We start from the raw sequence: 72,089 nt of genomic DNA on the forward strand, positions 1-72,089 counted from the left end.
AGGCAACTGGTTTCACATACTTGGCTATTTTTCCTTAAGGCTTACTATTACTAAACAAGGCACATATGGCATAAAACAATTGTTACTTTCCCTTTCATAACTCATAGTATTCCAAGAATAACTGACGCTAACGTGTTTATCCTCCCGATCATGCCTCCCATATATCATATTTCTAAAATGACTCACTTCTTTTACATCTTAAGATCATGTACATGGTTCCCACATTATCAAGGTGTACTAGTTAACTCTAGGTCTCATTCGTCGAATCAATGATGTCATCACAATGATTAACCATGTCAGTACTATTGGTAGTAACCTTCACACCTCTTAGGATATAACTTCCTGAAATGCCCCTGCTTAGCATACTGATGGATTCTTGAACAATTCCATCTCAATCTCGAACCACGGTGTCCCTATTTGCATTAAACTTATTGGGGTTGTTGGTTCAAGCATGTCAATGAAGAAGTATCACTCCATGATCAAACATATTGGGTAGGAAACTCTGTGGTCATATTCATTCTAGCATATCATAGAATAATTGTTGGGGATTGCCAAAGTCCAACTCGGATGTTCGACATAGAGATTTGGGAGTTTGAAGAAATTAAATAGGTTTTTTTCTCAAGGTTTCCTCCCTAAAGTCATTATATAAATTATTAATATAGAAAAAGTAGGTGAAGTACACATTGGGCCTTATGGAATCTTGGAGGATATAGGCCATACTATGAGTATCATGTTTCCCCATCGTTGGCATCCATGCACCCGGTGCTTCATGTGTCTATGTCCAAGATGGGTAGTTAGAATTTCCTTGTCTATTATTCTGGTGGAGGCTATTGAAGGTGAAGTTAATGGGAAATTGGCTTATGAGAGATACCTAATTGTCATCCTTTTTAGATAAGTCCGGAAGTTGAAATTGCCTCCGTCAAAGTGCTATGGTAAAGTCTGTGTGTCGAGGAGGTCACCTCGAAGGCCGAGGATATTGTGGAAAGAAAATATTCTCACTTGTTTGTATAGCCAACTAGTTGTTGTTCGAAAGGTACTTTCTATGTGTTATAATTTAAATATGTACAGTTCATGTCCAGGTGCTACTTTTGATAATGTAATTCCTGTAATGTTGAGATTTGTGTTATTGATATATTATAATGCTTTGTTGGGTTGTGAATGTGTTGTTAGGAGTGGTTTTGATGAATCTCTAACAGGTGGATAGGCCCAATTACAAGGGAAAATCTGTTGAAATTTTTGGGAAATTTGGGAGTTAGTCAAATTTTGGGGGTTTCTGATGTGGGAAAGAAGAGATGAGTTATGTTGGGTGTTTTGGGTGGACTCTCCTCCTCATTCAAGGACGAATGATCCTAAGAGGGGGAGGAAAGTTCACCAAGAATTTTAGTTTTTATGGTGCCAAGGTAAGCTAATGTGCCACAAATCAAATTTTTGGATTGTGTAATGTATCCTGGAGTTGATAGAAGAATTGGTAGAAAACGGCAATTATATGCCATTATGCTATAGAGGATCCGTTCCTCTGACAACGAAATCACCACAGAATGCATCAGAAGCAACTCAAATTTGAAAAGCATTTTGTGGCCATTTTGCTGACCGCATAACCATTATGCTGTCGCAAAATTGCATCGCGGAATTGACCAGACCCAACCCAGAATTTGAAAACCATTTTGTGGTCATTCTGCTGGCCTCAAAACCATTATGATACTGGGAAATGGCATTACGGAATTGACATACCATTTTGTGGATATTCTGCCGGCCACATATCCGTTCTACTACCAAAGAATTGCACCATATAATGGCATCGGGGGGTTATTTTTTGAAATTTTCTTATCCTAACCCTATTTTGATATAAGGCCTTAGGGGGTCATTTTGTAAGATATAACTTGATGTTTTAGAGTGAGGGCATCAATTTAGAGAGAGAGAGAGAGAAGCTCTATCAAATTATACTCTCCAATTCTTACTCAACCTTCGTAATTCAAGAGGGAATCTCACAAGACCTTCTACTTACAAGGTAAGACTTCATCCCTAGATTTTACGCAAAGTTTAATAAAGGGTTTAAGTAGGATGTTATCATGGTATTGATTGTGCGAGGAGGAACCCCGACAAAAAATAAATAAGGGAAAAACACTTTCAAAGCAGGAGAAAACTCAAAACAAAAGAAAAAGAAATACCTCCAAAAACGAAAGAAGAACCTCCTACAAGTTCAAAAGAAGTCAAATCAAAGAAAGGGACATCGAGCCAAACAAGATCAAGTGCCAAAGCATGGTTTGAACTCTGAAGACACGGATGCAGTGCAGTGCTTATGAAGGAATTAGTCACTCTCAACCCAAATGAATATCCTACCTGAACCTAAGCCTACATTACAAGCGAATGATAAAGACCTACATGATCCTATTCGAAATGTTATCACATTAGTGGATACTCACATAAAGGTCAAGCATATGGTATCTCAATCGAATGCATTGAATGTCATTCTTGAGTGTGAGTGTGCTTCGCAAAATATCCTAAAACAATGACATAAATACTTCATAAATGTGTAAAAATTAGGAATTTCTTTATGGTGAGGGCACTTGGAACATGCGTTAGGCAGAATTCAATCCTTTGATTAAAGAAATACGAACAAATCTTGTCGAACCTACATATACCTGCGGTACCACTAGAAGCTATAGGAATTACCCATAAGTTGATCACGGTTTACTAGAAAGTATATGGTAAAAATTCTTATGCACAAAACTAATTGTTGGTACTAGCCAAATTCAAGTAAAAAATGAAGATCGATCAATAAATTGCAGTCTTTCTTCACTCTTTAAACTTACAAATACTCTCTACAAAATCTACAAAATAGCAAAAATACATTAAAAAAAGAGTCAAGTTTTATTGACAATAGGGTTAGGTTTCGTTATAACAGAACTACGCCCGACCTGACTTCCCACAGGGGGATATGTAGGCAAATCACGTAGGGTCCGTGTAAGGCCCGTAAAAGTTCACCTAGAATTTACGTTTTTATGGTGCCAAGGTAAGCTAACGTGCCACAAATCGGATTTTTGGATTGTGCAATGCATCGTGGAGTTGGTAGAAGAATTTGTAGAAAACGACAATTCTGTGATTCATTATGCCATAACAGATATCTTTTGCTGACCACGAAATCACCACAGAATGAATTAGAAGAAACTCAAATTTGAAAAGCATTTTGTGGCCATCCTGCTGGCCACATAACCATTATGCTACCGCAAAATTGCATCGCGGAATTGACCATACGCAACCCATAATTTGAAAACCATTTTGTGATCATTCTGTTGGCCGCATAACCATTCTGCTACCGCAAAATGGCATCGTAGATTTGACATACCATTTTATGGCCATTCTATTCTGCTACCATAGAATTGCACCACATAATTGACATCGAGGGGTTATTTTTGGAATTTTTGTTATCCGACCCTATTTTGATATAAGGCCTTAGGGGGTCATTTTATAGGATATGACTTGATGTTTTAGAGTGAGGGCATCAATTTATAGAGAGAGGGAGAAGCTCTATCAAATTATACTCTCCAATTCTTGCTCAAACCTTAGGAATTCAAGAGGAAAACTCACAAGACCTTCTATTTACAAGGTAAGACTTCATCCTTAGATTTTATGAAAAGTTTAATAATGGGTTTAAGTAGGATGTTATCATGGTAGGGATTGTGGGATGGTGACCGGAATCCAATCTCAAATTTGGGTGTATGTGAGATTAGAAAATGTAATTTTGGTGGGTTTGAAGCAAATGGTTGGGAATGCATGTGACTAATGATGGTTGATGGGTGTTGTAGAGATAGTGTATATTGGTTGGCTGCTTGAAAATTCATGGCAAGGGTAGAGTAATTTCTATTTTGGGACCTTGTAAATGATTTTGGATATTAGGTGTTTGATGAAATGTCAAAATGGTCTAAATCTAAAAACTCCTTCCGAACTATGGTTAAATTTGGTTATGTTTTTATAGATTGAGGTTTCTATGAGTAATGGGACGTTGTAGTAATCTAAGAAAATCTCAAGAAAGGCATGTTGGTTAAACTTCTCTCTTAGAATCGAATTCCATGATGTTCTTGTATGCTTCAAGCATGGTTGGCCCAAGTTCCTAACTCCCATGTTCCGAGTTGTTCCTAATCAAGTCAATTTTCCTGAGTAAGCATTGTGTTGAAAGATGTATATTCTCAAAACGTGTTCCAATTGCTCTTATCCCAGCATGATCTCCTTCGGGAATGTGTTCAAGTATGGTTTAGGTATTAAAATGTTATAACTTCAATTCATGTTTCAAATGGAAGTTAATTATGCTTAACTTGGAAAGAAAACCCAATATGCTTAAAACACATATAGCTCATATACATATCAAGTTTCTATTTCCAAATGCCCTTATTGTTGATAAACTATGACTATGTTTGGAAGTGAAAGAAGTAAGAGCGAGATATAAAATGTGGCAATGGTTGTTGTAACTAGTGCATATGATTTGAGTCTATGTTTCAATCGTAAATCACCATGATCTCCTTTGTAAGAGTTTCCAATGTGTTTTTAGTCCTTATTTACCCATGAGTTGAAACTGTGCATTGCTTTTTTTTTTTAGAAGTATTTAAAAAAAAAATGGTGTATTACTCGTTTATGATTTTTAACTTATGTTGCTATTGCTATTACTCGTTTAAAGCCTTCATTACTAATGAACTTAAGGTTATGATTTATGGAATATTCCATATGTTGATGTTTATGATAATGATCCTTGAAATTCAAGAAATGAAAGTGTGGAATATGAAATACAGTCGTCATGCCATGGAAGAATAACTCTATGAATGGCCAACAGAGCCCGTGAAATAATGATGTTGTGAGTAGTCTGCAACGACCGGACCAGTCGTTTTAAGCTCTAGCACATAGTTTGACGGTTTGAGACCTCGCGTAGCTTCACTTCAGGTATTATGACTTGTACGTGCGGTCGGAATTAAATTTTGGGAAGTTCGTAGTTGACTTGGAAAGAAAATTCTAATTTCGAAAGTTTTAAGTTGGAAGAATCGACAAAGGTTTGACTTTTGAGTAAACGGCCACAAAATTGGGATTTGAAAATTCCAATAGGTTCGTATGGTGATTTCAGACATAACGGTATGTTCGGGTTGGGTATCGGGTCGTCCGGGAGTATTACGATGCTTATTGTTGAAAGTTGGCATTTTGAAGGTTATAGAATTTTCTAAGTTTGGATTGAAGTGGATTTTATGTTATCGAAGTCTGTTTGGTGTTTTGAGCCTTAGAATAGGTTCGTATCATGATTTGTGACTTGTACGCAAAATTTGAAGTCATTCCGGATTGATTTGATACGTTTCGGCGCAAATTATAGAAGTTGGAAGATTTGAAAACTCATGATTCAATTCGAGGCGCGATTCATAATTTCAATGTGGTTCAACATGGTTTGAAGCATCAACTCAGTTCATATCATATTTTAGTACATATTAGTATATTTGGTTAAGGTCCACAAGGCCCCGGGTGGATTCCAGGTGGTTAACGGATTGTTTGGAAACTTTTGTAAAAGTTGGATTTTGGCAGCCACTAGTTTCATCGCATCTGTGATGAAGTTGATCGCAGATGTGCAATCGCTTAAGTGAAGCAGCGTTCGCAGAAGCAAAATGTGGAAGGACTGGCAGAGGTCATAGCTTTGAAGCATTTCCCGCACCTGCGTGATCGCATATGCGGTAGCGACTAGGAAGGGAAAATGCATGGATGGCAGAAGCAAAAATCTTCAGCACAGAAGCGGTTGGCTTCGCAGATGCGCAAATGAGACTCGCACCTGAGATGGAACAGAAGCGGAATTATTTCCATCGGTGCGAGAGTGCTACTGGGCAGATTATTAAGGGACCGAACTTGGTCATTTTCCTCATTTCGTTTTGGATTTTTGGAGCTCGGTTTTGGGCGATGTTAGAGGAGATCTTCATGACTTCGACTTGGGTAAGTGTTCTATATCGGAAAGTGATTATATCTCATAAATCCATGGTTATATTCATCATTTATGTCGAATTTAATTAAAGAAATTGAGAAAAATTGTGAAATCTTCCGAAAGTATAAATTGGAGATTTGGAGGACGATTCGTTGTCAAAATTTGATAATTTTGGTATGGTTGAACTCGTATCCGAATGGGTGTTTGGATTTCATGAATTTTGATCGGGTTCCGAGACGTCAGCCCGAGGGTTGACTTTGTTAACTTTTCGAGCGAAGTTGAGAATGTTAATTAATTGTTAAGTTATACGCATTGGGGGTATATTTTGATTGTTTTGCATATTGTTTGACAAGTTTTGGATTGTTTGGCTTTGAATTAAAGCGTTAGTGCGGCATTGGAGCTGGTTATGAAACTTCGGAGCGAGGTAAGTCTCCTGTCTAACTTTGTGAGGGGGAAACTACCCCCTAGATGATGTAATTGTTATGTGCTATTAGTTGTGCGTGCTACGTACACACGAGGTGACGAGAGTCCGTACGTAGCTAAAGCATATTTATGTCCGGGTAGACTTAGGACTTTACCATGTAATATTTGAAATACTTGAATCCATTCTGCTGGCTTATTACCTTGAGTTGTTGAAAAGTTAGTTGAGAAACGATAAAGTTTAAATTCGCTTCGTACTCACGTATTGTATTATAAGCACATGTCTCGTAATTCGATGACTTTCTTCCTTTCTTGTGGAGCGGGCCGAAGGCGTCGGCAAGATAATAGATGCATCTATAGTTCGTGCCACTTGACCCTCGGCAGTGTACACATTATTCTGGATCGGGCTGAACGACCTCGGCATAATCATGCAATATATCGTGGTAGTCCGAACATTCACGAGAATGTCTTTCCACTGATGCCAGGAATTTTATATGGTATTCCTTATTCATTTGATATTTCACACTTGACATTTTCTAAGTTGTTAAGGTAGAATACAAGATTGAGAAATTCATACTTTAAAAAGAAATATTTGGAAGATTATGTAACTTATAGATTTATCCCATTATTGTTGTGTGCTTCACATCTGCTTATGATTTATTATATTGCTTTATTGGACCTCTAGTAAGTGTCAATGTCGACCTTCGTCACTACTTCTCGGGGTTTAGGCTAGATACTTATTGGGTACGCGTTGATTTACGTACTCATACTGCACTTCTGCACTAAATGTGCAGGATCTGACATGTTCAATTGGCGGTTATCTTGGCGCATAGGCACAACGTTTGGGGAGACTTTATGGTGAGCTACATTCCAGGCTACGTATCATAGCTCACAGATTCTCCATCGTACTATTTATTCCATCGAGTCTTATTTACATTCCAGATAGATGTTGTACTGTTATTGTACTCCTTAGTAGATGCCCATGTACTTGTGACACCGGATTTTGGGATGTTCTAGGAGTTGTTTGTGATTTTGCTTAGTATTTACACACTTATATTATCTATTCCGTTAAAAACTGTAAATTTCCATAATTTTTATACGTTGATTTATTCATCTAATAAAGAGTTACTATTTCAGAAATAATAAAGTTCATAATTAAATTGGTAGTTCATAGTCTGCTTGCTCGACGATGATGTTGTGCTCCATCACGGCCTATAGTATGTTTTGGGTCATGACAACTTGGTATCAGAGCATAAGGTTTACTTGGGTCTCACGAGTCATGAGCAAGTCTAGTAGAGTCTTGTAGATTGGTACAGAGATGTCTTTACTTATCTTCGAGAGGCTACAGGGTTATTAGGAGCACTTCCCTTATTGATTCCTCATCATGCGATTTGTTTCCTTTGAGGCTTATGGCTTTATTTACTTCCTACTCAATCTTATGTGATGTGAAGCGCATGTTATCAATTGGGCGTTGAGGAGTTGTGGTGGTACTGTAGACGTGGTGCAAGATGTTTTTCCCTGCGTGTTCGGGCGGGCTATTATCGTCGCCTTGCAGAAGGATGTTCTATCATTTCGGTTTAGTATCTGTATTTCCTATGGTTTTGATGCTATGCACAAGTTACTATGATGTTCATGCATTTTTATCGCACAGCGTTTGTGTAATGGTAGGTTGTATATTTATGGTTCGCGGCAGTGAATGACTCGAAAGGAGGATTTTTCAGTTCATGGTTTAGAGGTTCGGCATCTAATTCCAGTGGAGGAAGGGCAATCGGACTATGGATGTTCAGGTTTTGGTTGATGGAGTAACAAGACTTGATATTTTCTAGCGTGGTGGAATTTTCATTTGTGATGTGGTGTTGTCATCCTTGATTGAATGTATTAAGGTTCACCGGTGTTATAGTATTCTTTGATTTTGCCTTCGGGGCAGGGTGTTGTGAAATAGTGCCTCAGAAGCGGTTGTTAGAGATGGCGGTGTGTAGCAGTTTCAGAATCGAATCGGTGTTTCTAATGCTGATGGCTCAAAAAAAATGATCTTCGATGAGGCTTAGAGTTGGTAGCAACTTATTAGTTTAGGTGCTACAGAGATGGATTTTATTTGAGGTAGCATTTGGGTAGCGAAGGATGAGGAAGGACATGGTGAGAGGTATCTCGCGGTGGTTGAATTGATAGCAGGTCTAGTATGAAAAGCAGAGGTCGAGAAGTTCCTTAAAGGAGATGGTTTAACCGAAATGGGAGTGGCAGAGCAGCATATAGATTATGTGGTAGGATAGCCACATGCCTTGAGAAACGTTCAGAGCGATTTGGGAATCATGGTGGACAATGACCAAGTCCATAAATGCCATTTGGGACCGTGGCTATTGCACTAATGGGGGGATTAATATGACAGAAAGAAGTTTGCTTGGAATGAAGAGGGGTGTAAAAACATGATTATCGTTATGGGATGCGACGTGACGTCGAGTTTGGAAGGTATTGTCGGACTTTCAGTTGATGTCAAAGGGGAATGAACAGACTTTTACAGTTGGTGGACGAGCATGGGCTCATGAGGATGTTACTGATTTTGTGGTAGTTGTACCCCGTGTAGCGTCATTGGGAGATGTCGGTAGGGAATTCCACATGTGGGCTATCTCATGTGAGCAGGTTGGCGGTTGCGTAATTTTGATGAAGTTTCTACGGAGAGTTCTACTTACTATCCAGTGGGAGGTCGAATAGGAAATTGTGGCTGATAATTCAGGATGTTTTATGAAATGTTTAACAAGAGGTTTCGAGAATTTGGCGGATTAACGATGCGAGATCATGGTGATTGATAAGGAGGAATCTTTGTAGGTTCTAGATTTATGTGATGGTAGCTTAAATCTAAGTAGGGGAGCCCACCGTCTACGATTGGATTGCATGGTTGTCTGCTTGTGCAGCTTCTAGTTATCGGTACATTAGTAGATTATTTATGACTAAGAAAAGAAAACATCAGGGGAAATTCGAGCAAAGGATTTGATGAATGTGTGTTATATTTTGCCCTATCGATTCATGCGCAGATTTTGGAGAGACTAAGAGTTTATGATTCTGGTATATGTGATGTACAAGGAAAAATAATACATCTGGTTGCTTCTTTGGGAGTGTTCATGTTCTGACAGCGCACTAGAGTTTGGCTTATATTCGGGACTAAGTTAGAGTGGACGACTCTCAATAGTGGTTCTAATGGGTTTGTTATGTGGCTGGAGACCGGGATTTTGCAGCAGAGTGTGAAGAATACTTGGGGAATTTTCTATGTTATCATCAAGTCTGCGGGGCAGTATTGGAAAAATGGGAGAAACAGTTTTAGATTTATGGAAGGTCTTTCAGAATGGATGTACTAGTTGGAGATGTTATTGTGCGCATGAGGTCTCGTGAAGTGGGTCACTCGGGAGGAGTGTTGTTGAGTTTTGTTAATATTCTTAAATGTAGCTACTATTATTTCTAAGGCAAGTCAAGAGTGAATTGGAAGAAGTTAGTTCGGTTAGTAATGATTGAATCAGCATTATTGTGGCAATGATCAGTTCTTCGGCATGTGAGGTTATACATGTGGTTTGTGGTTGTACGTACGGGCTCGATAGCCACCATAACTTTATTGACTTGGGAGGTATTTGATTCAAATGGCCTTGTGGTGTAAATGGCTTCCGGAAGAATCATGGCGATTTAGATCACGACTTGAGGTTTGTATTTTTGCAGTTTAGGAATTCAGTTGCGTGTTGAATTGGTTCTTCTAAAATGAGCTAAGTGAAAGGTTTCTAGCCAATGAAGTGTTTATTCTACTAGTAGTTTAGGGGTTATGATGAATTCTTGTATTCTCGCGTCGCGGCATGATAGGTGCAGTGAGCAGTATGGGAATTTGAAAGTTGAGGATGAAGGTTGCGGTTTCGTGTTGACAAGAATGTCACGAGCTCGGATGGGTAGGGGAGAATTCAAATGTGCAGAGTAAGCTGGCATTTTCTTTAGTGTCACCTGAAAATGGCATTCTATGTAAGAGGCTTTGGGTATTGATTTACATATTCTTGATTTGCTTTACAAAATTAGTACGGTTGGTGGTATGGACATGCAAACTTTGCTACCTGGGCAGAAAGTCGTGGGAGTGTACCCCACGGGGAGATTTGTACAAGTGTGACATGTTAGTCACTTGATTGTTAAGGATTGAAACCAATTATGGATATTTTTGGTACTATCGTTAATGTGAGATTTTATGCCTGGAAGGTGCTCTATTCCTTTGGTTGTGAACTGTGGGAGTTTGGTCCGGAGTGGGCGGTCGCTCGTGTGTGTCATGAATTGGGCCATTATGGATCCTTGGAAGGTTATTGGTCCAGTATGGTATGATCAAAATCGGTTTGAGGTCCGTTGGTGGGTCTAATGTGAATGTGTGCCCTACGTCATGTTGGAAGTGTTCATTCGTCTTAACATTGCTTACGGAGGAGTCGTCGGGTATTGGATGTTATTCCCGTCGTCAGTTATTCCGTTTAATCTCTATTGTTCCATGTGGGTTGTGAGATGACTTGATTATTCACACATGTGTTGAGGCCCCATGTAGCTTGAGGTGTTATATGAGTAGGATGGCTCTCGAGATGCAGGTCATTTATCGCACCTTAGTTTTCTTTGGTTTCATAGCGTATGGCGCTATTCGTCTCCCCATGATTTGTATTATGCACTTGGCATGCTTGTGGTCGATATTCGGGCATTTCGTAACTATAAGCATTATGACTTGATATGTGTTTTCTTCTTGATCGTTATGTTCGGATTGGGTGGCACGATGCCACGGGTATATTGTTTGGATCGGGTGGCATGCCATCACGGGCATGTTGTGTGGATCGATTTTCACGCCGCAACATTGTTATGTTTGGATCGGGTTATACGCCGCAACCGTGTCATATTGGATCGGGTTGCATGCCACAACAATGGGATATTGAGCATAGTTCCTTACACTTATTTTGTATGCCTTGTTTTTCATCCCTGATGTAGGTTCATAGCATCTATTCGTCCGTTTTATCTGTTACTCGGGCTGGGTAGTTCTTTTCCAGAGTTTGTTCTTCTTTATGTGTCATATTCAAGTTGTAGCTTGTTGGTGCATTGATGGTATCATATGAAATCCTAGGCAGTGTGTGAGATGGATTATTGCCTGGGCAGCTTGTATTGGGTGAGATGAGGTTATTGGGACTCGGATCAGTGCGATAGGAGTTATGTAGGGTATATTAAAGAGCAAATATCACTATTCAGTTCAAAATGAGTTAATGGTTCTTGTCAGGAAGAAAGACTCCATGATTTGCTGATTCGGTGGTTATTAGTTTCTACATATCTCTTCCGTCGTGGCAGTATTGCGATAGTTGGATTATGGATTATATGTGTTATGAGGTGTATTGCGGGCACCGAGTTCATGGAATTACATCTATTGTGGTCGGAGGATGCTATTATGGTAAAGCGACTTATGTGGTGCATGGTGTGATTTCAGCGGAGGAGCATGGTCGTGCTGGGTACAGTGTCTAGTGATTGATGCGGTGTTCGTATGTTAGAATCAGGTCTCATGGAAAATTCTGGATGTTGGAATTTGGTTCTAAAGCTTGTTAACTAATGTGCTCAATTGGGTGGTGGTAGTACGGGTAAGTACTTAAGGTGTTAAACGGTGGATTTTGGACAACTCTAGAGCAGTCCTTAGCACGTTTGACGACGTATGTTTAAATGGGGAGAATGTAGCGACCCGACCGGTTGTTTTGAGCTCTAGCACGTCGTTCGATGGTTTGAGGCCTCGAGTAGCTTCACTTCATGTATTATGACTTGTACGTGCGGTCGGAATTGAATTTCAGGAAGTTCAGAGTTGACAAGGAAAGAAAATTCTAATTTCGGAAGCTTTAAGTTGGAAGAATCGATTAAGGTTTAACTTTTGAGTAAACGACCTCGGAATCAGGATTTGAAGGTTCCAATTGGTTTGTATGGTGATTTTCGACTTAGGCGTATGTTCGGGTTGAGTATCGGGTCGCTCGGAAGCATTATGACGCTTATTGTAGAAAGTTGGCATTTTGAAGGTTTTAGAATTTTCTAAGTTTGGATGAAGTGGATTTTTATGTTATCGATGTACGTTTGGGGTTTCGAGCCTTGTAATAAGTAGATATCGTGATTAGTTACTTGTACACAAAATTTTTGTTATTCTAGATGGATTTGATACGTTTCGGCGCAAATTATAGAAGTTGGAAGATTTGAAAACTCATGATTCGATTTGAGGTGCGATTCGTAATTTTGATGTGGTTTGACGTGGTTTGAAGCCTCAACTTAGTTCTTATCGTATTTTAGGACGTATTGGTATATTTGGTTGAGGTCTAGCGGGCTCTGAGTGGATTCCGGGTGGTTAACGGATTGTTTGAAATTTTTTGTAAAAGCTGGTTTTTGGTAGCCACTGGTGTCATCGCATCTACAATGAAGTTGATCGCAGATGCGCATTCGCATAAGCGAAGTAGCGTTCGCAGAAGCGAAATTTGGAAGGACTGGCAAAGGTCGCAGGTGCAAAGCATTTCTCGCACCTGCATGATCGCAGTACGGTCTTTGGCAACGTAGAAGCGACTGGGAAGGGACAAGGCATAGATCGCAAAAACGAAAATCTTCAGCACAGACGCGGCTAGTTTCGCAGATGCACGAATGAGACTCGCACCTGTGATGGCACAGAAGCAGAATTATTTCCGCAGGTGCAAGAGAGCGACTGGGCAGATTATTAAGGGACCGAACTTGGTCATTTTCCTCATTTCGTTTTGGATTTTTGGAGCTCGGTTTTGAGCGATTTTGGAGGTATTTTTCACGACTGCGACTTGAGTAAGTGTTCTATATCCGAAAGTGATTATATTCACCATAAATCCATGGTTGTATTCATCATTTATTTCTAATTTAATGAAAGAAATGGAGAAAAATTGTGAAATCTTATGAAAGTATAAATTGGAGATTTGGAGGACGATTCGTTGTCGAAATTTGATAATTTTGGTATGGTTGAACTCGTATCGGAATGGGTGTTTGGATTTTGTGAAAATTCAACCCGTGTTCCGAGACGTCGGTCCGAGGGTTGACTTTGTTAACTTTTCGAAAGGAGTTGAGAATTTTTATACATTGTTAAGTTATATGCATTGGAGTATATTTTGATTGTTTTGCACATTGTTTGACTAGTTTCGGATTGTTTGGATTTGAATTATAGAGTTAGTGCGGCATTGGAGCTGGTTATTGAACTTCGGAGCGAGATAAGTCTAGTCTAAACATTAACAAGATTATCTTTCCACTGATGCCCGTCATTTTATATGGTATTCCTTATTCATTTGATATTTGGCATTTGACATTTTCTGAGTTGTTAAGGTAGAATACAAGATTGAGAAATTCATACTTTAAAAAGAAATATTTGGAAGATTATGTAACTTATAGATTTACCTCATTATTGTTGTGTGCTTCACATCTGCTTATGATTTATTATACTACTTTATTGAACCTCTAGTAAGTGTCGATATCGACACATCGTCACTACTTCTCGGGGGTTAGGCTAGATACTTACTGGGTATGCATTGATTTACGTACTCATACTGCATTTCTGCACTAAACGTGCAGGATCTGACATGTTCAATTGGCGATTATCTTGGCGTGTAGGCGCAACTGTTGGGGAGACTTTATGGTGAGCTGCATTCCAGGCTACGTATTACATCCTATAGAGTCTCCATCGTACCATTTATTCAATCAAGTCTTATTTACATTCCATACATATGTTGTATTGTTATTGTACTCCTTAGTAAATGCTCATGTACTTGTGACACCGGGTTTCGGGATGTTCTAGGAGTTGTTTGTGATTTTGCTTAGCATTTACACACTTATATTATCTATTCTGTTAAAAATTGTAAATTTCCATGATTTTTATGTCTTGATTTATTCATCTAATAAAGAGTTACGATTTGAAATAGTAAAGTTCATAATTAAATTGGTAGTTCACAGTTGGCTTGCCTGACGATGACGTTGGGCGCCATCACGGCCTATAGTGAGTTTTGGGTCGTGACATGGTCGAAAGTACTAGTGAAGCTATATATGGTGTGAAAGGTTATGTGGTGAATGTATTTCTATATCTGTTTCCTTTGTGTGCAAAACAAAAATATTTTTTGGAGTATCATTAGCGAACCAAGGAAGGGTGGGTTGTAATGGCCCGCACCTGAAACTAAACGTGCCGGTGTAGGAGTGGATTGTTATTATTCCCCTTAATTGGTATGAGATTGATGTTAGCCTTGGATTGGAAGTCGACCCACACAGCATATGTGGCAAGGTGGCCTAGCCGATCGGGTGGAGATCGGACGCCATGTCGCATGCATGGTGGTTCCTACTCTTTGTAACACTTTTTTCGCATCACATGTTAATCCATATTGTTCGTGGAGAAATGGCGTAGCCGATCGGGCATGATCGGACTCCATGCTAAAAACACAATGGTATATCGCTGCTAATGATCTCCCAACTAACAATAATATTATTTTCATATTTTGAAAATTGCTATATTTTAACTTGGCATTTGGATATTGTTGATTGTTACTTGCTGGTTCAATGGTTTTCCCCTTCTTATATTTGAATTCTATTTCGAAAGATGAAATTTATCTTTACATACTAGTATTATTCCACATATACTAACGTCCCTTTTGCCGGAGGCGCTCCATCATCAATGGATGCAGGTGGTTCATCAGCGGGCAGCTTTGATCCTCTTTAGTCATTATCCTCTACTCAGCAGACTTGGTAAGCCCAAGTTTACTTCGGGGCCTTATGAAATTTGGTTTTGCACTTTGTATTTTGAGGTATAGCCGGGGCCTTGTCGTCGGCACTTCCATACTACTCTACTGTTGTACTTAGATGCTCCGTAGACATATTGTGGGTGGTGTTCCATGTTGGATAATGAAATAGAAGTGTTGGTATTTATCAAATATGTTTTCCCTCATAACTATGAACGTGTAACATTTTGAAAATTGTAAATGAAGCTCCTTTGAGTAATGGAAAAAGAATATGGAACACTTTACTCTTCTCATGTCTATTTCTGGTTACTGATTCTTAAATTGTTCATGGGTAAGGTTGGGTATAAGGCATCAAGTAGGCTTGCTTGACTGGGATGTCTCGGTCGAGCACTGGTCACGCTCCCCAAGGTCAGGGTATGACAGTGTCACGACCCAATTTCCTATAGGTAGTAATGGCGCCCAACGTCGCCGCTAGGCAAGCCAACGGTGAACTAACCAATTATCTATTCTTTTAACATTTTTGAAATAATTGATTTTTTTAATTATTACATAAGTAAGAGATAAGAAAATTAAATTAAATAAAACGTAACAAATTGTAAGATCAAGTATAGTGAAATAAATACTCAAAAATCATTAAGTGTCTACTAGCAAAATTCACAGATCTAGTGTCACAAGTGTATGAGCTACTAGTAGAATACAAAAAATGCTAAACTACTGTCCGAAGTAAAGTAGACAGAAAGTAAATACAAAAGAAAGACTTCGGGTACTGCAGAATAGGCTCGGAAGTCAGCTCACCGCTAAGTCAGATCCTGCACGGTTAGTGCAGAAGTGTAGCGTGAGTACATAAACAGCATGTACCCAGTAAGTATCTAGTCTAACCTCGAAGATGTAGTGACAAGGGGTCTACTTCGACACTTACTATAGGCTAACAATAAAATACGAAATTTTAAATAAGCATGAGTTATGTAAACAACAATAAATCTCCATAACAAGCGATAAATAAAAATTTCTGTCACTAATAGTAAATCCCAAGTCAATTTCCAACATTTAAATAATTGTAACCTCTCAAGCCAATAAAATCATATCAAGAAGATTAGGCTCCAAGTATTATTACGCACGATTTATGCCGATGTCGTACGACCCGATCCAAAATATAGGTATCCATTATGTGCAATGCCGAATGTCGAACGACACGAACCATAGATGCATATATTAACCTTCCGAGGAGAACGGCCCGCTCCCATGAGAGTAGAGGAAATTTACCTCGCTCGCGGAAATATTTGCGGCGCGAGTGAACATAGATTTCTCAAAGTTATTATAAAATTCTTCCATTTTTCCCCACACATAAGAATTTAATTGGGAGACTTTAAATCTTAAAATCCTTAATCTCAGCTCTAGTTAAGACAATTAATATGCATGACTAACATAATAGAGCAAACAAAGCATGGTGTAAGCCTAAGACTACCCGGACATCACATAGAATAAGGCTACGCACGGACTCTCATCACCTAGTGCGTACGTAGCTCCCCACACATATAATTCACAACAAAAATACACCTAAGGGGATGAGTTCCCTCTTACAAGGTTAGGCAAAAGACTTACCTCGTCTCAAAGCTCGCTTTCTGGTCTCAAATTTGCTCTAAAGCCTCAACTCGGTGCCGAAAATTCGAAACTAGTCAAATGTTGTACAAATAAATCAATATATGTTCCAAAGTTCATAATTTAACTATTAGAGTAATTACCCAGCCCAAATTGGAAGATTCTTAAAATTCAACTCCGGGCCTACGTGCCCGAATTCCGGAAAATTTCAAAGAAAGTTGTTATCCATAACCTCACGAACTCAAATATATAATTTTCACTCAATCCCAAAACTATTTTCATGGGTAAATACCATTTTTATCAACACCTAGGGTTATTCATCTAATCCCATGATTTTTTACAAATTTACATGTTAAAACCTACCCATAATCTATGTATTTAACTCACATTGGTTAGAAATCACTTACCTCAAAGTGCTAGGTGAAAACCCCTCTCCAAAAGCTCCAAAATCGCCCAATTAATAAAAGAAAAAGAGTCAAAATGGTTAAACTCCTGACTTACATGAACCTCATTGCCCCCAGAACTTTCGCACCTATGGTCACTGGGTCGCATCTGCGACACCGCTTCTACAGAATTCCTCAGGCCCAGCACTGGCCTCTTCTGCGGACGGGATACCGCTTCTGCTGTCCCACTTCTGCGGATGGCCAAGCGTATCTGCGGCCCCATCGCACCTGCGAGCTATTCCTTGCAGAAGCGAGGCCGCTTCTGCGGCCACTGGCCAGATGCCCCAAAGCCACTTCTGCGTCCATAAGCTAGCATTTGCAGGCTCGCACCTTGACTCGGAGGTGCACGCACACCAGATCTGGTGCACCAGCAGCCCTTTTGAGTCCTAATTCGATCTGTGCATCGTCCAGATTGCACACGAGGCCCCCGAGGCCTTATCCAAACGTACCAACAAGTTTGTAAACATAAAATGAACTTGCTCGCACCCTCAGAACATAGATAATAACATTAAAACTAAGAATCATATGCCAAAACCAATAAAATCAACTTATGAACTTCAAGTTCTTCCAACTTACTCCGAACGCACTAAATCATACTTAAATTACTCGGAATGACTCCAAATTTCGTGTGAAAGTCTTAAATCACCATACGGAACTATTCCCATGCCCGGAATCCCAATTGGACCTCAATAACAGGAAATACTACTTCAAACCAAATTTAAAGAACTTTAAAACCTTCAATGTTCCAACTTCCAATATTAAGTGCCGAAACGCTCCCGGGTCATCCAAAACCTGATCCGAACATACGCCCCGGTCCAAAATCATCATACGAATCTATTGGAACCGTCAAATCCAGGTTCTGGGGTCGTTTACTCAAAACATTGACTCAAGTCAAACTTAGCCCTTTTTAGCCAACCTTAAGGAACCAAGTGTTTCAATTTCAACCCGAACCCTTCCAAATCCCGAACTAACCATCCCCGTAAGTCATAAAATAGTAAAAGCACATACGGGGAGTCGTATTTAGGGAAATGGGTATCTAGAAAGAAAAACGACCGGTCGGGTCGTTACATTCTCCACCTCTTAAACAAACATTCGTCCACGAACGGGTCTAGAATCATACCTGGAGTGCTGAATAGGTGTGGATATTTGCTCTGCATGTCCTCCTCGACCTCCCAAGTTGCCTCGTCGACTGGTTGGCCCCTCCACTGAACTTTTACCGCATAAATCTTCTTGGACCTCAACTGGCGAACCTGCCAGTCAATAGTGGCAATTGGCTCCTCCTCGTAACCCAGACTCTCATCTAACTGAACTGTGCTGAAATCTAACACATGTGACATGTCAGCATGATATCTCTGGAGCATAGACACGTGGAAAACCAGATGAACTCCCGATAGACTAGGAGGCAAAGCAAGCTCATAAGCAACCTCTCCAACTCGTCTCAACACCTCAAATGGACCTATAAACCTCTGGCTCAACTTGCCCTTCTTTCTGAACCTCATGATTCCCTTCATCGGCGAGATCTTCAAGAAAACCTTCTCGCCCACCATAAATGACAAATCACGTGCCTTGTGATCTGCGTAACTCTTATCTCTGGATTGTGCTGTGTGAAATCGCTCCTGGATCAACTTTACCTTTTCCAAGGCATCCTTTATCAAATCAGTACCATATAACTTAGCCTCACCGGGCTCAAACCATCCGATGGGCGAACGACATCGCCAACCATATAAAGCCTCAAATGGAGCCATCTCGATGCTAAACTGATAACTGTTGTTGTAAGCAAACTCATCCAAAGGCAAGAAGCGATCCAACTGCCCTCCGAAGTCAATCACACATGCTCTGAGCATATCCTCCAAGATCTGAACTGTCCGCTCCACTGCCCGTCGGTCTGTGGATGAAAGGCTGTGTTGAGCTCTACCCGGATCCCCAACTCACTCTGTACTCCCCTCCAGAAATACTCAGTAAACTGATGGCCTCTATCTGATATGATGGAAACAGGCACACCATGCAACCGAACAATCTGCTGAATATAAATCTAGGACAACCTCTCTGAAGAATACGTGGTCACAACTGAAATGAAGTGTGTCGACTCGGTCAACCTGTCGACAATGACCCAAACTGCATCAAACTTCTGCAAGGTCCGCGGCAACCCAACTACGAAGTCCATAGTAATATGCTCCCATTTTCACTCAGGTATAGTCATCTGCTGGAGTAGGCCACCTAGCCTCTGATGCTCGTACTTAACCCGCTCGCAATTAAGGCACCTCGCTACATACTCAACTATGTCCTTCTTCATCCGCCGCCACCAATAATGCTGCCTCAGGTCGCGATACATCTTCGTAGCACCTGGATGAATAGAATACCGAGAACTCTGTGCCTCCTCTAGGATCTTCTCCCTCAAGCCATTAACATTAGGAACACATAGGCGACCCTGGAGTCGCAGAACACCATCCTCGTTGATAGTAACTTCCTTGGAACCACCCTGTAGTACCGTCTCTCTAAGAACCAATAATTGCGGATCATCAAACTAGCAAGCCTTGATCTGCTCTAATAGTGAAGACTGAGCGACGACGCCTGCGAGAACTCGGCTGGGCTCTGAAATATCCCGCCTCACAAGTCTATTAGCCAAGGACTGAATGTCCACAGCTAGTGGCCTCTCCTCTGCTGAAATGGAGGCCAAACTACCCATACTCTCCGCCTTTCTGCTGAAGGCATCTGCAACTACATTAGCCTTGCCCGAATGATAAAGGATGGTAATATCATAATCTTTTAATAGCTCAAGCCACATGCGCTATCTCAAATTGAGATCCATCTACCTGAACAAATGCTGCAAGCTGCGATGATCGGTGTAAACCTCATAGGACACCCCATAAAGATAATGCCTCCATATCTTAAGAGCATGAACAATCGCGGCTAACTCAAAATCATGCATAGGGTAATTCTTCTCGTGGGGGCTTCAGCTGACGCGAAGCATATGCAATAACTCGCCCCTCCGGCATCAATACACAACCCAACCCAACGCGTGAAATGTCACAGTACACAGTGTACATCTCTAAACCGAAAGGCAACACTAATACTAGTGCTGAAGTCAATGCGGTCTTGAGCTTCTGAAAGCTCACCTCAATATCATCGGATAATCGGAACGGAACACCCTTCTGGGTCAATCTAGTCAAAGGTGCTGCAATAGATGAGAAGCCCTCCACAAACTAGCGATAATAACCTGCTAACCCCAAGAAGCTCCTGATCTTGGTCGCTGTGGTGGGACGAGTCCAACTCTGAACTGCCTCGATCTTCTTGGGATCAACCTTAATACCCTCGCCTGATACAACATGCCCCAACAATGCCATGGAATCTAACCAGAACTCACACTTAGAGAACTTAGCTTCTATTCCCGCAAGGTCTGAAGCACCACTCTCAAATTCTGCGGCCATAAGCTCGCATCTACGGGCTCGCACCTGCGGCAATAAGCTCGCAGGTGCGGGCACACCAGATCTGGTGCACCAACAACCCTTTTGAGTCCTAATTCGATCCGTGCATTGTCCTGATTGCACTTGAGGCCCTCGAGGCCTCGTCCAAATATACCAACAAGTTTGTAAACATAAAATGGACTTGCTCGCACCCCTTGAACACAGATAACAACATTGAAACTAAGAATGATACGCCAAAACCAATATAATCAACTTATGAACTTCAAGTTCTTCCAACTTACTTCGAACGCGCCGGATCATACTTAAGCTACTCGTAATGACTCCAAATTTTGCGTACAAGTCTTAAATCACCATACGAAACTATTCTCAGGCTCTGAATACCAAATGGACCTCAATAACTCCAAATCCTACTTCAAGCCAAATTTAAAAAACTTTAAAACCTTCAATGTGACAACTTCCAATATTAAGTGCCGAAATGCTCATGGGTCATCCAAAAACCCAATTCGAACATACGTCCCAGTCCAACAACATAATACCGACCCGCTCACGCAATCAAAATACCAAAATAACATCTATAATTAGGAACTGGACGCTAAAACACATGAATTCAACATGAAACTCAAAAACTTCTAAAAATAGTTCCGAACGTCTGATTCCTATCGAATCAATTCGGAACTACTCCCATGCTCGGAATCCCAAACGGACCTCGATAAAACCAAAACCTACTCTAAACCAAACTCAATGAACTTGAAAACCTTCAATGCGCCAACTTTCAATGTTAACAGCTAAAACACTCCCAGGTCATCCGAAACCCGATCCGAATACATGCCCAAATCCAAAATCATCATAGGAACCTATTGGGACCGTCAAATCCTGATCCCAGGGTCGTTTACTCAAAATGTTGAATTAAGTCAAACTTAGACATTATAGGCTGCTATTAAGGAACTAAGTGTTCCGATTTCAACCTGAACCCTTCCAAACCCGAACTAACCATCTCCATAAGTCATAAAATAGTAAAAGCATATACGGGGAGGCTTAATTAGGGGAACGGGGATCTAAAAAGCAAAACGACTGGGCGGGTCGTTACAATTTTCTAAAAATAATTTTCCAAAAATATTTTCAAACTATTTCCAAAAAACAATTTCCCAAAAACGTTTTCCAACTATTTTCAAAACAATCTTCTAAAAAAAATATTTTTATATAAAATCATTTGAAAAAAAGTTTCTTATTTACTTTATATTTTACTAAGAATTTTATTTCTCTTGTCTTGCGAGGTACTAGCACACAAAGTTACTTTCGGAAGACGATACTCGAAGATGAAAAAACAAATTCCAATCAAGCTCCCCGCTTCGCACTTCCTATTTTAGGATGTATCCAAAAATCGGAAAGTATAGTAAAATTGTAGATAGTTGTTTTGCTTGATTGCTTTGATATTGTCTACTTGCTAAATACTTAGGGTGAATTGCATCTAGTTAATAATTGGACTAACTTGCAATATTGTGTGTTGAATAATTCTTGAAGTTTATATGAGATGTTGAATGTAAATTGTAACATATTTAATTAATTTAGAATCAGTGTATACCTAACTAATTAAATTAATCATATACATAATAATGAAACATCTCATCTTCTTATAAAAAATAAAAATAAATAATTTTGTCTTTATCTTCAAATTATATGAATATCTTTTCGAACCACTTTGTGTATAAAATCGATCTTTAATTGATACATCTTAAGTAGGGAATTGTAATTGGACTATCATACTATTCTTTGAGAAACTTAGGTCTTGTAGTCATTCGGGTTTGGTCCACATAATTGTGTTCCAAGACCATGACTCAAAAATGATCTGTAGTTACTTGTTGAATGATGAATTACTTTATTTAGTGCAAATACTTCTTCGTATTGATACAATATTTTTCTATGTCATAAACGTGTTTGACACATTTTTCTTATACTGCATTCATTCTTTAATCATCAAGAATTGTTCTTTCATTTTAATCGTCATATACTAAGGTTGTTCAAAGATTATTTTTGCCATCTTTTGCTAATCATGTGGAGTAAATATCCATTTTTACATTTATCTTTCCCCTTAAATGGTTAACCTTTGCACATAAATTAAATTGCTTTCAAAGTACATTCATTAATTAATATTCATTTAGTCAATTTATTAATATTTTACTTATCACTGCACATTACCTTATACTTTCATTCCTTCAACAACTTCTTGTACGTGTTCATTCATATTAAATGAAATTCTTTCATATCCTATTTATTAAATTAAAGTGCAAGATATAGTATTCGTGCATCCTTTAATGTCGTCTTGAATTGTTTATCATCCTTTACTAAATTTTGTACTTTAGTCAAATCTATACATTGCTAGCTTCTCACTTGACCTATTCTATAAAAATACCAATTGTACTCTTTATACCCAGCGCACCAATTTTAAAAATATAAGTCATTTAATAAATGTTTTCTATTTACTTCTTACCGCACATATACATAAATATAAACATATTTCATTACTCATTTCCTATAATTAACTATCCCCTAGTTAATTTATTTTCATAATCTTCTTATAAATATTAGTCAACTCTCTTCTTACCCTATTCATTACATAAAACAATTCAAAGGTAATTCTTTTTTTTTTTTACTCCTGATCAATCATTTTCTTGGCACGTTTTCTTACAATAGTTGAACTTGATTGCAACTAAATTCTTTCGAGATTATTCCTTTCAACTCAAAGTCATTTGGTTAATTTGTGAATACATTACTTGATGACACACTTTACTTAGTCATTAATATTTTTAACTCTTTCACATACTTTCTTTATCCACATCCTTGCATGTATTCTGCTGTACATAAATATCCCTAGTTTTACCATGTGACGTTCACATTCAATCATTCTTCATTCCAAATAATTTGCATAATTTTTTGTAATTATTAAATTAATCATTCTCTTGAACCTTCCCTCATTTATTTGATTGAGTCTGCAGGAACCACATTTTGTGGATCTTGAGGGATGCCTAACACCTTCCCCTCAAGATAACTTGAACCCTTAGCTGGAATCTCAACGGTTTCACAACCATAATCAAATGTACATTACATAGTGTAGTATAGGTGTCCTAGTATATCGTAAATACTAGGTGGCGACTCGAAACTTTAATTAACCTTGTAGAGTACTATAAGTTATAATTTATTTTGTCTTGTGCAAAATAGGGTGCAACAATTACCGTTGTTTGAGATTATTAAATTTTGTTATTCGAGTTTATTATTATTGTGAAATTGTTGGCTTGCCTAGCAAGTAGTGTTAGGCGCTGTCATGATTTCGGTGGGAGTTTTGGTTGTGACAATTGTTAACAATAACAAAGCATGTTATGTTATCTGTGGGCACCGAGGTGGCTTTATCTATAATTTATGACTTGATAGTATTATTGTTGTGTACTTGTGAGATTTATGAAGTGAACAAGTTATTAGCTAGTATCATTGATAATTCTTGCCTCTATTACCTTCCCGAGATTTGTTATGATACTTGCTGAGTACATGGGGTCGGTTTTACTCATACGACACTTCTGTACCTTGTGTGCATATCTAGGAGCTGAGCTGCTCTGGATGACGGGAGTTGGGATTAAAGTTGTACGTGTTTTTCGGATATAGCTACCATATGTCCTAGGTAGTTTTAGATTCTTAGTTTGTTTATGTATATTCCAAACAGATAAATCCAATCTTTTTTCACACTAGAACTATCTCAATCCACCATGAAATCATTAGAGTTTCAACGAATCTTCCCAAGAGCTCAAGTGAGGACTTTGCAAGATTTACTCCCAAAAGGTAATTCAATCTCCTTGGACTTGCATGCATGGCTTAATAATGAATATATGAGTAGTAATTTATAGGTAGAACTTATGGGATGGTGATTGGAAGCCATAAGTTCACCAATTGGAATTTTTGAAAATTTGTAGATAATGAAAAGTGATTTGTTTGATGAATTCATTGGTTGGAAGTGAATTGTAAGATATGAATATGTCCTAAACTATCTAAGGTTGGTTGTAGTATGAATTGGTGGGAAAAAGAGTGGGTATTAGATGAAGAAATATCATTGATGAAGGTTGTAGAGAAATGTGCACACTAGAAGCTTGACATAATGCCTAAGTGAGAAAAATGTAAAATATCCTTACTAATATTGGTACAATTATGTTGCGTTATTGTAAATTGAAGTTGTTTAGTGTGGTGGACCATCATAGTGTTATTAAGGGAAGAATTTGAGGTATGTTGGCTAAAATCGTTCCATAGAATCGGATTCCATGAATTCCAAACTTCAAGCATGGTTTGTTTAAGTTCCAATTCCTACACTACTAAAAACTCAGGTTTTAGCGACGGACAAATCCTGTAGCTAAACAGAAAAATCCGTCACTAATCTCATTTAGCGACGGATTAGCAACAGATTATTAATAAATTATGCTAGTTACGAGCGTTTTAGTGACAGATTAGCCACAACGTTCGTAGCTAATTCCAGTTTTTTTTGTAGTGCTACTGTTCTGAATTGCTTCTAATGATTGATTTACCCAAATGCTTATGTATTCAAGTCATGTTCCAATTCCCCCTATTATATTATGCTCACCTTTGGGAAATGTTTAAAGTATGATTAATGTATAAAATGCTTGTGATTTCAATTGCAAATCGCTATGCTCCCCTTTTGGAAGAAATTCAATATGTTTTAAGCTCGTACGTACTCATATATTTAAATCTATGATTTTTCAATATTTTCAATATCCTTCATATTGTATGATGACCCATGGCAAGTGAATGATGTGAACACATGATGATGAAATGTGGCAATTGTGCCAAAATGAGAGTGATGATATATGTCTCAAGAGACAGCGGAAAGTAAAAGGTCTTTCAAAATGCTTTAAATGAAATATTATTGGGAATATTGTTATGTAATCGAAAAGGTGTAGGTTGTAAAGGCCTACACCAGAAACTACACGTATCGGTGTAGAAGATAATTGGAGACAAATCCCCCTTCGCACTTACATGAGACTATTCTCCTTAATTGGGATGGATTTATTGCTAGCATCAATCCACATTACCATGTCGACCCACACAACATTGTGGTGAGACAACTTAGCCGATCGAGCCAAGATCGGATGCCATGCCGCACACATGGTGGCTTGATAAACGGCCAAAAATGCATATTTTCTGGTGTACTTTCATCTCATATCTTGTGTGGTTACAGTAGGTTACATGGGTTTTAGTAGTGAATTATGCTCATTACGTGCATTCTTATGTGTAGGAGCAAGTTGGACGAAATATGAGCAAAAGAAGTTGATTCATGACTAAAAGACAAAAGAAGGACTTTGCTCGTTTACTCTCGTGTGCACACGAGAGAGTGAATGAGCTATTGAGGAAAAACTTGGAAAAAATAGCAAAGTATACCAAAAAAGCATGGAAGTGCATTAGAGACCAAGAAGAAAAAGAAAAAGAGAATAACTTTGCTTGTTCACTCTCGCTTGCGCACGAGAGAGTAAACGAGCTAATCTAAAAAGGCTGTTTCGAAGTGGGCTTGTATTATTTCACCCCATGCTAATCCTATCCCATATAAATAGTCTTTAAACTCACTTTTGAGAGGGGGGTGACCTATTTTTGAGAGCAAGAACATCACGTGGAACAACTTTTGGAGGAGAAAATCACCGAGTTCTTCATTCCTTTATCATTTCTTTGTAATTTGTTTATGCAAAATACTTGGAAAATTGTTACTACGAACATGAGTGACTAAGCACTCTAGTTCTAGGGTTATGGTTGACATGATTATTAACGTTTATTAATTACATCTTCGTTAATTTGGATTATCATCTTGTGGTTGTTTCTTTAATTCTAGTTTTAACTTGTGAATTGTTGTAGCTACCAATTCACCCTACTATCTATGCTATGCTTGAAAAAGATATTTAGATTAGAGTAGAATTAAAAAGAGCTTGTTTCTGAACCCGTGGCTTGGGGAATGATTTCACGGTTAGGATAGGAATATACCTAACAATATTGCTTAGTTGTAAACCGTATTATATTCGTTCATGATAGACTCAATACCATAGGAATATAGGATTGATATATTGCGGATAGGCGAGTAGAATTGTGGGAACATGCTATTCATATAAATGATCCGGTCAATTAGCAACCATTGATAATCTGAATTAACAAGTGTGGTTATTGAAGTTAATAGGATTGATAAACCGACCACAATAATAGAATCTTCATCCCCTCTGAATAAAATCGAAAACACACGTTTGCATCCCTGATAAATTAGCTAATTGTTAAATATTTGCAAAAGTTGTTTAGTAGATAAACAATATTTTTGATTATCTTGGACAGTTAATTGATTTTAGCTTGCTTTGTTAACGATTAATCTAAGTCTCTGTGGGTTCGACAGCCGACTTTGGAGTCACTTTATTACTTGACGGCTACGTATACTTGGGGAACCAACAAGTTTTTGGCGTAGTTGCCGGGGACTTAGTTATTGATTGTTTATCTAAGTTAAGCTTTAATTGAATTCTGTTTAATTTTTTAATTTTCTTATTTAGTTAGTATTATAATTTTTTATTTTTTTTACATGGCATCTTGGAGAAAATTATTTGAATGATGGTTATTCTTACTTTGATGATCCTTGTCTACTGGTGGAAAAATTATGGAGGACCCCACTGGTGAAAAAATTGTCAACATATTCCCGGGAGCGATTTCGGTGCACAATCGCAATCCTTTGAGTGGAATATTTATAATATGTGCGGTGGTCAAGGTGGCCATTGGGATGGCTATACTAATTCTTTTTATCCTTTTGCGAGCCCTTATTATGATGTTTCTGATAATTTTTGTGAGTTTAATAGGAACAAAGTGGAGAATGTGAAATATGATGCTCAGACTACGGACTTGTTGTGGCAAATAATGGAGCAAACTCAATTTTTAATGGAGCAAACCCATGAACGTCGAAAAGAGATGGAAAATCTCAAGGCCACAATGAAGAGAATGAAGACCAAAGTAGAAGAATGGGTTGAAATATTCGATTATCAACAAGCTACAACCTTAGTTGATAGTCAGGAAGAGCTTAAAATTGGACAAGAGAGTGAGTTCCAGCAAGAGGAAAATTTTGAATAAGAGGAGATTTTGAGCCAAACTTAGCTAATGGAAAAATCTGAACGATTAGAAATATATGAAGCTCAATGTAAGAAAATTACAGATGGGATAAAAGACTTAATAGAAGGAAGAGCTGAAATGGGACAAGAGATTGAAAACTTTGGCACTGCTATTCATGACTTGGAAGATCAATTGAATGCAAAGGTTGTTGCGTCTAACGCCCAACAAAATAGTTCTGAGTTGTGTAAAACTGAAAATGAGCTTATATGCCAAATTAAGGAGATAGAAGTAGAGAGTCAATCATTCGACCATACTTTTATTGATGATGTCCATATTGAGGAAAGCACACTAGATTCCTGTGGGAAAGAAGATAATGTTATATTTGAAGACTCTAGTGTGGGTACATATGAGGATGTAAATAATGACACAGTTCTAAAGTTGAAACACATTGGTCCTCATTTCATGCCTTTTTTGACATTGTATTTTGATGATGATATGAAAATTGAGTCATTCGAGCCTTTGGAGGAGCCAACGGATGAGGAACAAGGTGCTTACATTTTGGAATTTATCGTGCCAGAGAGACATAATTACATACTTCATCTGAAGGCCAAGAAGTGTAGAATGCGAAATTGGTTACTTGGCCCAACTACATTTGTCCCACCACCCCGTGAGCATAGCAAAAAGCTTGAAGCCAAATTTGGGGCTCAATTCATAAGTTCGATATGGAGACAAAAAGTGCTTCAAGTCGGGCTGCGACGTTAAATCAGGCACTTGTTGGGAGGCAACCCAGCATTGCGGCTTTCTTTTATTTTAATTTTTACTATATATTATTTTTGTAGTGTTTGTTTTTATTTTGTAGGATTATAAGCATAGGAAGCAAAGTCATTGGAAGAGTGCAAAAGAGAGCTAGATGGTGAGAACTAAGTATGGGGTGCCCACACAAAGGACCATGCCTGGGGGAAGTCTAAGTATCCCGTGAGCTGCTATTGCTTCGGCCTTTGGACTTTCTGGAGTTTTCTTATCCACCCTCGTTATTGTTTTGCTTTATTTGTGCATTGGGGACACTGCGCTCTTTTAAGTGTGTGGTGGGAGAATTCCACTAGATAATTAGTAGTAGTGTGTTAGAAAAATGTTAACTTCTTAGAAAAATCGAAAAAAAAAACCAAAAAAAAGTAGAAAAATTGGACTTCTCCCGACGATGGATCTCATTCGACAGGATTCTTGAGGGAATTAAGTCGAAAGAAAAAAGAAAAAAAGATTTTCTTTTGTTAGGTGGTGTAATAATTCCCCCTTGGTTTTTCTTTGTGCCGCGCTTCTTTTCCAAGGGTTTTGTTTGAACCGGGTATAGTTAGTTTTATTTTTTTAGGAGTAGGAGCCATTGTGCTGTGATTGGAATTGAAGCAATATCTCTTGACTTTGTTATGCCTTGAGAATAGTGAGTACTTTGGTTATGACGCTTAGGCTCAGTTTTTGACTCTTGTATAAGAACCTTAAATTGTATGATCTTAACTTTGCTTAACTGCTTTGACTAGAGTGTCTTGATGAATCCAATCCTGAGTGAGTTATGTGCCATGCGTGTGTGAGTTTTGTGTGTCATTCTGTGCATTGCATTTGATGTCTAGAACTTGCCCCGTGTGTTTGCAAAGCAAAATAGTAGTTTTGTTCAGTCTTGGAAGTGATATAAGCGTTTCTTTGTTGAACCAGATATATATATATATATATTTTACCCGCCTAATTGTTATGTATCATAGTTAACCATTTGAGCCTGTAATCCTGTTTCTTTGGCAACCACATTACAAGCCTTACCCATTTGTTTGAATTAACCATCTATTTGAACCTTTTCACCTCTCATAAGCACTTGAATTGTAATGAACTTTGTAAAAGTTAAAGTGTGGGGTGTTGGTTTGGCTTTTGAGTGGAACCAATGAAATAAGGAGAAAGGTGCACTGTTTTGAAAAAGTAAGAGCCACTTGATTTAAAAAAAAGTAGTTGTATTGTGTTAAAAATATTCCTTGATAGTGGTGACTCTTGATGTATTTGTGCTTAAAGAAGTATGGAGTTAATATGCATTGATGTGAAGGTGGAGTTATGGTTTGATATAAGTGTGGGGTTTTAAATGTTAAGTGTATGTATTAAAGTGCTTAGGGAAGTGTAGTCACTCATATATCTAAATGTATCCTACCCGTCCTGCAGCCTACATTACAACCAAATAAAGTCCTAATTGATCCTTGACTGAATAAGCTCGATTAGTAGAGTAGTACACTACGGGCAAGCCTATGGTTCATCTTTTATGGCATATGAATATTATTTCTGAGAGTGAGTGAATTCTTTCTATATTGAGTTCCTCATTGTTCTTGAATTTTATGTGCGTGGAACTACTCTCTTTTGTTATGTGAGGCACTTGATTCATGAAGGAAAGGTAGTGTCGTTGACCTCTATGTTAGACTAAGTGAGCGGGTTGTGAAAAATGTATGGTGCTTATGAGTCAAATCTTGAGGTGAGGATGTTAAGTTTATTTGAAATATTCTTGGTATGATGAGTTATGAGAGTGGTTTAAAAAGGTCGTGTTGTTGTAAAGTGTGGAAAGTTGCTCGAGGACGAGCAAGAGTATAACTGTGGGGTGTTGATAAACGGCCAAAAATGCATATTTTCCGGTGTACTTTCATCTCATATCTTGTGTGGTTACAGTAGGTTACATGAGTTTTGGTAGTGAATTATGCTCATTACGTGCATTCTTATGTGTAGGAGAAAGTTGGATGAAATATGAGCAAAAGAAGTTGATTCATGACCAAAAGACAAAAGAAGGACTTTGCTCGTTCACTCTCGCGTGCACACGAGAGAGTGAACGAGTTGTTGAGGAAAAACTTGGAAAAAATCAGCAAAGTATCCCAAAAAGGCATGGAAGTGCATGAGAGACCTAGAATAAAAAGAAAAAGAGAAGAACTTTGCTCGTTCACTCTCGCGTGCGCACGAGAGAGTGAACGAGCTAACCTAAAAAGGATGTTTCGAAGTGGGCTTGTATTATTTCACCCCATGCTAACCCTATCCTATAAAAATAGTCTTTAAACTCACTTTTGAGAGTGGGGACGTGACTTGTGAAGGAGGAACATGACTTTCGAAGGAGATTGGACCAAGGGAGAGCACAGAGCCGCCGTGGAGGCCAGAATTCATTAGATTCCATCTTTCTTCCATCAAACTTAGTCATCTTTACGTTTCTTTGGATGAATTGTTGTTTTGCTACCATGTGTATGTGGAGCTAAACTTCAGGTTCTAGGGTTGTGGTTGACATGATTATTAACGTTTATTAATTACATCTTCATTAATTCGGATTATCATCTTGTGGTTGTTTCTTTAATTCTAGTTTTAACTTGTGAATTGTTGTAGCTTCCAATTCACCCTACTATCTATGCTATGCTTGGGAAAGCCATATTTAGATTAGAGTAGAAGTAAAGAGAGCTTGTTTCTGAACCCGTGACTCGGGGAACGATTTCGCGGTTAGGATATGAATATACCTAACAGTCTTGCTTAGTTGACCGTATTATATTCGTTCATGATAGACTCAATACCATAGGAATATAGGATTGATATATTCTGGATAGGCGAGTAGTATTGTGGGAACATGCTATTCATATAAACGATCCAGTCAGTTAGCAACCATTGATAACTTGGATTAACAAGTGTGGTTATTGAACTTAATAGGATTGATAATCCGACCACAACCCTGGAATCTTCATCCCCTCTGAATAAAATATAAAACACACGTTTGCATCCCTGATAAATTAGCTAATTGTTAAATATTTGCAAAAGTAGTTTAGTAGATAAATAATATTTTTGATTATTTTGGACAATTAATTGATTTTAGCTTGCTTAGTTAACGATTAATCAAAGTCTCTGTGGGTTTGACATCCGACTTTTGAGTCACTTTATTACTTGACGGCCACGTATACTTGCGTGTACTTGGGGAAATAACAAGTTTTTGTCCTCCTTCCTTTTCCATGTCGATCCACACACATCATAGTGAGGCAGCTTACCCAATCGAACCGAGATTTGGCACCATGCCACACGCATGGTGGTATGTACTTCCTTTAACTATATTGCATTTGCATTACCACGTCTACCCACACACATCGTGGTGAGACGACTTAGCCGATCGAACCACGATAGGACTCCATACTTCGCGCATGGTCGAATGTCAGTAACTAATAATCTCCTAATTGAAAATGTTTAATTTTAATGGTTTTTTCTAATGCTACACTTTCTTCATATGTTTTTTCTTGAATTTTTTTAAATATTATTGATTTTCTCCCTATTTCTATGCTTTCTTCCCTTATGTTGACATTCCAATCCATGTGAGGGTATTTAGATTTACATACTAGTAATATATCATATGTACTAATGTCTCTTTTCCGAGGACGCTTCATCATTAATGGATGCAAGTGGCACCTCAGAAGGCGACACAAATTCTCAATAGGAGCGTACCCTTCCTTCATTTTATTTTGGTGAGCCCTTGTCATGACCCCAATTTCCCTCCGTAGGATGTTGTGATGACACCTAGTCTCTAAGACTAGGTAAGCCTAACATTCATGCAGAAATAACTGAAACAATAATTAATGTCTCGAAACTCAACAACTAATATAAGGAAAATCTCCACAACTCAGCATATATATAATTGCCCAAAACCCGGCTAAATACAAGTCATAAGCTCTATGAAGTGATACTGAATATCTCTATACATCAGTGTCTAATAAAGGATATGAAAATAAAATAATGTAGGTAGAGGGGACTCCGAGGCCTGCGGACAATGGCAATTATACCTCGAAGTCTCTGAAACTGAGCTCCCGCTAGTGCCTGGACTGGTAGGAGGTACCTGGATTTGCACAAACGGATGTGCAGAAGCATAGCATGAGTACACCACAATAGTACCCAGTAAGTGCCAAGCCTAACCTCTATAGAGTAATGATGAGGTCAGGTCAAAGTCTTACTGAATAAATAAGAAACTGAACAAGTGTATAACAGTGAAACAATGATAGCACTAGAAATGAGACAATTAAAGAAGTACACCGAGAATAGCTACACTGAACTAAGGCAAATAATACTTCACAGAAGAAAACAAGGGATACTATGACACGGAACAAAACAACAGAAACACAAGTGAAGGAATAGAAATTATCAACAAGAGTCACTACCGAGGTACCGCCTCATAGTCACAAATCACAAATCAATTCACAAACTTTCCTTATATCACCGCGGGAGTCTTCCATTTAGTTTTGAAAATCATTTTTCCTGAAATAGCATTACGCGTTTTAGCCCACCTTATCACACCGCGTGGCTTCTAGTAGTTCCCTTACTAGCCATGCATATCAAGCCTGCCTTATCTCACCACATGCGTTTCAACACCAAAACCTTAAACCACCGCATGCGAATCAATATCACAACGTATCACAAATCGCACCCCAAGTGCCTAATATCACAACTTGCCAAAGAAACCAACAACAACGGTGTTTTCAGAATAGATAGCTCATGGCTCAACCACAATATACACAAGAGTCTCAACAATAATAACCGGTAGTGAATAACTCAATAAGAATAGTATTTCACAACTTAACACTTTGCCTAAATGTGAATCACGGCCTTTATAACTCAATACCAATTTCAACAACAAGATATTCCAAGAATAACAACTCCAAGTAAAGAGTTCAACGGTTAAATAATGAATATGGAATAAAGGAAACAAGAACTTCAACTAACATGTAGAGCAATTAGCAAGTAAGAGCTAAGACAAGTAGAACATGTGAAAATAGACTAAGGATGATGAATATAACATGTTAAGATAACTCAATTAAGGCATGAAAGGAATCTACATAGCTAAAACCGGTAAATTTAAACATTTAGCCCGTGTACACTCTCGTCACCTTGCGTACACGGTTTCCACACATCACAATTATCATAAAACAACACAAATCCTAAGGGGTAATTTCCACCACACATAGTAAGGCAAGACACTTTCCTCAAAACACGCTAACTCAATCTACTAGTAGTCCTTTCCCTCGATTATCCAACTCCAAATAGCTTCAACTTTTAATTTTGCCAGGTGTTATTCATCTTCGCGATTGCGGGAATTGCATCGCGATCACGAAGCACAAATTCACAGGCTTCCAAATTAACACTCTGCGAACGCAGAACTCCACGCGCAAACGTGAAACTCCACACGTGAATGCGACACACTGCCTCCATAAGCTACGTGATCGCAAAACACTTCACGCGATCGCAATGAACAAAAATGCATAGACCTAAATCCTCCTCTTCCTTCTTCGAGGACGCGACCAATGACACACGTTCGTGATTCACAGACTCTCCAAACATCGCGATCGCATAGAACACTTTCACCGGCACACCAAACAGCTCTTCGCCATCGTGAATCCCCACTCACGATCGCATACAAGGAAACCAGTAACAGCAGATTCAGCAATCCTCAAGGTTCTGAAAAGCGCCGAACATGGTCCGAATTACACCCGAGGCCCCCAGGACCTCATCCAAATATACCAACAAGTCCTAAAATATCATGCGAACATGCTTGAAGCAACAAATCACATCAAACAACACTAGAACCACAAATCGCGCATCGATTCAATCCTAATGAACTTATGAACTTCCGAATTTCAAAACTAATGTTGATTCATACCAAAACAACCCCGATTGACTTCATATTTTGCACACAAGTCGTAAATGACATGATAGACCTACTCCTACTTCGGGAATTGAAATCTTATCCCGATATCAATAAAGTCAACTCCCGGTCAAATTTCCAATCGTCCATACCTTCAACTTTCTAACTTTCGCCAATTCATGTCGAAATGACCTACGAATATCCAAATCATTATCCAGACATTCTCCTATGTCTAAAATCACCATACATAGCTATTGGAACCATCAAAACTCCGTTCCGAAGTCTTCTCCACAAAAGTCAAACAACGGTCACTCTTTCAACTTAAACCTCCAACTTAGGGACTATGTGTTCCATTTTACTCTGAAACTCTCCTGAAACTAAAACCAAACACCCCGACAATTCACATAATCACAATATAACATAGAGGAGGAAATAAATAGGGGATCGAGGCTAAAATTCTCAAAATGTCTGGTCGGGTCATTACATCCTCCCCCTTTTAAAACAAACGTTCGTCCTCGAATGAGTATAGAGACATACATGAAGTGGTGAAAAGATGAGGATAACGGTTGCGCATATCATGCTCGGTCTCCTAAGTCGCCTCCTTGACTGGTTGACACCTCCACTGAACCTTCACTGAAGCAATGTTCTTCGACCTCAACCTTTGGACCTGCCTGTCCAAAATTTCCACCGGCTCCTCAACATAAGACAAATCCTTGTCCAATTGGACTGAGCTGAAGTCTAACACATGAGACGGATCATCGTGATACTTCCGGAGCATAGAAACATGGAATACTGGATGAACTGTAGCTAGACTAGGTGGCAGTGCAAACTAGTAGGCCACCTCTCCAATCTTCTCAAGAATCTCAAAAGGTCCGATATACCTAGGGCTCAACTTACCCTTCTTCCCGAACCTCAAAACACCATTCATGGGTGAAACCAAGAGCATGACCCGCTCCCCAACCATGAATGCAACATCGTGAACCTTTTGATCCACATAAGGTTTATGTCTAGATTGGGTTGTGCGAAGCCGATCTTGAATAAATTTAACCTTTTCCAAAGTATCCTTAACCAAGTTTGTACCCAATAGCCTAGCCTCACATGGCTCAAACTAACCCATCGGAGACTGACACCGCCTCCCATATAAGGTCTTATACGAAGCCATCTGAATGCTCGACTGGTAGTTGTTGTTATAGGCAAACTCTGCAAGTGATAAGAACTGAGCCCAAGAACCCCCAAACTCTATCACACACGCACGAAGCATATCCCCCAATATCTGAATAGTGCGCTCGGACTGTCCGTCCATCTTAGGTTGAAATGCTATACTCAACTCCACCTGTGTGCCTAACTGAAGCTGTACGGTCCTCTAGAACCGTGATGTGAACTACGTAACCCAGTCAGAGATGATGGATACCGGAACGCCATGAAGTTTGACAATCTCGCAAATATAGACCTAAGCCGGCTACTCTGAAGAATAAGTACTCACCACTGGAATGAAATGAGCCGACTTGGTCAACCTATCCACAATCACCCATAATGCATCGAACTTCCTCTGAGTTCGTGGGAGGCCAACAACAAAATCTATGGCAACCCGCTCCCATTTCCACTCTATAATCTCTAGCCTCTAAAGCAATCCACCTGGCCGCTGATGCTCATACTTCGCCTACTGACAATTTAGGCATCGAGCTACATACTCCACTATGTCCTTCTTCATCCTCCACCAATAGTGCTGCCTCAAGTCTTGATACATCTTGGCGGCACCTAGATGAATGGAGTACCGCAAACTGTGGGCCTCCTGAAGATTCAACTCATGCAATCCATCTACACTGGGCACACATTGACTGCCTTGCATCCATAACACACTATTATCCCTAATGGTGACCTCCTTGGCATCACTGTGTTGAATTGTGTCCTTGAGGACAAGCAGATGGGGGTCATCATACTGACGCTCTCAGATACTATCATATTGAGAAGACCGAGAAACCACACAAGCCAAAACTTGTCCCGGCTCCGAAACATCCAAACTAGTTGGCCAAGGCCTGAACATCCAATGCTAATGGCCTCTCCGCTGCCGGTAGATATGCCAAACTGCCCAAGCTCTCCGCCTTACAACTCAAGGTATCGTCCACCACATTGGCCTTCCCGGGACGATATAGAATGGTGATATCATAGTCCTTAAGCAATTCTAGCAATATCCGCTGCCGAAAGTTATGATCCTTATATTTGAACAAATGTTGTAGACTCTGGTGGTTGGTATAGACCTCATAAGGGACACCATACAATTAGTGCCACCAAATCTTCAAGGCATGAACAATAGCTGGTAACTCAAGGTTGCAGACAAGATAGTTCTTGTCATGCACTTTCAGCTGTCTAGACGCGTAGTCAATCATTATACCGTCCTGCATCACACCGCGCTGAGGTGATGACACTACGCATCACAATACACAGTATAAGACCCTGAACCCGTAGGCAACACCAAAACTGAGGTTGTAGTCAAGGCAGTCTTGTCCTTTGAAAGCTCTTCCCACACTCCTCGGTCCACCTGAACGGAGCACCCTTCTGGGTCAATCTGGTCATAGGTGCAACAATAGATGAGAAACCCTCTACGAAACTAGGGTAATACCCTGCCAAACCAAGAAAACTCCGGATCTCATTAGCTAACGATGGTCTGGGACAACTCTGCACTTCTTCAATCTTCTTCAAATCTACCTTGATCCCTTCTCTCGACACCATATGACCCAAAAATTCCACCGAGTCAAGCCAAAATTCACACTTTGAAAATTTTGCATACAACTTCTATTCTCTCAAGGTCTGAAGCACACTCCTTAAGTGTTGTTCATGATCCTCCTAGCTCCAGGAGTACACCAATATGTCGTCAATAAACACAATGACGAATGAGTAAAGATAGGGCTGGAATACACTATTCATCAAGTGCATGAATGTTGCTGGGGCGTTGGTCAGCCCAAATGACATCACAAGGAACTCGTAATGACCATACCGAGTCTTGAAGGCAGTCTTCGGGATATTTGGCTCCCGAATCTTCAACTGATTATAGCCTGACCGCAAATCAATCTTTAAGAACACTCTAGCACCCTATAACTGATCAAATAGGTCGTCAATGTGTGGTAATGAATACCTGTTCTTCACTATAACCTTGTTCAACTGTCAATAATTAATACACATGCGCATAGAACCATTCTTCTTCTTTATAAACAAGACCAGACCACCCCTCGGTGATACACTGGGCCGAATGAAACCCTTATCAAGCAACTCTTGCAACTGCTCCTTTAACTCCTTCAGCTTCGATGGGTCCATACGATATGGTGGAATAGAAATAGGTTGATTGCGCGGCAATTATTCAATAAAAAAATTGATATCCCTAATGGGTGGCATGCCCGGAAGATCTGCTAGAAACTACCGGGACTGACACAATGGTGGGAGTATCAATACTGACATCTCTCACATATGCTAGATTTGCATCACATTCCTTTCAAACCATCCGCCGTGCCTTAAGGAAAAACACCACCCTACTAGGAACATATTACAAGGTACCCTTCTACTCTAACCGCGGACAAAACCTGGCATAGCCAATGTCCCCATATTAGCGTGGCAATCAAGAATAACATGATAGGGAAACAACCAGTCCATACCCAAGATACCATTAAAATCTACCATACTGAGCAAAAATTGGTCGGCCCTGGTCTGAAAACCACCAAGAACAACTAAACATGATTGATACACAGGGTCAACAATAATGGAATCTCCCACTAGTGTGGACACATAAACAAGAGAACTCAAGGAATCACGGGATATACCCAAATATGGAGCAAAGTAAGATGATACATAGGACTAAGTGGAGCCTGGATCAAATAAGATTAATGCAACTCTATGATAAACCAAAACAATACCTATGATAACTGAGTCAGATGCAACCGCCTCCATCCTAGTCAGACGAGCATAACATATGGCCTGGCCTCCCCCTTTAGGGCGACCTCTCCCCACCTGACATCCACCTCTAGCTTGCCGTGCAGGTAGAGTGGCAACTGGTGCGGTAACCATGGCCTGAGAAGCCTGAGGACCCTGTGGAATACGTGGGGCCTGAGTAGTCTATGGAGGTACATCCCTCCTGAGTATGGGGTAGTCCCTCACCATATGACGAGTGTCACCACACTCAAAACAAGCTCTCAGAGAACGTGGATGCTGGAACTGGCGCAGGCCTGGTCGGCTGGACTGACCGTGAAAAGAACCTAGTGGAGGAGGTGCACTAGACATTAGCTATGCATAGTGCGCAACCTGAGACCTGGGAGTCACCGAAATACTGCAGAAAGCTAGAAGTGCTGAATGAACAAGGCGGCTCACATTGCCACTACCATGGCGGGTTGTAATTGGGGAACGAGCACCACTATATGTGCCAGAATCTTGAGGCCTCTTGTCCTCTCTCTCCTCTCTCTCCCAGGCCCACATACCCTCCTACTCTCGAGCCCTGCTGAACATAATACCAGGGTTGAGCCCCTCAATAAATTGATGAACTCGCTCTCTAAAAGTGGAAACCAATATAGGTGCATGTTAGGACTACTCGCTGAACCTGACAGCATACTCTGCTATGATCATAGCACCTTGGTGCAACTGCTCAGACTCTGCACGCCATGAATCACGAAGGCTCTGGGGAAAAAACTCCCTCATGAACATCTCTGAGAACTGAGCCCAGGTGAGTGAAGCTACCTCGGCCGGGCTACCCATCTCGTACACTCGCTACCACTTATACGCCACTCCCTTAAGCTGCAACAAAGTGAAAGCAACACCACTCGACTCCATATTACCCATAGTTGGAGGATACAATGGCACTCCACAAGAAAACCTTGTGCATCCTCTGCAGCCAAACCACTGAAAGTAGGAGGTTGGTACTTCCTGCACCTCTCGAGCCTGAGCTGCTCCCCCTCAGAAGTTGCTGCCATAACCTCGGGCTGAATTAGGACAATTGGCTGCACTGGTATGACCTCTAGGACCTGGTCAACCCAGAACAGCTGCTCTGGGGTGCAGAGTGCGGGATTCTATGATCCACCCCTGACCTGAGATATGGCAGGAGCAAGTTGAATCAACCCCGCCTGAGCTAAAGTGCCAAACATGCTAAAAAATTGGGCGAGAGTCTCCTGAAGAGCAGGGGTAGTAACAAGCATCTCAGGTGCCTGCCGTCCAACTGGAGCTACTGGTAGCTTCTCTATAGCAGCTCGAGCAGGTGCTCTGGCTGCACTATGTGCCCGTCCTCAGCCTTTACCCAGGCCTCGGCCTCTTGCGGCTCTAGTAGAGGGTGCGGGTGTCTGATCATCAGATCCAGTTATGTGTGTCCTCACCATCTGTGAGAGAATATAAAGACAAATTTAGAATTTCAAAGTCAACAAATTTGCATGATAAGGAATCAGAGAAGTCTAACTTTTCCTAACAGTTCCATAGCCCCTCGAAAATAAGTTCTCCGTATCAATCCGCGAGACTCTACTAAACTTACTTGTGACTTGTCAAACCTATGAACCTAGATCTCTGATACCAACTCTTCACGATCCCAATTTCCTTCCGTAGTATGTCATGATGGCACCTACTCCCTAAGACTATGTAAGCCTAACATTCATGCAGAAATAACTGAAATAATTATTAAAGTCTCACAACTCAACAACTAATATAAGGAAAATCTCTACAACGCAGCATATATATAATTGTCCAAAACCCGGCTAAATACAAGTCACAAGCTCTATAAAGTGATATTGAATATCTCTATACATCAGTGGCTAATAAAGGATAAGAAAATAAAATAATCTAGGTAGAGGGGGACTTCGAGGTCTGCGAACGAAGGCAAGTATCCCTCGAAATCTCTGAAACTGAGCTCTCGCTAGTGCCTGGACTGGTAGGAGGTACTTGGATCTGCACAAAAAGATGTGCAGAAGTGTAGCATGAGTAACCACAATGATACCCAATAAGTGATAAGTCTAACCTTGGTAGAGTAGTGACGAGGTCAGGTCAAGGCCCTACTGGAATAAATAAGAAACTGAACAAGTGTATAATAGTGAAACAATGATAGCAATAGAAATGAGACAATTAAAGAATTACACCGAGAATAGCTACACCGGCAAATAATACTTCACAGAAGAAAACAAGGGATACAATGACACAAAACAAAACAACAGAAACACAAGTGAAGAAATAGAAAGTGTCAACAAGAGTCACTACCGAGGTACTGCCTCGTAGTCTCAAATCACAAATCAATTCACAAGCTTTCCTTATATCACCGCGGGAGCCTTGCATTTAGTTTTGAAAATCATTTTTCCCAAAATACCATCACGTGTTTTAGCCCACCTTATCACACGGCGTGGCTTCTAGTAGTTCACATACTAGTCACGCATATCAAGCCCACCTTATCTCATTGTATACGTTTCAACCCCAAAACGTTATACTACCTCATGTGTATAAATATTATAACGTATCACATCGCACCTCAAATGCCCAAAATCAAAACTTGCCAAAGAAACCAACAACAACAGTGTTTTCACAATAGATACCCCATGGCTCAACCACAATGTACACACGAGTCTCAACAGTAATAAGTGGTAGTGAATAACTCAACAAGAATAATATTTCACAGCTTAACACTTTGCCTCAATGCGAATCACGACCTTTATAACTCAATACCAATTTCAACAACAAGATATTCCAAGAATAACAACTCCAAGTAAGGAGTTCAGTGGTTCAATAATGAGTATGGAATAAAGAAAGCAAGAACTTCAACTAACATGTAGAGAATTGAGCAAATAAGTGCTAAGACAAGTAGAACATGTGAAAATAGACTAATGATGATGAATATAACATGTTAAGATAACTCAATTAAGGCATGAAAGGAATCTACATAGCTAAAACTGGTAAATTTCCATATTTAGCCCGTGTACACACTCGTCACCTTGCGTACACGACTTCCACACATCACAATTATCATAAAACAACACAAATCCTAAGGGGTAATTTCCCCCACACAAAGTTAGGGAAGACACTTACCTCAAAACACGCTAACTCAATCAACTAGTAGGCCTTTCCCTTGATTAACGAACTCCGAACGTCTCGAATCTTGCTAAAACAACTTCATACCATAAATAGAAATTATAGGAAACTAATTCGAATGATAAAGTTACGATCTTTGCAAAGAAATAAAATGTCAACTCAAAAACTCAACCCAGGACCGCTTCTCGGAACCTGACCAAAAATACAAAATCCGAACATCCATTCGATAACGAGTCCAACCATACAAGAATTACTCAAATACGACCTCAAATCGCCTTTCAAAACCCCAAATTTCACTCTCAAATCCCTGCTTAGATGATGAAAATAACAATATATTCATGAAATATAGACCAATCCGGGTTAGAATCACTTACCCCAATGATTTCCTTGAAATACTCTCGAAAACATTTACTCACACCGAGCTCTCTAGGTCCAAAGTATGAAAAATGAGATGAAACCCATGTTTTGAACTTTAAATTCTGCCAGGTGTTATTCTTCTTCGCAATCGCAAAGCACAAATGTACATGCTGCCAAATTAACATTCCATGACAGCGGAACTCCGCGAACGCGACACACTACCTCCGTAAGCTACGCGATCGCGGAACACATAACGCGATCGCAATGAACAAAAATCCGTGGACCTGCAGCCTCCTCTTCCTTCTTCGCGGACGCGACAAATGACACGCGTTAGCGATTCACTGACTCTCCAAACATCGCGATCGTGTGACCCTTCTCGCAATCGCATAGAACACTTTCACCAGCTCACTAAACAGCTCTTCGCGATCGCAAATCCCCACTCGCGATCGCGTACAAGGAAACCAGTAGGAACAGATTCAACAGTCCTCAAGGTTATGAAATGCGCCAAACATGGTCTGAATTACACCCGAGGCCCCCGAGACCTCAACCAAACTTACCAACAGGTCCTAAAACATCATACGAACACGCTCGAAGCATTAAATCACATCAAACAACACTAAAACCATGAATCACGCATCGATTCAAGCCTAATGAATTTATTAACTTTCGAATTTCAAAACTAATGCCGATTCATACCAAAACAACTCCGATTGACTTTAAATTTTGCACACAAGTCATATATGACATGACAGACCTACTCTAACTTTCAGAATCAAAATCTGACCCCGATATCTATAAAGTCAACTCCCCATCAAACTTTCAAATCTTTCAAACCTTCAACTTTCTAACTTTCGCCAATTCACGCCGAAATGACCTACGGACCTCCAAATCATCATACGGACACGCTTCTAAGTCTAAAATCACCATACAGATCTATTGGAACCGTCAAAATTCTATTCCGGAGTCATCTATACAAAAGTCAAACTACGGTCACTTTTTCAACTTAAACCTCCAACTTAAGGACTTTGTGTCCCATTTCCCTCCGAAACTCTCCCGAAATCAAAACCAAACACCCAGACAAGTCAAATAATCACAGTATAACATAGAGGAGAAAATAAATAGGAGATCGAGGCTAAAATACTCAAAACAACCAGCCGAGTCATTGCAGCCCTAATGTACATCGGTGCCCCTATGTTGTGTTTAATCTTTGTACATTATTTTGAGGTGTAGCGGGGTCCTTGTCACCAACATTTACATATTTTTCTCCTGGCTATTTAGAGGCTCCGTAGACATACGGTGGGATGTGTATGTATGGGGGAATTATAAATGTCATTTTTCACATTTGCTTCTATTTATATGTTGTGGACTTTTATCATTTTGTTATCTATAAATGAATCCCTTAATTAATAGAAATCAGTGTTGTGCATTTCCATCTTCGCGGTAGGCTATCTCATGTTATTACTTCTTAAACCATTCATGGGAAATGTTAGATAATATGCACCAATTAGGTTTAGTTGATCGGGTTACCTCGGTTGAGCACCGGTCCTGCTCCCAGAGGTTGGACGTGACAAGCATGATATCAGACCCTATGGTTTTAAAGTGTCTTAGGATGTATCAGAGCCATCTTTAATAGAGTCCTTCTTATCGGTGTGAAGTAGACTACATCTATAATTAGGAGGCTACTTGGAAATTTAGGAATTTCACCCTTATTTAATATACTAGATCATGCCATAGAGCTCAAGGTAGGAAGCTAATTGCCTCATTGTGTCTCTATTTCAGATGAGTAGTCCATGACTTCAAGGCAGTGAAAAGGGAGTGACCCCGCCATTGAATATGAGGGATATTGCACTGAAGTTCATTGGGAGAATGGGTCAAGCCTTGGAGGGATTGGAGGCTCTAGTTTCTAGGGGACATGCCCTTGTTCCCCTTCATGGCGATGTCCCCACGACACTAAATCATGAGGCAAAAACACCTAGACAACGAAGTAGGGTTGTTCGTGCCAACAGGCAAGAATGTCCTATTTGTATGAAGTGCCAATTGGGGATATGTTACATGAGTCTTGAGAGATGTTATGGTTGTGGAAATAGAGGGCAAAAGAGGAACAAATTCCCCAACTTGGGTACACCCAGCCATGTTTGCCAGACGTTCGTAATGAAACATTTGACGCCTTACTGCAAGAATGCTCAAAAGCATTTTAGGGGCGGCAGGCCCAAACACTTCCTAAGATAGTTCTTCAACAACAACTGAGAGTATCACCAGCACCCAACCGCAAGCCGGTACAAATATTGTTAACCCTTAAATTATGAGAGTCAAAAGGAAGGGTAGGGAGGATGCACATGGTGTAAGCAAAAAAGATAGTACCAAAAGTCTGACTGGTGGGGCGAGCCAGCCTAGAAGATCTCATCATCATTGTGAGAAGTGTAGGAGATGTCATTTGGGTGCATGCCTCCATGGTAACAATGCATGTTATGGGTGTGGAGTCGACAAGCATCAAATAAGGCACTGCCCCGACAACTAATGGACATCAAGTAAGTCCCTCAACCTCCTCTGCCTTATTCTATGATGTGTTTGAATGAATACGGCCATAGAGTTTCATGCCCTGTATGTTTGATCATGGAATAATACTTTGTACATGTTTGAAGCTTCAACCCCGGTAAGTTTAATTTAAATAGGAACGGCGAGGTGGGATGGCATTGGAATTGGCAGTTCTGGACGAGGTTCGAGATTGAGCTAGAATTGTTCAAGAATCCATAATGTGTTAAGTAGAGGCATTTCAAGAAGTTATATGCTAAGAAGTATCAAGGTTACTACCAAATGCTCATGCATTGTTAATCATGGCAATAACATTATTGATTTGACTAAATGAGACCTAGAGTCAACTAGTACATATGGATAACATGAGAACCATGTATATGATCCTAAAATGTAAAAGAAGTGAGTTGTTTAGGCATGTGATATATGGAAGGCATGACCAGGAGAGTAATGACGATAATATAGGTCATTTTTGGGAGACGATGAGTTATGAAAGAGATAATGATGAGTTCTTTATGCCATATGTGCCTTATTTGGCAATGATAAGTCTAAGGAGTAATAGCCAAGTACGTGTCATAAGATGTCCCCTTGAGTGTATGGAAAGTCAGTTGAGCTAGAAATGAGAAGATCCTTGCACCATGAATGTGATAGGGTTTTTAGAAATATACGAAGTTGCATTACACCCTAACGGTTATTGACATAAGGAATCTAGGTTCCAACCCCACGAGGTTGAACACTTATGAGTTAATTGTCACTACCCAAAATCACACCGCATACGTCGTTATGGCACCTAGACTCTAAGACTAGGTAAGCCAATTACTAATAGTGGTTAAGACAGTTTTAACAATGATAATTTGAAATAGAGTTTAATATGAATACAAAAAAAAGCGAAATAAGCCTACGTGGCAATAATCATAACAACCTCCCAAGACTAGGTAATACAGAGTCACGAACTATAGCTAAATACATGAAAAGATCTCAATGATCGAAATACAATACTATTCAAATAACAAACTGACAGTACAATGAAAGGAAATGACTCTAAGGGACTGCGGTGACCAAGCATCTCTACCTTGAATCCTCGCGATCAATAAGCTAACTCCACCTGAGTCCGATATCACCAATACCTGGCTCTGCACAAAAATGTGCAAAAGTGTAGCATGAGTACACTACAATCGGTACCTAATAAGTATCAAGACTAACCTCGGTAGATTAGTGACGAGGAACAAGTCAAGACACCTGCTAGTCAAAATAACTTGTGCAGTATAGAAGTACAAAGCTAATAATGAAAGCAGGAATAACTAAATGGAAACAAGAATCAACATATGATATAAACATTATAGTAATACGATCATCGTGAAAGTACCATTAAAACCAAATAAGGAAAATAATAACTGCCAATTAAGTCAAGTCGTTCTGGCACAAGTTTTGCAATGAAATTACTTCGAGATACCTCATCTCATAGTCCTTGGAAGGCCCCGTTAAAATTTCCTAATGATTTAAGATTTAAAAATTTCACTAGCGGTATTTGGGAATAACGTATTCGAGTATTAAAAGAGACCTATGGGATAGAACCATGTCATTTTGAAATGAAAATATATGTTTAAGGTGTGTTGGAACATATTAAGGAGTTTTATGAATGGGAAGCATTTGTGTGTAACAAGTTTGATACATTAAATCGAAAGGATGTTATTATGTAAACATGGTTTCATACTTATATGAAGGTTTGGAAGTCAATTCGGGTCTATATCATAGCAGGGTATCGATTGAGGGTGAGTGGAGAAGCAAAACAATAGAAAAGAAAACAACCGGGAGTGTGCTGGGGTCCGTGCAATGCGCGGATTATGGCATGCCAACCCTCTCAGCAACTCTGAAAACCAATGAAGTATAGGCATTTGGCGCTGGCACTGGCATGCTACCCCCACCTGAAGCCTTTTTAAGTACTCACCTTGGGGGTTCATTTCCCCCATTTCACTTGGACAGATCTTGGAGCTCTTCTCCACTCTCTCAAGACCACAAACTCCTCTCTTCTTCAAGCTAAGCAATCCCGATTATCTTGGTGTTAAGTTCCGTCATTTCTACACTAGTATTGATGAAATCTACACATGAAATCCTTAGATTTTCAAGAAATTTCTTCAAGAACTCAAAAGGAGGGTTTGGCAAGATATATTCCAAAAGGTAATCTTACAGCCTTAGACATACATGCATGGATTTATTATGGGAATATGAGTATGAATTAAGTATTCGAACTCATGGGATGGTGATTTTGAAGCCATAATTTCCTAATTTAAATACATAACCATTGTAGTGATTGAAAGCTGATTATTTGAGGGAAATTTGTTGGTTGTGTGTGGATGGTTGGATATGCATGTGATGTTGGAAGTTATAAAATACTTAAGGATGATAGTGAGATAGAGTATTTGTAAAAATGGTGGTATTTGGATGAACAAATCCATGGTTAAGAGTTGTAGAGATTTATGTCTACTAGGTGTTTGATAAAGTGCATATATGACCAAAATTGTGGAAATTGCTGCTAATATTGGTCCCATTGGATATTGTTATTGTATATTGGAGTTTCTTAGTGTAGTGGATCATTGTAATATCACTAAGTGGCAAATGTGAGGTATGTTGGCTAAAATTTCTCTCTTAGAATCATATTCCATAATGTTCCCGTAGGTTTCAAGTATGGTTGGCTCAAGTTCCTAATTCATATGTTCCGGGTTATTCCTTATAAACTTGACTATTCCGAATAAGCCTTATGTCAAAAGATATATGTTCAAAATATGGGTTGAGTATTAAAATGTTATGGCTTTGAGCCGTGTTTCAAATGAAAGCTAGTATGCCAAATTGTGTGAGAAAAACTCGATATGCCTAAGTCTCTTAATTTCTCATATGTGTACCTAAAGTCTTGATTGAAAATGTCTTGTTGTTGATAATCTATAAAGATGCTTGAAAATGAAATAAGTGAATTGGGTATATAGAGTGTGGCCAACATGCCAAGAATGAAAATTATACTTGTGGCTAGTGGTGCCAATAAAATTAGATGATGTGAGAGAGGTTAAGAAATAAGCCTTGATTCAACTGTTTTAAAATGACTTCGAAAATAGAATTGCCTAAAAGCTTATGCACTCAAGTCGTGCCCATATGTGGCAGTTTTATCAAATGCTATGCTTTGTAAGTATTTTTCAATGTGTTTTGCGTTCTTACATATTCGTGAGTGGAAATTGTGTATTGCCCTTTTTTGGGGAAAAGTATTTCAAGAATAAATGGAGTGCATCTCCTCTTCATTCATGGATGAGTTTGGGTAGAAGAAATATAGTAGGCTTGCTTGGCCGGGTTCACTCGGTTGGGCGCCGGTCGCACTCCCCAAGGTCGGGTCTTGACAGACTTGGTATCAGAGCCTAAGGTTTTAAAGTATCCTAGGATGTCTCGGAGCCGTGTCTAGTAGAGTCCTTCTTATCAGTTGTTGTCGACCACATCTATAATTAGGAGGCTACATGGGCATTTAGGAATGTCACCCTTCTTTGGTACTCCAGATCATGCGATAGAGCTCAAGATAGAAATCTAATTTCCTCGTCATATCTCATTTTCCATATGAGTAACTGTCACGCCCCAAACTCGTGGAGCGCGACCGGCACTCAACCGAGAGAACCCGGCCGAGTAAGCCTATTAGATTTCCTTCTGCCCAAACTCATCCATGAATAAAGAGGAGATGTACTCCATTAATCAAACACTGAAAAGATTTTATTGACAACTTCCTTTTCATTCCCATTAGCAGCTTCATTCATAATTTCCAAAATAATACGAGTTTATAGAATTAATGAAAAACATGATTTCCAAAAACCAACATTTCTAGTTCAACTCCTAACATCAACCACAACCCACAACCTATGTACGGAGCCTCTAAGTACAATAAAAGAGTAATATAGAAATGCCGGCAACAAGGCCCGGCTATACCTCAAAATACATTACATGAGAAACAAAAGATACATGACCCCGAAATGAAGTGGGGCTCACCAAATCAGTTGAAAAGAGTGTACTGCTATCACTGATCAATGTTGCCTGCTGTAGAACCACCTGCATCCATTAAAGATGCAGCGCCCCCCGACAAAAGGGACGTTAGTACTGTCGAATTGCACTAGTATGTATAGCTAAAAATCCTCTTTCAAAATAGAATGCCCATATAAGGAAAGACAACACATGGAAACAGCAAATCGCAATCAACAATATCCAAATGTCCAGTTAAAACATAATAATTTTCAAAATACGAACTTCATATACAATTTTGGTTGGGAGATCATTAGCACCGATATACCACTGTCTTTGTTAGGACGGAGTCCGATCACACCCGATCGGCTAGGACATCTCCCCACGAACAATGTGTTTTGACAAGTGATGCGAAAGAAAGTTGTTACCAAGAGTAGTACCACCATGTGCGCAACACGGCGTCCGATCTCCACCCGATCAACTAGGCCGCCTTCACACATATGCCGTGTTAGTTGACTTTTCCAATCCACAATTGTGACCAATTTCATCCCAATTAAGGGGAAAAATCACAATTTCACCAATGTTTAAATTTCATCCCAAAAAAAGGGAATAATCACAATCCACCCCTACACCGGCACGTGTAGTTTTAGGTGTGGGCCTTATGACCCACCCTTCCTTGGTTTTGCTAATGATGCTCCCAAAAATATTTTTAATTTGATTTGCACACAAAGGTAATATAAATATAATTGTACTCACCTCAACATCTTTCACATTGTATAAGTTCTCATTAGTATTTCCAGTCATTCACAACGATAATATTTCCTTGGCTCATTTGGCCATTCACAAGATTCTTTATTCCTGGCACGATGGCCGTATTTCATATTCCACACTTTCACCTCTTTCAATTTCAAAGATCACCATCAAATATCAACATATAGAATATTTCAGAAATCATATACTTCAAATCCATTTGAAATGGGAACTTCAAACATAAATAGTTTCTTCCCAAAGAATGAGGCATACCAACCAACAATAGAAACACACATGAAAAATCATAAACAATCAATACACCATTTATTCTTGCAATACTCTTCCCCAGAAATGACAATGTACAATTTCAACACATGAGTATATAGAACTCAAATCATACTGGATATATTTATAAAGCAAAGCATGAGTTAAAGCAACCACTAATGGGCATGAATTGAGTACCAAATCCTTAAGGCAGTTCTATTTTCGAAATCGTTTTTAAATAATCGAGTCGAGGCTCATTTCACATTCTTTATCGCATTCTCTCAAATCATTTGCACTACTAGCCACAATCATAACATAAATTCTTGGCACGTTGGCCACACACTATATCCCTAATTCAATTCTTTCGTTTCAAACCACCTTTATAGGTTATCAATAATAAGACATTTTCAATCAAGACTTTAGGTACACATATGAGCAATTAAGAGTCTTAAGAATATTGAGATTTCCCCACACGATTTGGCATACTAGTTTTCATTTGAAATATGATTCAAAGCCACAACATTTTAATACACAACCCATACTTTGAATCTCATGGGAACATTATGGAATTCAATTCTAAGAGAGAAAGTTTAGCCAACATACCTCAATGGAGCTTTTCTTAAATTACTACAACATTCCGAAAATTCTAGCAATCCCAATCTATTTTGAGACATAACAAAATTGAACCATAATTAGGAACATATTCATGGTTTCAACTCATTTGAGCATTTTATCAAACACTAGGTGTGCAAATTTAACGACAAGGTTCTTCTACAAGATTTCCTTCACTACACAACCTAATCCTTACTTATTTAAGCTCAACAATCTTCTCACAAATCTTATTGGTACATGCATGTATAGATATTACTCTCATACCCAAGAATCATACTCCTAATCAACCATCTTCTACCTAATTTCAAAATTAAAAACTAGGGCATGGAATATTACCTCTTAGATGAAGAACTTGTGGGTTTTCCTTCTTAATCTTCCAAGATTTGAGCAAGGCTTGATGAATAATTAGCCTAGGGTTTCCTCTCTCTCTAAAACACTCTCCCTTCTCTCTAAAACATCAGAATGTTTGCTCCAAAATGACCCTTTGCGTGTATTTAACGAAGTAGGGTCGGGTTTTAAAAACCCAAAATGGAGCTTCGGAACAAGGTCGGCGATCGCATAATTGATATGCAATTTGCATATCGGCCGTATAATTTGGCCTCCAAAACTGGGCGTGAACTGACCTAGTCTGCGGTCATTGTGCAGCCCGCAGACCTGTTCTGCGGTCGCATAATGCATTGCAGAATTGGTCTGTTGTCGCATGATGCGCCGCAAACCTGGTCTCCAAAACTCCCATTTCCTGCCTCACTCTGCGACCATTATGCGGTCCGCACAGTGATGCTGCAACTGCATAGTGGGCCGCAGAAGCGTCTTCTTTTGCCGAAAATTTTCCTTTACTCTCCGTTGCATTCTTCAACCCAATTTGCCACCACGAAACATTATTTTCTTTTGCAAAAGGTTTACTGGACTTTACACTTAAGTACTTAAAATTTTTTTTGGGGTGTTACAGTAACCCACGAGTTTGAAGCAGCGATGAGGGAATGACCCCGCCATTGAATCTGGGGGAGATTACACAAGAGTTTGTTAGGAGAATGCGTCGAGATGTCGGGGGATTCTAAGAACTTGTTGCTAAGGGAAGTGCCCTTGTTCCTACCAATGTCACCGCACCACCGGATCGTGTGGTGAGAGAATCTAAGAAACGAAAGAGGGTTGTTGATGCTAATGAACCAGGTTGTTTGATTTGCAAGAAGAGACACTTGGGAACATGTTGGATGACTCTTGAAATATGTTATGGTTGTGGAAAGAGGGGGCACAAGAAGAACAAATGCCCTAGGTTGGGTATACCTAGCCCGTTTTGCCCGATATGCAGGCGAGAACATTTCCGTCGTGTTGTGAGTATGCTCAAGAGTGTGTTAGGGGTGGCAGGTTTGGGAAATTTCCTAGGCCCACACAACAAACCGGTACGGGGTTTGTTACTCACACATTGGAGGCATGGAGGGAGGATTAGGGGGATGCTTATGATGTATGCAAAAAGGGTAAATATCAGGTCAGTGGGGTGATTCAGTTTAATGGACCTCATTATCGTTGTGTGAAGTGTAGGAGATATCATTCTGGGGTATGTCGCTATGGTGCCAATGTATGTTACACATGTGGAATCAGGGGGCATCAGTTAAGGCACTGCCCGATCAATCTAAAGTTACCAAGTAAGTCACTCCTTAGTATATCATTATGAACACCACATGCTTTGCCTTGTTTTATATGTACATTTATATCGAGAACCTGCATAAATATGGTCTTAACCAAAATGTTAAATCACAAAACATTGCATGTACCTACTCTTTGAACGAGACGCAGTATTCGTGAAGACTTTTAATCAAAATTCTCTTATTTACGACCTCTTGAGGAATTGAGTTCTATAATTATTTCCTTGAATTGATTTATAACCCTAGGCTAATACTTCCTACTTGCTTCCCTAAATTCTCAAAAAGGGACTATACCTGATGAATTTCTTACAGAAACTTTTGATTCAAATGGATAACATCTTCTCACTTGTGCCTATGCACGCACCATCATAATATTTACCTATGTGGTATCAACTCTAATGTAAAGCAGCCCAGTGTTGAGATCCTTCTTGAGCCACTCTTTCCCTCTCCGGTGTATGTGGCTCCTATGGTTTGAACAATCACTTTACTCCTTTGGGAATATTATCATGAAACCTTTTCATTGTCTAGTAACATGAGGGAATATCTTAGCACCTATCATATGTGTACATGTCAATTGAAAGGGGTCACTTGTTTGCATAAAGTTCCCCTGGAACTTGGGATTCTCACAAATTCGTCATAGGAATATCTATTGTTCGCCCATCTCAGTATGACTTTCATGTCCAACTAGATCATGCCTCCCATATGTCATATGTCTAAAAGGACTCACTTCTTTTGCATCTACGGATCATGTACATGTTTCCACGTTATCAATGTGTACTAGACAACCCTATGCCTCATTTGTCGAATTTATGATGCCATCACAATGATTAATCATGTCAGCACTATTGGTAGTAACCTTCATGTCTCTTAGGATATAACTTCTTGAAATACCCTTCTTAACACGTTGATGGATTCTTGAAAAACTCCAACCAAATATCGAACCTCGTTGTTCCTATTTATAGTAAACCTATGGGGGTTGAAGGTTCAAATATGTCAAAGAAGAAGCATCATCCCATGATCAAACATATTGGGTAGGAAATTTTATGGTCATATTCGTGCTAGCACATCTTAGAGTAATTGTTGAAGGTCACCAAAGGTTTAGTTTGGGTGTTCGCATTATAGATTTAGAGTTGAAGAAAGTGAGTAGGTTATTCTCAGGATTTTCTTCATAAAGATATTATGTGAATTTCTAATAAAGGTAAAGTATGTGTAGTCACATTAGGCCTTATGAAATCTTGAAGGAAATATGCCGAACTATGAGCATGATAATTCCTTATCATTGTCCTCTATGTACCCGGTGTTTTATGTATCTATGTCTAAGAAGGTAGTTGGAAATCCTTTGTCTATCATTCCGGTGAAAGCTAGTGAAGGTGAAGTTATTGGATAATTGGCCTATGAGAGTTACTCAATCTTCGTCCTTGTTAGATAAGTTTGGAAGTTGATATTACCTCCATCATGTGTTACGTTGAAGTCTGTGAGTTGAGGATGCCAACTCGAAGGTCGAAAGTATTGAGGAAAGAAAATGTTCTCACTTGATTGTATAGTCAAATGATTATGGATCGAAAGGTACTTTCTATGTGTTATGATTTAAATATGTGCAGCTCACGTTCAGATATCACTTTTGGTAATGTAATGACCTTAATGTTAAGATTGGTTTTATTGATGTATATTATGATGCTTGTTGAGATGCGGACGTATTATTAGGACTGGTTTTAGGATTCTCTGGCATGTGGATAGGCCCAATTATAGGGGAGACTCTGGCAAAATATTTGAAAATTTAGGGAGTTAGTCAAAAATTTGGAACTGCGGGTGTATGAGGAAATAGTTGAGTCTCATTGGATGCTAATGGCAGATTCTAATCCTAAGCGGGGGAGAATGTAAGGCCCCGTTAAAATTTTCTAATGATTTAAGATTTAAAAATTTCACCAGCGGTAGTTGGGAATAACGTATTCGAGTATTAAAGGAGACATATGGGATAGAACCACGTCATTTTGAAATGAAAATATATGTTTAAGGTGTGTTGGAACATATTAATGAGTTTTGTGAATGGGAAAAATTTGTGTGTAACAAGTTGGATTTATTAAATGGAAAGGATGTTATTATGTAAACATGGTTTCATACTTATATGAAGGTTTGGATGTCAATTCGGGTTTATATCATAGCAGGGTATCGATTGAGGGTAAGTAGAGAAGCAAAAAAATGGAAAACAAAACAACTGGGAGCGTGCTAGGGTCCATGCAACGCGCTAATTGTGTCACGCCAGACCTCTCAACAACTCTGAAAAACAGTGAAGTATAGGCATTTGGCGCTGGCACTGGCACGCTACCCCCACCTGAAGCCTTTTTAAGTACTCGCCTTGGGGGTTCATTTCCCCCATTTCACTTGGACGGATCTTGGAGCTCTTCTCCACTCTCTCAAGACCAAAAACTCCTCTTTTCTTCAAGGTAAGCAATCCCCATTATCTTGGTGTCAAATTCCATCATTTCTACACTAGAATTGATGAAATCTACAAATGAAATCCTTAGATTTTCACGAAATTTCTTCAAGAACTCTAAAGGAGGATTTTGCCAGATATCTACCAAAAGGTAATCTTACACCCTTAGCCTTACGTGCATGGATTTATTATGGGAATATGAGTATGAATAAAGTATTGTAACTCATTGGATGGTGATCTTGAATCCATAATTTCCCTATTTAGATACATAACCATTGTAGAAATTGAAAGGTGATTATTTGATGGAAATTTGTTGGTTGGTTGTGGATGGTTGGATATACATGTGATGTTGGAAGTTATAAAAATCTTAAGGATGACAGTGAGATGGAGTATTTGTAAAAATGGTGGTATTTGGATGAACAAATCTATGGTTAAGTGTTGTAGAGATTTATGCCTACTAGGTGTTTGATAAACTACCTAGATGACCTAAATTGTAGAAATTGCTGCTAATACTGGTCCCATTGGATGTTGTTATTGTAGATTGGAGTTTCTTAGTGTAGTGGATCATTGTAATATTACTAAGTGGAGAATTTGAGGTGTGTTGGCTAAAATTTCTCTCTTAGAATTGAATTCCATAATGTTCCCGTAAGTTTCAAGTATTGTTGGTTCAAGTTCCTAATTCCTATGTTCTGGGTTATTCCTTATAAACCTGACTATTCTGAATGAGCCTTATGTCAAAAGATATATGTTCAAAGTATGGGCTGCGTATTAAAATATTATGCCTTTGAGTCGTGTTTCAAATGAAAGCTAGTATGCCAACTTATTTGAGAAAAACTCGATATGCTTAAGACTCTTAATTGCTCATATGTGTTACTAAGGTCTTGATTAAAAATGTCTTGTTGTTGATAATCTATAAAGATGCTTGAAAATGAAATAAGTGATTTGGGTATATAGAGTGTGGCCAAACGTGCCATGAATGAAGGTTATACTTGTGGCTAGTGGTGCCAATGAAATTAGATGATCTGAGAGAGGTTAAGAAATAAGCCTTGATTTAACTGCTTTAAAATGACTTCGAAAATAGAATTGCCTAAAAGCTTATGTACTCAAGTCGTACCCATATCTGATTATTTTATCAAATGTTATGCTTTGTAAGTATTTTTCAATGTGTTTTGCGATCTTACATATTCGTGAGTGAAAATTGTGTATTGCCCTTTTTGGGAAAAAGTATTTCAAGAATGAATGGAGTGCATCTCCTCTTTATTCATGGATGAGTTTGGGTAGAAGAAATCTAGCAGGTTTGCTCGGCTGGGTTCACTCGATTGAGCGGCGGTCGCGCTCCCCAAGGTCGGGGCGTGACAGTCCTAAGTCACAGGTTTCAACCCACCATCATATGCTCACATCACCTTGTTCCCACATTTTAAATCACAACGGCATGGATAACTCACGTGCCAATATCTCAATCCGCCCAACATGATCACAGGCTCACAATCACGATTCGTTCAGCATGGTCACATGCCCAATATCACAATCTGCCCGGCATGGTCACATGTTTAATATCATCATGAAAGCATATAATACAGGAATACATGGGCATGATCAATAAATGTCAAATTTCATCTTCCTAAACTAGGATAAGTGGCAAGCTGCGGTGTATGCTTGTACGAGTGTACTATTACAACCCAAGTCAACAAGTAATATAAATGACATCGAGTAGCTCATCGAAGCAGCACAACAATTCATGTAAGGTGTATGACATACAGAAGGAAAAACACACCATCACACAAATATCACCAACAAAATGCCCCCAGGCCATCACACATTCTCCTTGACATTTCCACCCTTATCTCTCCGATAGCCACCCATTTCACTCCGCCCTGACAATACCATTAGCCACCCGTATCACTCCGATAGCCACCCGTATCAATCTGCCCTGACAATACCATTAGCCACCTGTATCACTCTGATATCCACCCGTATCACTCCATATAATAGCCACCTTTATCGCTCAACTCGGACAAAAACACAATAGCCACCCGTATCACTCCGCACAATCAACAACAGTGAGATGCCACCCTTATGTCCTACATAACGTCAACGGTGAAATGCCACCTTTATACTCCGCATAACAATAACCAATCCACATAACAATTCACATGTGCTACATCACAACAACACGACATATCAACTCGTACCACAAGTGGCCATAGGCCACAACATTTCCAAAAGAACCAACAATATCAATATTTCCACAACAAATGGCCCACGGCTCAAACACAATGTGTATAGAATCTCAATAACAACAAAATGAACGAGAAAGTAACTCAATTATGAACAACACTCCCTTTAAACACGATTTCAATTAAAATAGATTAATGATTTTCAATAACATCAACTTCAATTAATTTCTTAAGGATAAACTCGATCATGAAGGTATTTCCATGAAATGGCAAACTTCGGATTCTAGCATATGAAATAAGCTAACAATTGAAGAGATGGAATGAAATAGAAACTACATCTAAATGCATGAGAATAACCCGACAAAAAAAGGATATCATGTCACAACAATTTCAATTACAATAACAAAGGATGTCACATTATACTAAAAGAGGTAACAACTTCAAATAAAGCTTATAAGAGTAAACTTGACAAGTAAAGGATGTGACATGTAACAACAACTTCAAATAAAGCATGTGAAAGTAAACAAGACAATTAAAAGAGATAACATGTGCTAACAATCCCGAATAAATACGTGAAAGAAGCCTAAGAGTCTAAACCAATCAACTTCCACATATAAGCCTGAGTACGTAGTCGTCACTTCATGTACATGGCTTTCACATGACACAAAATAGCACAAATGACTCAAATCCTAAGGGGTAGTTCCTCCACACAAAGTTAGGCAAGATACTTACCTTAAAAAAGCCAAATCAATACTCTAAATGACCTTCTCATGTGAAACAAACCTTTGAACGGCTCAAATTTAGCCAAAATAATTCAATATCATAAACAAAAATCATAGGAAACAATCTCGGATAATAAAGATTCGATCTTTAATGAAAACTAAAAAGTCAACTCAAAACGTCAACCCTGGGCTCACACCTCGGAACCCAACAAAACTAACAAAATCCGAACACCCATTCCGATACGAGTCCAACCATACTAAAATTATTCAATTCCGACTTCAAATCGCCCTTACAATAATCCTTTTACATTTTTGAAAGTTTTTATAAAAATCTCCAATTTTCTCCTACTCAAATTTCTAATTTAATGGTAAAAATATAGATCGAATCATGAAATATAATCAAATCCGGGTGAAGAACACTTACCCCAAACCAAAGCATAAAAATGCCCTCCAAAATCGCCCAAAACCGAGCTCCCTAACCCCAAAAGTGATAAAATATCAAAAGCCCTCAAAATAGAGTACTTTATATTTCTACCCAGGTATTGCATATTGCGATCACGGTATTACCATCGCAATCGCAGAGAAAAAAATATTAGCTGAAAAAACGTTCTTCGTGAACGCGCACAATGAGTCGCAAATGCAACATACAACCTGCAGCAACTAGGTGATCCCGTAGAAAATCATGCGATCGCAAACAACAAACATCTAATGTCGCTTCCAGCTTTCTCTTACGCGAACGCGGAGGACATATTGCGAATGCAGACCACAGCCAATTGGACCTTTGCGGTCACGTACGTACAGTCGCATCCGCGATGAACAAAAATACTAAGCTCCCAGAATCACTTCGCGATCATCGCTTTATCTTTGTGATCGCGAAGAACAATAGCCACACCAGAAACCAGCAACTCTAAAGCATGAAGAAATGGCCTGTAGCCCATCCGAAACACTCCCGAGGCCTCCGGGACCCTATCCGAACATACCAACAAGTTTCATAATATAATGCAGACCTGCTCGAGGCCTTAAATCACATCAATCACATCACACCTCAAATCGAACTTAAAGAACTTATAAACTTTCAACTTCTGCAACTCGTGCCGAATCATACCAAATCAATCCAGAATGACGTCAAATTTTACATGCAAGTACCAAATGACACAACCACGTTATTCCAACTCCCAAAATCGCAATCTATATCTGATATAAACAAAGTCAACTCCCGTTCAAACCTCTCAACCTTCCAAAACTTCAACTTATCAATTTTTGCCAAAATGCATCAAATCAACCTATGGACCTCCAAATCCAATTTTATCCGGACACACGCCTAAGTCCAAAATCATCATACAAAGCTATTGGAATTATCACAACACCATTCCGGAGTCATCTACACAAAAGTCAAACTCCAGTTAAATCTTTTCACTTAAGCTTCTAAAACAAGAATTGTTCTTCCAAATCTATATCGAATCATATGAAAACCGAACTTGACCACACACGCAAGTCATAATACATGATACGAAGTTGCTCGAGACCTTAAGCCACTGAACATGATGCTAATTCATGAAACGACCTGTCTGGTCATTACTGTAATCACCCTAGCAACTTAACCCTCCCAATAGTTGATCCTATACGAGAGGGCTAGAGAAATGATATATTTGTCCCTCAAGTTGATAGGTTTAAGACATGTGTCAAAATCTGGAACATTCACCCCAAGTAGGGAAAGAAAGGCCATGTTATGTCTACTTAAGTTCAACCAAACAAGAGCGAGACCATGTAGTTATGATGTTTGAATAATGTGATGAAGTCACACATGAGTTGGAAATGTTCTAATGGTTAATGTGATGCTCCGGAGAGAAATGAAAATGATAAACCCCTAGTCCACCCAAGGATGTGGAATGTTAGGGAAGGTAAATTCTCCATACATGACAATGTACATGTCATGGTCAACAATCCTAGACGCCAAGAGAGTGAGAGAGGGATAAGTGTAAAGTTTATCCCAGGAGGGCGGTATTGTTGTCTGAGTGTTAAAGATAATGGAATCCGAACAAGTACTGTAGAGAAAAATAGGGAAGGTTTGTGAGTGTTCAAAATGAGTTCACCACAGGTTTGTGACTTGGCAAGTACCCAGACGCTAAAGAAACATGGAACAAGTATGAGAAACAAATATGATGCTATAATAACCCAAAAGTGTATTCGGACTTGATGGTGAGACCCTTAATCCTACGAGGAAGGAAGTGTTAAACCGATAAATGGAAGGACACGCTCTCTTATAGGTATCCCAACAAGGAAAATGATAACAAGCATGATGAATTTACAACTTAGGAAAACAGTCAGAACATGTTGCAGAGGTAGAAAGAGTGGACGAACACTTGTTACAAGCTATACATATTTTGCCATAATAGCTCTTAAGTTACAATACCAGACAATGTCATTGATAGCTACACTACTGAGACCGAGGTGAATTACCTATTGAGGATGGAATCAGATGTACTAAGCGCTACACTGAGAAGGAAAGCAAGATCTCATTATATGAAGAGTTCGGGAGTATCTCAAGTTTTAGAAAAAATCCTATACATACAAGTGACCATTTCAAATAAAACATATGGAGGATGTTTAGATGTTCTTTGAGGGTGTTAAGTAGCAAGAAGGATCATGAGAATATTAATAAAGGAAATAAAGTGATTGGTGGTCCATCACTCATTATTCCCGCGAAGAGTATTGAGACTAAAGAAATCTTGACTGATGAAAAAGTCTTTGTTTCCATTCTTGACAGGCATGTTCGAAAGTTAAAAATAAAAGAAATTGCCTCCGTTTGAGTGATATGGCGAAACGAACATGAAGTAGAAGCAATAAGGGTGGAGGAGGAAGATATGTATAGAAGATATCTTCACCTACTATTTGAGCAAGGTATGATGGTTTAGGGGTAAGGAGGATGACTCTGTACTTAGCTAAGACTTCTGAGGTCTTTGGGAAGTCGATTAGGGTTTGTTAACCTAAAGGAGATGAATAAGTGGCAAGAAAATGTAAATACTCTCTCTAAGGACGATAAAACCCAAGATCCAATATTCGAGGACGAATGTTCCCAAGTGGGGAAGAAAGTAAGGTCCCGTAAAATGTTTCTACTAATTTAAGACTTTGTGGTGCACCAACGGTGTTGGGATTAACGTTTTTGAGTACTAGAGGAGACCTATGGGATAGAACCACAACATTTTGCTATGTTTTGAAACATATTAAGGATGTTTATAAGTGGGGAGAAATTATTTGGAACTAGTTTGAAGTATTAATTGGAAATGATATTCTAAGTCGCATAACACCTGACTTTGAATGGGTATAAGTTTCATAATATAAAGATTTTTTGTATTGTTTTCCCTAAAGCATAGCCCTTCGAGTCTAGTTTCAAACACATCAAGTCGTTCGTCATTTGGACATTCCCTAAAAGTTATGATCAAATTACTAAAGCCAGACAACCTAGTTATTTTGGCGGACAACAAAGCAAGGCTTGTTGACGACTAATTTTGACCCTCCCTATTAAAATTAAATTATTCACACTTATTCATCAACAATAAATGTAGAAAAATATTTTTAAAATCAATAATACCTATTTTGCTCTAAATAAAAATAATATAATACTTAATAATAACTAAGAAATGTTTAATTAATAGGAATTAAGTATTAAATATTTATAAATTATATTACTCATACTGTTTCAAATTTTAAATATAACTTTCACATCTTAGTAAACACGATTTACAATTAATTTAATAAAATTGTCTTTAATTTATAACTATACTACCTTTATTACTTTAATTAGCCAAAATTAGTTTTCACAAATGAAGTATTATAATCAATTTTCTATAACTAATTACGACAATTAATAATATATTTGATAATAATATTTTATTGTATTTAATTAGGATTAATTAAGTTTAATTAAGTTAATTATAAAAGGGAGTTAATACTTAAAGGGTTGTAACTGCAATTGAGTAATTAAACTCAATGTGGCTACTTTTTAAACTCCATTCCAGCTGATTTAGCCCAAATACACAGGCCCAATACACTTTTGACCTGGTCCAGACCCACCCCTTCATCCAATATGGAAATTCGTGCCACCTCGTTAGAGCCAATTAACAAAGGCCATGTCACCCCTCTTCTACACTAATAAAAGAAGCACATATGGATCTGGACCATTGATCCAGCTTATCAGCGGTCCATGTTTGATGTCCGTTTTTCCTTAACTTTTAAAAATCTTGCTAGACCCCACCTCAACCGTTGGATCACAAAGATCCAACGACCGTCTTTTTTCCTAATAATTCATTTTTATCAGTGTTCATTCTCTAAAATTCGGAGTCATTCATCAAAAGATCCAACAACTTAGATTTAGTCTATCACTTTAAATATTAGAGACGCCTAAACCATACTCATTCCAACCTCACCCATTCGCCCACATTTCCCCTTTCCTTCTCTATTCTCTCATCCCACCAGACCACGTCAATGAAAAAACCTTGCACAAATTTGTGCAAGGCCACAAGATTAAACTTCAAATCATCTCCTTTGTCCTTGCTAGCCGTGAATCACGCCGGTTTCTTTCCCCTTTCGTCACTACAGTTTAAAAACCCCAAATAAAAACCTAGGTCTAAATCGTGCAACCTAAAACTCATATGTTCTCCCTTCATTCTTTCAAATCCAGAGCATGCATGAATATTATCTCTGATTTCATCATGGTTATTTGTTGTCCAGAGGTCAAACACAGTGACCTCTGGACATTAGAATAACGATGTTTTTTCACTCTTCAACGGTCTTTCTCCTCCATCCTTGTGCCCAAGTAAACGTTTTCATCATTTTTCCCTCTGTCCTTCTCTGATTTCATGGTATTGCTCTCATCATCCACCCATCATCACCATCCACTAACTATTTCAAATTATCCGAACCCTAAGTGGCTTCAATGATACTATAAATAAGGCATTCAATGTTCACACCAACATACATCTAATACGATCAAATACACTAAAGATAAAAACAAAAGCATTAAATTTAAAGCTTCCTAACAAGTCTAGTAATTCCCCTCAAATTTTGCTTTCATTCTTTTCATTCTCTGTTCGAGTTAAATTGTTGTGCTTTAGTCCTGAGTTTGGATTCTTGAAAAGGCTATTGAATACTCCCCTACTTGGTTTTCTGCTCTATAGAAGGATTCAAATTGGGTATGTTGAGCCCATTTGGAGCTCAAACCCAATTTTCAGTCTTGGGCCGTTTTTCCCCTCCTCTTTGGAGTCTGCTAATTGCGAGCATTCTTTTGGTCTTGACCATTGGCCCAATATCGAGAGTCCAGTCCTTATTACTTCTTATTTTTGACGATAAATATTATTGTTCACTATTCTGTATATACATATATGTGGCAACTAATCTTTTAATTGATTATTGTTTTATATTTTGTTTGTTTAGGAAATATAGGCATACCAAGACTCATATGTAAAAATCAAACTAGATGATCCAATTTAGTTGCTTTCTTTCACTTTAACACAACATTTGAGGCTAACCTACTTAATAAATAAACAGTTTTCTTTTATTACTAACGACTTTCGATTTAAATTTCTTTTGGCAGCTTCATAAAACAAAAGCAAATCTTTCTTGAAAATATGCAAATGAATCATGATGACTACAAAACTATTTCAAAAGATAAAAATGACTGTACACAGTTGTGCTTACAAGAATCAACAAAAGGATTTGAAACATAAGGCATCTCACTAGAACCCTCTTTGTGAAACAAACAAGGTATAACTGCCTTCAACTAAAGCATGTTTTATGTGGTCTCTTATCCTATAAGTGATGAAAAACCTACAAACACATAACATCATTCTTTTCAAAGATAAATGCACAACCTTTTTAAAACAGACTTAAACATTTTACATAAATTTCACTTAGCCACTTTAACCACTGACTAAACTAAATATATAGATATTTCCTTCCCCAAACCTAACATAAGTTTAAGGAGATAACTCAAGTATATTTTAAGGGATGCCTAACACCTTCCCCTTAGAATAACAAGAACCCTTACCCAAATCTCACCAGTTAGCTGACCACTAGGATAATAACTTTTGCAGGCTTGTAGTTACCCTAATATACTTTAAATATTAGGTGACGACTCTGTTTCATCAACTTCAGAAGAATCATTAGTTGTATTATATTTTACTAGTGCAAAATAGGGTGCAACATGGTTCGCTTCGCTAGACTGGGTGGAGATTTTCATGACCCAGCCTAGGGTCACGACGGATAATCGACACTAAGTGCCGATCATCACTAAACATGTTGATAATCTACTAATCATGAATATAACTGATAAACTGAACAAGCCTAAGCATAGCTGATAAGAACTGTACAATCTGGAAGGCCAACAAGGCTAACACAAGCGGACATATAAAAACATACTAACTGCACATATGCATATCAACAGGCCTCTAGGAGTGTTGAACTAAACAAGTACTTGACGGAACATGGCCCCGTCATACCAAAACAAGCTGACTCTACACCTACCAAAAAATAAGCAACTCAGGGAGTAAACGGAGTGACTCCAACAAGTGGTGGATGGCCTACTGATGTGGCTCAAGCGTTGTTCTATTGGTACCTATGCGACATGAAATGCAGTGCCCTGGAAGGGACGTGAGTACAATATGTACAAAATATGTTGGGTGGAAAGCATATGTAAAGCATACTGAAGTATGACTGTAAGATGGAAATCTAAATATAATCTGAAAGCTAAACAAGAGTTTGAACTAGCAAATAATCTGGAACTGAATCGAAGTTTAAGTTAAAATTGTGCTGAAACTGAACTATTATTTGAATTGGTACATGTCTGGTGTTATAGTCTATATCCCCCCAATCAGGTATTTGTACATCTGAACTAGCCTCATGTATAATCATGCAATGAAAACTATAGCTATATACGCGTATATAACATGCCTGACTGGCGTTATGGGCTATATCCCCTCACCAGGTAAATATATAATCAATAGGGCCGACTGGTGTTATGGGCTATCTTCCCACATCATATAATCAATAGGCCTCGTTGGCGTTATGGGCTATCTTCCCCCAGCATATAATAAATAGACCTTGCTGGTGTTATGGGCAATACCCCCCAACATAATTAATGTAAGTATGTATGGGGTATAACATATGTGGAAACATCATATGGACTCAAGAGATCATGAAGGAAACCACAAACGGAATCACAAATGTAATCTGATGCTCGTCATCCATAAGTTGGATGGAGGAGCCTATCCCCATTTTGGAGAGAAACTGAGTATGTACATGAGATACAAAGGTTAATTAATTCATTAGGATCCATCTATAATAAATTTAGAACCAAGGAACTCTAGATTTGTCCAACTCTTCGAATTTCCAAAAGTTTCAGCAGAGTTTCCCCTAAAACTAGATGATCCCCAAAAAACCACCAAGATCCACAATATACACGAGAATGGATACCGGACAAGATTATAACTTAAAACTTAAGGAGATCCAGTTATCCACAATAGTGTCAAACAATCGACAAAACGGAATTATGAATGTAATGTCGGCTCATAATGGCTAACTTGTGACATGAAAGTCTAAATATGACATAGGAATAATCTAAGAATCAAAAAATGATAATTAAGCTTATATAAACTTAAATGAAGCTATTAGGATCATATGGGGGTTAGGTATACATAAAAACATCAAAGGAACGGAACAAACGGAAGTCCAGATGGCATAGGCCAAATGGGTGATCGCCCTTTTTGTTTTTGTTGTGTTTTGAAGTTCCAACCTAAATTAGTTTCTTCTATACTTCACGTATGGGATGGAATACTATACAAGGATACAATACATGCTGAAATTTACCTTTAAAAACTCTTAAAATATCAAGAAGAAAGGCTAGAATATAGCTAACGAAATCATGCCGAAAATAAAATGAAAACCCTACATACCTCTTGTGTTCTTGCTTCCAAACCTTGTTCCCTTTAACCCACACACTTCCTTATGCTTAAAATACAGAGTTGAAAATCTTGCTTAGCCATGAAGCTCTTTCCAAAACTAGAATTATAAGGAGAAAGGAGGACGATAAAGTCTTACCTATGTCGTAAGGATCACATTGATGTGTTCGCTTCTTGATTTTGAGTTGCGGATGATGGGATTGCTTCAAAATGCTAAGGATGTGTTTAGGAGGTCTATAGAGAGTTTTAGGTCTGATTTAGGTCGAAAATAAGTTTTGTACACGAAGACCACAACTTTATATAGCAAGATAATTCTCAACTAACCTTGTGCGTCCTAAAGGGAGCTGCTTGTGCAGGCTCGCAAATATATGAATATCTCTCCACTCCAATGTCGTATCGACAAACAGTTTAATGAATTAGAAACTAGACTCGTATATATTTAATTTGGTGGGTGGATCAACCCATAATTCTAAGTACATTGAGAGAAAAGCTCAGTAACATTGGACCTAAATTTTAAGTAAACTTATGAACATAACTTGCGACAACTTTCGTCGACTTTTGTTTCATATCCCATTTGAGTTCAAAACTTAACACATGACTATAATAATACTAAGATAACTCATAACATTACCTTCATATCGTGTTAAGCACCCTAGTCTCACCCCTAAAGTACGGGTTATAACATTCCCAACTTGCCGACTTTCGACGAAACATATTTTCTTCGATTCGTTTAGCTTCTAAACCTTCCAACTATAATGACCCGACTAGTTATTCTGAGCTCTAGCGCTTCATTTGGAGGTTTGAGGCCTTGAGTAGCTTCACTTTATTTAATATGACTTGTACATGTGGTCGGAATTAAATTTTGGGAAGTTCAGAGTTATCTCGGAAGGAAAATTATCTATCCGGAAGCATTAAGTTGGAAGAGTTCATTAAGGTTTGACTTTTGAGTAAACGACTTTGAAATCGAGAATTGAAAGTTCCAATAGGTTCGTATGATGATTTCAGACTTGAGCGTATGTTCAGGTTGAGTATCGGGTAATCCGGAAGCATTTCAGCGCTAATTGTAGAAAATTGGCATTTGAAGGTTTTAGAATTTTTTAAGTTTTATTTGAAGTGAATTTTGGTGTTATCGATGCAATTTTGGGGTTCCAAGCCTTAGAATAGGTTCGTATCGTGATTTTTGACTTGCACGTAAAGTTTGGCGTCATTTCGAAATGTTTAAGTATAAGTCGTACACGTTCGGTGAAGTTTGAATGTTTGAAAGTTTAAGGAAATATTTAGATCGTCAATTCATAATTTTGAAATTGTTTGACGTGGTTTGAGGCTTCGACTAAGTCGGTATCGTGTTTTGGGATGTGTTGGTATGTTTGGATGGGGTCTCGTGGGCCTCGGGTGCGAATCGGATTGGAAACAGATCGAGTTTAGACTTGGAAGAATTGCTGAGGCAGCTGAGATCTGGTGCAATTGCACCTACGTAGAAAGGGACGCAAGTGCAAGCTCACAGAAGCGGCCAAAGGGGTCGCAGATGTGGAGAGGAGTGAGGTTGGTTGGATTCACAAGTGCGAGGAATCCACCGCACCTGCGAGCTCGCGGGTACGGGTTGTTGGTCGCAGAAGCGAAATAGGGGAAGGGGAGGTATTTCCGCAGAAGTGGAGGAACGGGCGTAGGTGTGAAAGCTTGTCCGCAGATGCGGAGGAGGGGAGGCCTTAAGGGAACCGTAGAAGCGGAATTTTGCCCACACCAACGGGATCGTAGATGCGGTCAAGTGACTACAGGTTCGATGATTGTCATGCGCTGAAGATTTGGAGGCACTATCTTTACGGCGTGTCTTGTGAGGTTTTCTCGGTTCATCGGAGTTTACAGTATTTGTTCAAACAAAATGAGCTCAATTTAAGGCAGAGGAGGTGGTTAGAGCTATTGACGGATTATGATATCACCATCTTGTATCATCCCGGGATGGCCAAGGTGGTGGCCCATGCCTTAAGTAGGAAGTCAGTGAGTATGGGCAGCCTTGCGTATGCTGGGTAGAGGGTCTTGATAAGTACGTGGGTTTGGATCATTTTTATTTCATTTCTTCCATGGGAGCCGGCCTTAAAGCGATTGTAAAGCGCCATTGACATCGTCTATCATGAGGTAAGTAATTTCTATAAGTTGTGAGTTATATATACGAGTTTGGACTTGTAAATACATGGAAAATTGTGGGAATTTTGGGATTTTAAGAGAAAACCTCAAAATTGGTATTTCGGATTTTGACCTTTCCCCTACCCTCACAGGGTAGGGGTAAAGGTCTGCGTACATATTATCCTCCCCAAACCCCACGGTGACGGATAATCCTGAGTATGTTGTTGTTATTGTTGACAACGATTTTGGTTGGGCGTGAGGGTTGACTTAATTGACTTTTCTAGCAGAGTTGGGAATTGGTATAGATTGATTCATTATAACTATTAGAGTATATTTTGATTGATTTACACATTGTTTGACTAGTTTCAGATCGTTTGGCTTTGAGTCGATGTGGTAGAGAGGCGTTGGATCCGGTTATGGAACTTTAGAGCGAGGTAAGTCTCCCGTTTAACCCTGTGAGGAGGAATTTACCCCCGTAGGTGTTATTCTTATTGTATGCTACATGTTGTGGGAGTTGCGCACATATGAGGTGACGAGTGTCCGTGTGTATGCTAGAGTTCTTGATTATGTCCGGGTAGACTTAGGTTCACGCCATGCTTGAATTGTATTATTTGAGTTATCCTTGCGACTTGAGACTAGGCTTGCATGTAGTGATAGACTTGCTATTGTAGAAATTTGACGAGCTACTTGATTAGCCGCGGAATTATTGTGTTTTCCTTTACGAAATTCTCTCGCGTTGTGCGTTTTCATTAAGAAGCTTCTTTACATTTCATAACTCACATGTATATTCGTGAGTGGTGTCAAGGACCCGTTAAAGCTTCATATTCTAGTGGGATCGGGCCGTTCGCCTCGGCAGTATCATATTCTCATGGGAGCGGGCCGTTCGCCTCGGAAGTATAATAGATACATCTATGGTTCGTGTCGTTCGACCCTCGACAGTGTACACATTATTATGGGATCGGGCCGTTCGCCTCGACATTTCTATAAATACTCTTATGGGATCGGGTCGTTCGCCTCAGCAACTTTATAAATACTCTTATGGGATTGGGCCGTTCGCCTCAACACCATCGTGCATAATATTTGGCAAGAATCCATAGCATCCGTGAGTTTTCCTAATTCGAGTTGTGACGATCTATCCGGTGGGGACCATTTTCCATATATACTCCAGTTGAGGAGGTGACCGATAATTGAGGGCTTGCGTTTACTGTTCAGAGGAGGATCGTACCACGTGTTTATGTCACACCCCAAAATCGAGGAGCGCAACCGGCGCTCAACCGAGTGAACCCGACCGAGCAAGCCTGTTAGATTTCATTCTCAACCCCTCGTCACTACTTCTCTGGGGTTAGAATAGAAACATACTGGGTACGCGTTGATTTACGTACTCATGCTACACTTCTACACTTGTTGTGCAGGTATATAGATATTTCTGGTGGTCTTTTGGGCGCAGAGGCGTGGCTATTGCGGGGACTTTAAGGTGAGCTGCATTCCATGTTACGATCCGCAGCATATAGAGTCTCCATCAGAGTTACTTACATTCCTGTCTAACTTGTATTCCAGTCAAATGTTGTATTTTATTATATTTCATAGTAGATGCTCATGCACTTGTGACACCAAGTTTTGGGGTTCCTAGTGGATGTTCATTATTGTATTCCCGTAATTACTATATTTTTATCTTGTAATTTATATTTTATACGGAAATTGGTAAAGAGGATCATGGGTTTGACCGAGTACCAGAGGAAATTGCTAAAGTCGTTGCGCTCCTGCCACCTCTTGGCAAAGTTGGCTGATGGGCAAGCCCCCTCCTGTCGCAATGGTGTGGGGCGTCAGAGGTTGTTACCCCGTGGCCAACTCAAAGGGGCAGAAGTAAATTCCACTTCCCTTTTTCATAGCTATTATGGAGGAACCACTGCCCTCACTTAATTCTAATCCAATGACAATGTCGGGGCATGAGTGCCCAATCGCGAGACTACCTGTTGAACGTCCGATAGAACCTTGCACCGACCTGACATGCTCTCGTCTTTCCCGCTTCCATCTTCGGTGGATGCGCCCATTCACTTAAAGGCGGATAGGGCATTGAGCCACTCCCTTGTCACTTAAAAGTAAATAAGAGATACATACTTTGGAATCCAAATTTGTTGAATTAATCATATATTCATCCTTACACGTAGAGATACCTATTTATAGTTGTTTGTTCCTGCATCAATAGTAGCTTGAAGCTGAAAAACTTCAAATTGGGAGGGTGATCCTCCCGGTGAACTGATCGTACCCCAAACTAACACAGGTGAACAAGTAGAGTATACTAGGGCACTTGAGAGAACCATGTCAAAGGAACTCGGCAAAATGACCCCGTAACTTCGGGAGACCAGGACAGTGTGGAGAAGCATCGATAAATACTATTAACATTGATGATACGACTTAGAGGAATTCCTAGCAAAAGATTGACAAGTATAATGGAGGAAGAATCTTTCTCCCATGCTTTCCGTTGGTCAACACCCGCCTTAAATTATCCCAACTCATCACCATTTAATATTAAAATGAGTAATTAAGTCTAAAATTCACCGATGGCTTGCCTGACGGCGACGTTAGGCACCATCACGACCTATAGGGGATTTTGGGTCGTGAAAAGACTCTTGATACTTGCAGTTCATGATCTTAAATATTTTTGAACTCCAAGGTAACATGATAAACTTACTTTATGTACATTCAAAGATGATCTCATTTCCGAGGTTACATCAATTGACTTACGGCGTACTTTAACATACGAAAATATGGGGTGTAACATCATTCCCTCCTTTGGAACATTCGTCCTAAAATGTTGACTCATGTGCTTATCAGTCTCATAACCTACAACTCACATGAATACTTTAATATTGTCCTTGCCATCTAGGAAACTATTCTGTGCATAAATCCATAGGCCAGGGCATTCCCCCCCTTTAGGCCCCTTTCTCACACCACAACCTGTGGTATGAATTCTTCCAAGCTCATAATTGTTGCTACCTTCTGTCATGCAACCTGTACGACTTTGTCCTTGTACGCTCTCCTATGTGACTCTCCTTTCCTTCTCCCTCCAGCTTATAACTAATCTCTAGGCCGGACTTTGTGAACATATATAGAACTATGACAAGTTGTCCTTCTAGGCATCTATAAGTGTATTGAAGTTCTTCGCATGGAACTTTGTCGAACATACAACTATTTCCATATTTTGTTACATAATCTCAATTATCTATCCTTATAGCTTTACTACATCTAGGTAGGTCATACTATATCATAATATCTACTTTGATTTATTATTATCGAGGTCTGCTACCGAACTCCAGGTTACTCTCTCGCTGCTTATCCTATATGTATAAATCTAAGTCCTTTAATGCTTGCTCATTCTACTCATCTTATGAATGCCATCCTAATCTCATCTCATACTTTGGAACTTTTATCCGTCTATGTTGATTCACCTTAATGTTGATCTATAATCTACCATTGATAACTTAAAACCTCTTACATAATACCTTGTCACTAGGGCTCACGTCTTATCGGGGAACATATGAAGTTATTTGCCTGATCCACCTAGGGATGATACTATACCTCAATAACCGTATTTCTTAGCATCTCAACGTGATTCATCTTATGGGGGGTATTCTAATCTCGTGCAAATCATGAAATCCATTCTTTTTTGAATCATTACTCAATCGAAGGCCTAAACGTCATTCTCCTATCATTTATCACAATTACACTCTTATTCTATTACAGGTCAACATTGCATCTCTTCTGAATGCTCCTAGTCTTAAACTCCTTCAAGTTCATTTAGGATATACTGAGCTTTCTATAACTTACGGAAACCAGCAGCTCTCTTGTTTTGACAGGCTTAATCTCGAGGCCTTACCTATTCTCGTCACCTTCTCACTTACATTTTTCTTATCTTTACTCTTATCTACCTAAGCCCTTGTCGCTCTACAATACTTTAGCTTGCGACCTACACAGATCTATTTATGCTACTCGCAATCTTCCTTTAACTTGCTAGCATCATATATTTTCTTATGTTATTCTGGAATCTCAAGTGAGATATCACATCACCCTTATCTCTTCTTTACTCTCTTATCTGGAAACCATAGGCTATCTTAGGTATGTCACACTCTCTGACTCTATCTTCGAGAATCTCTTCGAACCCTGAAGTTGGTCGAACAAGTCATCAATTCTTCGAAGGGGATATTTGTTCTTGATCGTGACCTTTTTCAGCTGTCTGTAATATATTCACATACGTATGGGCCATATTTCTTTTTCACAAATAAGACTAGTGCTCCCCAAGGAGAAGTGTTGTGTCTAATGAAACCATTATCTAATAGATCTTTCAACTACTTCTTAAGTTCCTTTAATTCTGCTGGTGCCATCCTCTAAGGAGGAATAGATATGGGTTACATACCCGACAATATATCAATGGGAAAGTAAATTTCTCGCTCTGGAGGAAAACTTGGAAGCTCATCTGGAAATACGTGTGGGAACTCATTCTCTACTTGAACTGATTCAAGAGTCGGCCTTCCCTTCTCTATGTCTCGAACATAAATTATATGATAGTGTAGAACCAGGATCTATCAATACAAACCATTATAAGAATTCACTAATAAAGTACTTGTAACCACATCAGGTGAAGCCTCCCGGTCCTGACGACTAACCAGAGCATAGGTGGGGTTCTAGGGACCGCCTACAGTAGGAGCTCCACCTCAGCCTCTACCACGGCCCGCTAGTGTCTGAGGAACTTACCCTTGTAGGAGTGCTAAAGCTGAAGAAGCTACAAATAATCTCGCTAGCTGAGATACACCACTACCACCCATAGATAGGCAATCTCTCATAAAATAGCCTGACTCGCCACAAACATAACATGTTTCTACACCCAACTGGCATTTGCCCAAATGGAATCTGACACAGCAAGAACACCTAGGGTAAAGTGAACTACCCTAACTAGCTCTAGATTGTGGAGGTCGATCAGATCTCGGCCCTTGAAATCGTGAAGGAGTACTAGCTGCTGGCAGCCTGACACTCTCTTGTTTACTAGCACCAGATGTCTCACCAAACGAACCTGAAAATCTACCTCTCTTTCTTGAGTCTCTGTCTCTTTCAACCCTCTGCTTCTATTTCCTTTCCCCAAGT

This window comes from Nicotiana tabacum, chromosome 13 (genome assembly GCF_000715075.1).
Source record: "Nicotiana tabacum cultivar K326 chromosome 13, ASM71507v2, whole genome shotgun sequence".
Lineage (NCBI taxonomy): Eukaryota > Viridiplantae > Streptophyta > Magnoliopsida > Solanales > Solanaceae > Nicotiana > Nicotiana tabacum.